The sequence below is a fragment of the Pan troglodytes genome, chromosome 5, assembly GCF_028858775.2.
Source record: "Pan troglodytes isolate AG18354 chromosome 5, NHGRI_mPanTro3-v2.0_pri, whole genome shotgun sequence".
NCBI lineage: Eukaryota > Metazoa > Chordata > Mammalia > Primates > Hominidae > Pan > Pan troglodytes.
The window spans coordinates 16,311,411-16,376,768 of NC_072403.2; the positions used below are offsets into that span (position 1 = coordinate 16,311,411).

Here is a 65,358-nt window from a genome sequence, read left to right on the forward strand (position 1 = left end):
GTCTCCCAGGCTGGAGTACAATGGTGCAATCACAGCTCACAGCAGCCTTGAATTCCTGGGCTCAAGCAATCTTCCTGCCTCGGCCTCTGGAGTAGCTGGGATTACAAGTGCATGCCACCATACCAGGGTGATTTTTTCGTTTTTAATTTTCGTAGAGACAGGGTCTTGCTATGTTGCCCAGGCTCAGAAGTTCTTCTTTCCGAGGTTTCTGCTCTTAAGGCCTTCAAATGAGTGGGTGAGGCCAACCCAGAGTATGGAGGATAATCTGCTTTACTTAAAGTCAACTGATGCAGATGTTAAATACACCTATAAAATACCTTCACAACAACATCTAAACTAGTGTTTAATGACATAGCTAGGTACTATGGTCTCATCAAGTTGACACATAAAACTAACCATTACACCTGGTCACTGGATTAAGAAGCTGCATTTTTGGCTGGGCACGGTGGCTCACGCCTGGAATCCCAGCACTTTGGGAGGCAGAGGTGGGTGGATCATGAGGTCAAGAGATCGAGACCATCCTGGCCAACATGGTGAAACCACATCTCTACTAAAAATAAAAAAATTAGCTGGGCATGGTGGCACGCACCTGTAGTCCCAGCTACTCGGGAAGGTGAGGCAGGAGAATCGCTTGAACCCGAGAGGCAGAGGTTGCAGTGAACCAAGATCGCACCACTGTACTCCAGCCTGGCGACAGAGCAAGACTCCGTCTCAAAGAAGAAGAAGAAGAAGAAGAAGAAGAAGAAGAAGAAGAAGAAGAAGAAGAAGAAGAAGAAGAAGAAGAAGAGGAAGAAGCAGCAGCAGCAGCAGCAGCTGCATTCCTAACCCCTGTCCTATGCTGCCTAGCAATGGTACTGGTCTTCAAGCTTGTGAGATTTAGTCTCGTTTCTGCATCTGGAACAAATGCAAAGGACTGGTTGCTTCACACCCGTTGGATATTTTTATCAGTCTTCTGTCACTAGCAATGTATCTCTAAACTTTCTTTCTTTTTTTCTTTTTTTTGAGATGGAGTTTCACTCTTGTTGCCCAGGCTGGAGTGCAATGAATGGCGCAATCTCGGCTCACCGCAACCTCTGTCTCCCAGGTTCGAGTAATTCTCCTGCCTCAGCCTCCTGAGTAGGTGGGATTACAGGCATGTACCACCATGCCTGGCTAATTTTGTATTTTTAGTACAGAGGGGGTTTCTCCATGTTGGCCAGGGGGGTCTTGAACTCCCAACTTCAGGTGATCCACCCGCCTCAGCCTCCCAAAGTGCTGGGATTAGAGGTGTGAGCCACCGCGCCCGGCCCATATCTCTAAACTTTCAAAACTCAATTCAGGTGTCATCTCCTTTGCCAGCCCCAGAAATAAGATGGGCTCAAAAAGAGAATCCAGAAATTCAATTAAGGAAGGATGTTCTTCCTTAAGCCATGGCAGTACTTTACTAATACTCCTAGTGAAGCATTGCAATTATCCGCCTTTCAAACAAGGATTGTGCCGCAAGGGAAAGGACTCTAATGATTTTTGTCTTTCCATGATCCGGAAAAATGCTTAAGTAGCAGGCGATCAGTAAATGTATGTTGGCCAGGTGCGGTGGCTCATGCCTGTAATCCAAACACTTTGGGAGGTGGAGGTGGGAAGATCGCTTGAGCCCAGGAGTTCAAGACCAGTCTAGATAGCATAGGGAAATCCTGTCTCTACAAAATAAAAATAAATAAAAACATTAGCTTGAGAGTGTGAGGCAGGAAGATCGCTTGAACCCAGCAACTCCACGCTGCAGTGAGCTATGACCACATCACTGCACTCCAGCCTGGGCGACAGAGTGAGACTGTGTCTCAGTAAATAAATAAATAAATAAATAAATAAATAAATAAATAAATATATGCTGAGTCGTGGAAAGGATGAGCAAAAGTTTTTGTTGTTGTTGTTTTGAGACACAGTCTTGCACTGTTGCTCAGGCTGGAGCGAGAGGCACTATCATGGCTCACTGCAGCCTCAACCTCCAGGCTCAAGCAATCCTTCTTCCTTAGCCTCCTCAGTAGCTGGGACTATAGGTGCACACCACCACACGCGGCCAATGTTTTTATTTTTTTGTAGAGACAGAGTCTTGCTTATGTTGCCTAGGCTAAAATGTTTACAGATAGCAAGATTTCTGGCACAAAGTAAATTACAGAATTTTCAATTCGGGGATTTTCTGTCTTTGGTTCCTCTCTCCAGTCCAGCTGGATTCCTCCATTGGTTTCAGGAGGTCTCTATGAAACCTCAAGACTTCTGTGCACAATTCTGTGAGCAAATGCATCTGTGAGTTGTTATTTAGAGAAGGTTCCGAGCTTTCAAATGTTATATTTCCTGGGATAGTCTCAGCTTGCTCCTATTGTAGGTCAATTAATTTTTTAAAAAATTGTTTTTAGTATCTCTTTTCACTCTCAAAAGGATTCTGGTTTGTACAAGATTAAAGCCCATTGTATAAAACTTTATCCACATGTCTACCTTCACAGCCAGGTGGATTCAAGACGTTTGAACCAAGAAGAAATGCTTTCTTGGCCTATTCCTGCATTCTCTTGTGCAGCCAGCAGCAGCCTCTGCTTTATACAAAGGTCAGTGTAAATTAGGTCAAAGTTTCAGTTGAGTAGTAGGGGCCTCACCCTAAGGTGGGGTCACCCAAAGCTCCAGACCCCAGACTCTGGCTGTATCCTTGAGACATAAGAGTCATTGATGATAAGTTAAACCACATCAGCAAAAAAAACAACAACATTCCTGGGAACAACTGAAAATGCATGTCCTGCTGATCGACAGAAACCAACAAAGTAGCACAGTGTTTTAAGAGAGGCGACCTCAGGCTTTTCTTGTTAGAAAGTAATTATCATGGTACTCACCTTTCTAGATGATGATAATACAATTTGCTGACTAGGAGAGCAAGGGTCAGTGTGGACCATAGTGTTTGCCTCTCCTGTAAGAGGAGAGCTATTGGCCGTTAAAACACACTTGGAAATTGTTCAGCAATCAATCCTTTGATAAAAATTGATATATTGGAGAATTGCTATGAAAAGACACCATGATCACGCTTTCTGAATCAAAAACTGGGATTTGGCTAATCACAATGACTCATGTCTGTAATCCCAGCACTTTGGGAGGCTAAGGAGGGAGGATCAGTTGAAGCCAGGAGTTTGAGACCAGCCTGGCCAATAAAAATACAAAAAAAATTAGCCAAGCGTGGTGGCATATGCCTGTAATCTCAGCTACTCAGGAGGCTGAGGCACAAGAATTGCTTAAACCCAGGAGGTGGAGGTTGCAGTGAGCTGAGTTGGCACCATTGCACTCCAGCCTGGGTGACAGGGCAAGACTGTCTCAAAACAAAACAAAATAAAACAAAAACTGGGACATGAGTTTTGTTCTGTTTTGTTTTAAAAGAGTCTCAAAAAAACATTCAAGGGAGGAAGTGGGGACTGTCTCACATCATCAAAAAAATAGAATTTCCAAGGGTGATATATAGAAACAAATCAAACATGTATTAGTTCTTTAACTTACTCATCCTATGGGAAAGGCCCTAAAAGGAAAACCTAACAAGCAAAAATTAAATTAAATATAGTTTCTACCAGTAGAAACTGCAAACCGGCTAGAAAAGATGGGACACACACATGATAAAACAGACAGCCATGGTGAGGGGTACCATGATCATTAGTTCTAGAATCAAACTAGGGAAAGATCAATAGCTGCTGGAATATTCATGTACGAGATTATGGATTGGGAGGAATCTTTTAAAACGAGCACAGTTTGCGGCCGGGTGCGGTGGCTCATGCCTGTAATCCCAGCACTTTGGGAGGCCGTGGCCGGCGGATTGCCTGAGCCCAGGAGTTTGTGACCAGCCTGGGCAACACGGTGAAACCCTGTCTCTACTAAAATACAAAAAATTAGCTGGGCGGGGCGGCGTGCGCCTGAAATCTCAGCTACTAGGGAGGCTGAGGCAGGAGAATCACTTGAACCTGGGAGGCGGAGGTTGCAGCGAGCTGAGATTGAGCCACTGCACTCCAGCCTGGGTGACAGATCAAGACTCCATCTAAAAAAACAAAAACAAAAACAAAAACCAGCACAAGCAAAGAGAAAAGGAAAAGGCACAGCAAACAGACATGCTGTGGCGGTTTCCAATGCTTCCACCACACAGAAGCCCCCAGTTAAAACAGCAACTAAATGTGCTATAATTTCACTGAGGGGCGGATGAGGAGGGGAGACTTTTCCTCATTGTCAGCACAAGTTGTAACAACCCCATCGCCCTCTGCCAGAGATGGAGAAATTGGGCTCATCATCGTCTATGTATGTTTCCCAAGGTTCTGAGTAGTTCATCTGTCATGATCCCAAACTCCTCCAACAGGTCTTGGCGATGTGATTCATGTCATTTCTGATTCATCCAGGGATGATGTCTGTCTTTTCCATTTCTCCCGTGGTACTCAGTCCTGTAACAATACACTTGGGAAGTTTTCTTCTTTGTGTTTCCAAAACCCCTGTTGCTTGCCGCAGAGAAAGCCAATGGTGGAGACAATAGTATTGCCCAGGAAAAAAGCTTTAATTGGGTGTTGCAGCCAAGGAAATGGGTAATCTGTCTCAAATCCATTTCCTTGACCAACTAAACTACTAAAACTAGAGATTTGTGTAGGAGGGAAGAAATGTTACAATGTGTAAGAAAACAAGAACTAGGGAGGGGCAAGGTAGCAATCATGATAAATGAGGGGTCTGGCATCTCATTGTGGTGATCTGGTGAGTTTCATTTCTTTGATACTTTTTTTGAGGAGCCTGAGGATCCTTTCCTGAGAAAGGAACTCAGATAAAACAAATTAAGTTTCAAGCTTTATCACCAGAAGGGTCAATTTCTATGTTTTTATATATATATTTTTAAAAAATCTATGGGACTATTGGGTGCCTACAAGAGTATAACACATTCTACCAGTGAAGGCTCAGGTACAGAATAAAGCCTTCATTGATAGCTGTGATCTGTGATTTAAGGCAGGAGGCTACTTCCAGGACTATTCTTCAATGGTTCAGGCTTTTAGGTTACCTTCTGTGTGCTAAAGACTTCGTATCTTTTAGAACATGAAGGGACAGAGCCAGAAAATATCTCATGTTTCAGTGAGACATTGAAAGTTCATATTCACAGTGAAAGAATCTGGCCCATTTTACTGGTTCATTGATCTCATTTTTCTAGTGATTTTTAGATCAAGGCTCTTGACCTTTAAGATAATGATTTGTTGGTAGATCCTAAAACCCCCAAACCTGGTGTGCGTTTTTTCTTTCCCACAGCAGAGACACCTGAACATTTATTTTTGTGCCTTTCTTCCTACATGCATTTCAAGTCTTTTCAAAACAAGGCTCCAGAAATCTCCAGATTCAATTATGTCCCTGGGCTTTGTCCATTGCTACAGGAGTCTTAGGGAGCCTGTACAAATGCTTGAGTTACTCATTCAGCAACAATTAAACCCTAGGATAGAAGATACGACAAAGCAGGACTCCTTCCTCCATGGCATGTGCTGATTTCAGATGAGGCAGCAGCCAGTGTAGAAAACACTGGAATTTTTCCTTGGAACTGGACTGCAATGAGAGGTGCTTGCCATGAACATAACCTACTGTCTTTTCTTTGAACTTTCCTTTCCATTTTTGAAGATAAAACAGGAAATAATCTTCTCCGAAGATACTTGATAATAATTCCCAAAAAAACAAAAACACGTGCTTCCCCTGCACTGTGCTTTCAGATATTCTGGCTCTAGTTCAACTGGTGGATGAGCTGATTGATGCATTCACCCTGATAGCCAGGTAAGCCCATCTCCCTGAGGAAGCCCATTCTATTCTTGGCAGTGGACAGGCCACCGAGAGGTGGAAAGGGTGCAAGAACCATAAGATCTCCTGGAAATACTTCCTGGGCAAGGCAATTTCATGAATGAGCTCTTCCAAGCAAATGACACCAAACTTCCCCAGGTACTCCTCAATCACTGTGTTGTCTGTCAGAGGGATGGCCTTATTCTTGACTGTGGCTTGTCGACATTTCAAAATGAGATCCCAGACAAACTTCACATTTGGAAATCCCTGGGTCACATAAGGTTCCACTATATGCAGCATTTTTAGGTTCTAGCGGGTAACTTTTACAAAGACACCACTAAAAATTTTCTTCAGGTAAAGTCTTGCAATGATTCTCTGCACAGGTAACTCACACCATTAATCCTTTCAAGGAGTATAACAAAGGCCAAGGAGCCCGTAATTTCAGCACTTTGAGAGGCCGAGGTGGGAGGATCACCTGAGGTCAGGAGTTTGAGACTAGCCTGGCCAACATGGTGAAACCCCATCTCTACTAAAAATACATAAATTAGCTAGGCATGGTGGTGCGTGCCTGTAATCCCAGCTACTGGGGAGGCTGAGGCAGGAGAATCGCTTGAACCCAGGAGGAGGTTGCAGTGAGCCGAGATCGTGCCACTGCACTCCAGCCTGGGCAACAGAGTGAGACTCTGTCTCAAAAAAAAAAAAAAAAGAAGGAAGGGAGGGAGGGAGGAAGGAAGGAAGGAAGGAGAGAGAAAGGCCAAGGAATGTTTATCTGGCAATTCCAAGGCATGAGGTTTCACTTCTAGTTGTCTGAGATGCACCCTGTCACGTTTCTGCCACCAGGAATCATGTAGAAAAAATTCCAGTCACTTAAACCTGAGCCCTTTTTCTTTCCTCTGCTCCTCCTTTGCCAAAAGTGCCTGAGTTGCCTGAATGGCTTTGAGGGCTTAATAAGCCTTCCTCTTTTTCAGGAGATTTTCTGGAACCAAAGGAATTTTTCTTTGCTCTTGCTCTGCCATCTTTCTAGTGTATTTGGTGGTTTTTCAAAGTAGTTACTGCTGTCATACCCCAAAGAGTGACATTTGTGGTCAAAAGTATTCTTTATAAGGATAACATTGAGATCTGTTTTGTGGCTTAAAAAAAAGAAAGTCATGGCTGGGCACGGTGGCTCATGCCTCTAATCCCAGCACTTTGGAAGACCAAGGTGGGTGGATCACCTGAGGTCAGGAGTTCGACACCAGCCTGACCAACATGGAGAAACCCTATCTCTACTAAAAATTCAAAATTAGCCAGGCGTGGTGGTGCATGCCTGTAATCCCAGCTACTCGGGAGACTGAGGCAAGAGAATCGCTTGTACCTGGGAGGCGGAGGTTGCGGTGAGCCGAGATCATGCCATTGTACTCCAGCCTGGGCAACAAGAGCGAAACTCCGTCTCAAAAAAGAAAAAAAAGAAAAGAAAAGAAAAGAAAGTCAGTTGCAAGGATGAAACAATAAGGCAACAAATTTCCATCAGAAGGTCAGGTGGTAACCTTTGAAGAGTACTGCAAATTACATGAGATTCTGGAAGCTCAGATCAAAACGTAGTTCAGGTTGTTACCAAAGCTGACATTCTGAACATTTTAGATCAGCCGATTTGACATCATTCATTGGCAAAATTTTAGAAGAGTCAACACAGGGAGAAAAAAAATCTTGTGGACAGAAGAAAAAGAAGATGAGATTGCAAGTCAGTAAGGGCCCACTAACAACATCAAAGAGAGGACTACATTCATTTCCTTTTTACAAAATATTACCAGCCTAAAAAATCTTTTCAACATCAATATCTTTACTTTTTAAAAGCTTTTTAAGAAAATCCATTTTATTCTTGTGGCATTGAAGAATTACAAGCTGGATGGTAATATAGTTCTAGGTGAGTCAAACTTCATTGAGCAACTTACCCAGGAATACTTACTTCCCGTAGGTAGACTGTCCCTGGAGGTACACAAGACCCCCTCAGCCTTCACCAGTTGGCTAAGGGTTGCTGCCAGCCTCAGTTTCTTCTTGATTCAACATTATTGACCAAGAGGAGGCTCAACATTCTTATTCAGAAAGAGGCTTCTTGGCTCAACTTTTATTTACGTTGTCTCTGCTACCCCATTCAGAGATGCTCTCATCTTATTTGCATATAATTTCTTATATGTTTTATAAGTTAATTGAGATCAATAAGATGAATTTGACATAAAAATGCCTCCATTTCTCCACACCTTAGGACCTATGGTGTTGATAACTACGACCTTGAATGGGATAGAAGCACGCTACACTGACAACGTAAAACACTCATCCATATGAGTGTATGCTCATTTTAACAATATATTATTTTAATATATTCTATTTATCAGAGATGCCAGTAGCTTTTTCTCCATATAGCTGTCATTGAGATGCCTGGCACACAGTAGAGAGTCTGTGAACAGTTGTTGGAAGAGCAGACAAATAAAACATTGCTTGTGCTTCTAGAGTTCTTTGCTCAAGTTGATGTTTCCAAATATCTGAATTTCGAGGAGGGCTCTTGTCCTAATAGAGATCCAAGGAGAACTGTTAGGTAAGGATTTTTGAGGCGATGTTCTCCAATCGTATTTAGCTTTAATAGGGATTGTGCACTGAAACCCTAGGAGATGCTTTGAAAATCTCTAAGAATACATATTATGAATTCAACAGCTCTCCAGTCATTTTGCTGATATATTAAAAGGCAACATTGTTATTAATTTATGCAGTGCTGTCTTACCAGTTCTAGGCAATAAAGAAGTTTACAAGGTCAGTCAGGATCTGAACAAAGAATAAATAAAAAGATAGTCTGAAACTGGCAATGCTGTCAGGAAATTGGTGGGTACAAAATGAATTGGGGGTTATGGCCCGGCGTGGAAAATTGAGGATCAAGTGACCCGGCATAATGTAGATGCCAAGACTGCAAAAAATGACACAAGATCCTGACAGAAAATAATTGGTACTTATTTGCATATAATTTCTTATATGTTTTATAAGTTAATTGAGGTCAAAATGAACATAAATTCCCCTCGGCCCGTGTATTTTCATCTTATGCATCCCCAGTTCCCATCAGCCTCTGCTGAAGGAGGTCAGGCTAACCCATTCAGAAAAAGAAAAAAGAAAAAATCCCTGCTTAGCCCAGTCTAAGGCAGTAGTTCTCTAAGTTCATTCTGCAGCACTGCCAAGGGTCTCAATCCATCATCTCTGGCCTCGCCTTCCTCTTCTCATCACCATCTTAACATTAAAGTGCCAGACAGGCTGTTCACACTCAAGCAAATGATTTCCTTCACTCCTCATCACAATCCTCATTTTGCAGATGATGAATCTGAAATACAGAGAGGTTTAGTACCAAGGGCAAGTCACCCAGCTGCTAACAGGAATTCCAATCCAAACAACCAGCTTCAAAGCCAGTGCTTTTAATTAAACCTCATGCTCTCTTGAACCATTCCTCCATAAATCAGAAAACCTCTAGCCCACCAGAATTGCATGGCTATCAGATATCAAGATGCCCATCTCCCTCTGAGCACCCCACCGGACCATAAAGACTCCTCGGTATCATGGAGACACAAAAGGCCAACCCATTTACACTCACCCTTTTCCATGCCACCAACCCCAGGAGGCTACCTGGGCTTGGAAGCTTCAGTCTCAGGCCACCCTGGTTTCCATGAATCTGTTTCCATGAATCTTCCCACACAAGAAGCAGTGCTCTAGGCATTCCCAGCCTTGGCTGACATATTTCTTTCACAACTTATGACCCCATAAGTACAGACACCTAGAAAGTAAGCCTAATTCTGAGACTGAGATGGAGGGTGATCTTGACAAAGGCCTCACTTTCCTTTCTCGTTAACCATGAAGCAGAAACTATATTCATCAGTTTCCATGCTAGAGAAATTTTGAACAGAAAATGACGGAAAAATACTTTTACCGTCAGGAAAAAAAATAAAATAAAAGACAAGGTGGCTGGGCGCAGTGGCTCATGCCTGTAATCCCAGCACTTTGGGAGGCTGAGGCAGGCAGATCACGAGGTCAAGAGATTGAGACCATCCTGGCCAACATGGTGAGACCCCATCTCTACCAAAAAATACAAAAATTAGCTGAGCGTGGTGGTGGGTGCCTGTAATCCCAGCTACTCAGGAAGCCGAGGCAGGAGAATTGCTTGAACCTAGGAGGCGGAAGTTGCAGGGAGCCAAGATCACGCCACTGCACTCCAGCCTGAGTGATAGAGCAAGACTCAAAAACAAAACAAAACAAAAAGACAAGGTGAAGAACAATGTGTATAATAGATTTCTATTATGAAAAGGAAGATAAAAATCTGTAGCATGTACAGTCATGTGACACAAAATGACGCTCAGTCAATGACAGACTGCGTATACCATGGTGGTCCCATAAGATTCTAATGGAGCTGAAAAATTCCTATTGCCTAGTGACGTTGTCACCATTGCAATGTCTTAGTGCAATTCATTACTCATGTGTTTGTGGTGATGCTGGTGTAAACAAACCTACTCAACTCCCAGTCATATGAAAGCAGAGCACATCCAATTATGACTCACAACACTCCATAGTGATAATAAATGACCATATTACTGGTTTATGTAGTTACTGTACCATACTTTTTATCGTCATTTTAGAGTGCACCTTTCTACTTGTATTTTTAAAAGGCAACTGTGGAACAGCCCAGGCAGGTCTTTCAGGAGGGATTCCAGAAGAAGAGATTGTTACCACAAGAGATGACAGCTCCCCTGAAAACCTTCCAGTGGGGCAAGATGTGGGGGCAGAAGATACTGATATTGATGATCCTGACACTGTGTAGAACTAGGATGTGTGTGTTTGTGTCTTAAGGTTTTTAACGATGTTTTAAAAGGTAAAAAAAAAGTAAATAATTATAAAAATATTAAAAAGCTTACAGAATAAGGATACTGTACAGCTGTACAATATGTTTTTTAAGCTAAGTATTACTACAAAGGGACCAAAAGGTTAAAAAAGCTTTTTTGGTTTGTATAATAAAAAATTTATAGTAAGGCCGGGCATGGTGGCTGATGCCTATAATCCCAGCACATTGGGAAGCTGAGGCGGGAGGATTGCTTTTTAGGTCAGGAGTTCAAGACCAGCCTGGGCAACATTGGGAAACCTTGTATCTACAAAAAATACAAACATTAGCTATGCGTGGTGGCACACGCCTGTGGTCCCAGCTACTCCAGAGGCTGAAGTGGGAGGATCACTTGAACCTGAGAGTTAGAGGCTGTAATGAGCTATAATTGCACCACTGCACTTCAGCCTGGGTGACAAAGCGAGACCATGTCTCAATAAATAAATAAATAAATATGCAGATAAATGATGAACTAAGAGAGACTTTTGACGGTGTAATGTTTTGTATATTTTCATTTTTGACCCATGAGAATATATTATCTATTCAAAAATCTAGGCCGGGCGTGGTGGCTCACACCTGTAATCCCAGCACTTTGGGAGGCCAAGGCAGGTGGATCACTAGGTCAGGAGTTCAAGGCCAGCCTGGCCAAGATGGTGAAACCCTGTCTCTACTAAAAATACAAAAAAATTAGCCAGGCATGGTGGCGGGTGCCTATAATCCCAGGTACTCGGGAGGCTGAGGCAGAGAATTGCTTGAACCCAGGAGGCGGAGGTTGCAGTGAGCCAAGACTGAGCCACTGCACTCCAGCCTGGGCGACAGAGCGAGACTCAAAAAAAAACAATCTAACAGGTTGATTTTTAAATTAAAAAAAATATATGTGTATATTATATATATGTGTATATTATATATATGTATAACCGTGAGAAGTATTAACATTGATTGCCTCTGAGCAGAGAAACCAAAAGGTAGAAAAATGATGTATTTGTTTCTTAACAGCTGCCATAAGCAAGTGCCACAAATCACGTGACTAAAAACAACAGAAATTTAGGCTGGAGGCAGCAGTGGCTCATGCCTGTAATCCCAGTGCTTTGGAAGGCCAAGGCAAGAGGCTAACTTGAGGCCAAGAGTTTAAGACCAGCCTGGGCAACATGACAAGGCCCCATCTCTACAATTTAAAAAATAGAAAAATTAGTCAGGCATGGTGGCATGCACTTGTAGTCCCAGCTACTTGGGAGGCCAAAGCGGGAGGATTGCTTCAGCCCAGGAGTTCAAAAGTGGGCACGGGGGGTCATGACTATAATCCCAGCAATTTGAGAGGCCAAGGTGGGTGGTTCACCTGAGGTTAGGAGTTCAAGACCAGCCTGGCCAACATGGTGAAACCTGGTCTTTACTAAAAATACAAAAATTAGCTGGGCGTGGTGGTGGGCACCTGTAATCCCAGCTACTCGGGAGGCTGAGGCAGGAGAATCGCTTGAACCTGGGAGGCAGAGGTTGCAGTGAGACATAATCGTGCCATTGCATTCCAGCCTGGGCAACAAGAGCGAAACTCTGACTCAAAAAAAAAAAAGTGCAGTGAGCTATGATCCCACCCCTGCACTCCAGCCTGGGCAACAGAGGAAACCCTGTCTCTAAACAAAACAAAACAACAAAAAAAGAATTATTATTTTACAGTTCTAGAGCCTAGACGACCAAAAACAAGGTGTCATGCTCCCTCTAAAACTCTGGGTGGATTCCCTCCTTGCCTCTTCCTAACTTCTGGTGGTGGCAGGGGAGCTGGCAGTCATTGGGGCTCCTTGGCTTGCAGATGCATCACTCTACTCGCTGCCTCTGTCTTTAACAGGTCTGTGTCTGTGTCCAAATTCCACCCTTCGTGTAAGGACAGCAGTCGTATTGCATCAAGGACCCCCGACTCAAGTATGACCCTGGCTTAACTAATTAGATCTGCAACAACCCAATTTCCAAATCAGGTTGCATTCTGAGGCATTGGGGGTTAGGACTTCAACCTATCTTTTGGGGAGACACCATCCAACTTGTAATAAACAGGGTGCGGAAATTTTTTGCAGGGTTTCCTTTTACACTGTTTTATTTTTTCATGCCATGTGCAGAAAAGAAATGCATAACATTTAAAATTTTAAAAGACTGCCATCACAAATGAGTGCATGGTTGGAAAAGGGACATTCTGTGTTCAGGCTGTATTCTGAAACCCTATTGTGGAAAATTCTGCCTGCACTTGGGTGTGCTTGCTTTGGGGTTGACTTTACTTTTAGCACGTTCCCAGCATACAAAAGGAAAGTAAAAAATATGAAAGATAAATATACGCGTGTTTACACAAGCCCTGATCTTTTTATTTTTATTTTTTTTGAGACGGAGTCTCACTCTGTCGCCAGGTTGGAGTGCAGTGGCGCAACCTCCACCTCCTGGGTTCAAGCAATTCTCCTGCCTCAGCCTCCCAAGTAGCTGGGACTACAGGCGTGCACCATCACGCCCAGCTAATTTTTTTATTTTTTTTATTTTTAATAGAGATGATGTTTCACCATGTTGGCCAGTATGGTCTCGATCACCTGACCTCGTGATCCTCCTGCCTCAGCCTCCCAAAGTTCTGGGATTATAGGCATGAGCCACCGCACCTGGCCTAAGCCCTGATATTTTTATTACCTTGGGACAGTCATAGTGGGATCCCACCGACACAGTCACTTTAACACAACTGGCACAAAGCATCCTTCATTTTGGGTTTAGTTTCTCTCCAGCAAATATAGGAAGGAGCAAATACCTATCACCCAGGATTCCCCTCCCCAGCATTTATTAACTAATCAATAAAACCTAACAGCGCCATCATTAATTCAGATGACACCCATTCACTTAGAAAGCCATAGGAGATTTCAGGGCGAAAAAGCCATCATCCACGAAGTGGCTGATATTTCTACTGCAAAATTCTGGAGGATTTGCTTTGTCAGAATGAAAAAACAGTTAATGTGTTTGCTGGCAAAAATTCAGAGTTTTGGGGGGTTTCAGGGAAGTGGGAAGGCTGATGAGGACTGTCTGCTCACAGAAAACCCATCAAGAAAACTCAGCACAAAGTCTTCACTGACAGAGAAATTCAACACTTGGTTTTCTTTAAAAAGATCTATTGAAATGAAAAAATCAGGAGACCGAATTTAGTCACTGCTTTTTAAGAACACATTTTTCTCTCTAAATGCACCCATTTCCAAATCTCCTTTGATTACTGGCTCTTGTTTAACATTTTTCCAGCCAAGAGAAACTTCACAAAATGTATCTGATTAACTTAATTTTATTTTAGTTACTTTAGATGCAACATCCCCTGCCAGTCACTATGGAGAACACAGATATAAATAAAGCATAGGCCCTACCCTCAATAAACTTGTCATCCCACCCAGTAAAGGAAACAGACATAAACAACTAACCCAACACAAAACAGAACGAGAATTTTTCCCCACGCTTTATTAAACAGGGCCTCATTGTAGCTGAAGCATGAACAACATTACATTTATTAACTTTATTATAAAGGATGTTCGATAAACAATGATGATGATGCCAGGATCACAGCAGCAGAGGTTAAACAGAGTTATAGCAGGGTTAAATAAAGTTACAAGAAATATGCGATAAAAAGTCAGGAGAAGAGACAATTGCTTCTGACTGGGGAGATTAGAGATGCTTTATGAGATGAATTTGTAAGCTGGGATTTAGAGGGTAAGAAAGTTTTTTTTGTTTTCTGAGTGAGAGGAATGGCATTCTAGGCTGAGCAAAGGTCAGGAGTCCTGTAAGTTCCTGACATATTCAAGGCAAAGCAGGAAGCCTGGAGCAGCCAAAGCACAGGGTGTTTGCAGGAATTTAATGGAACAAAAGTCTAGAAGGGCAGTTTGGGGTAGGATTGGGGAAGAGCTTACCTGCCAGGCTAAGAGGAGGTTAATTTTTACAAAAGAAGGACTGCTGCAGTTTTTCGGGGAGGCAACTTATATAAGTGGACTCATGTTTAGGAATATAATTCTAGGCCACAATGAAATACTCAGCATTAACCCAGTGTGGCAAACGGACTGGAGGGAAGAATACCTGGATATGAGGCTCTCAGAGGGAAAGTCTTGGTGTTAGCTCATTTCCAGCCTGATTATAAAACCACTTTACATTGTCAAAGCACTCTGCAGTTTTTTGTTTGTTTGTTTGTTTTGTTTTGTTTTGTTCTGAGACGGAGTCTCGCTCTGTCGCCCAGGCTGGAGTGCCGTGGCACAATCTCGGCTCACTGCACGCTCCGCCTTCTGGGTTCACGCCATTCTCCTGCCTCAGTCTCCCGAGTAGCTGGGACTACAGGTGTCCGCCACCACGCCCGGCTAAATTTTTGTATTTTTAGTAGAGACGGGGTTTCACCCTGGTTCTCGATCTCCTGACCTCATGATCTGCCTGCCTAGGCCTCCCAAAGTGCTGGGATTACAGGTATGAGCCACCGTGCCCGGCCAGCACTCTGTAGTTTTATGGTAGCCTTTATTTCACCTAATCCACCCAAAATTCCCATGGTTTGTGTGTGTGTGTGTGTGTGTGTGTGTGTGTGTGCATATTACAATGGTCATTTTACAGATGAGGAAATGGAAGTACACCCATTGTAAGTGGCTCACCCACAGCACAACACTGCCAGTTCCTCAGCCTCCAAACCCACTCCTCTTTCCACTAAACCACAGCCAACTCCAAGCATGTCCATCTTTACTTTAGAGTGGGGGTTATTTCCTTGAAGATATCTAATGTTTTAGATGAAAAGATAGAAATATTTGGAAGTTTAAAAACTAGTTTCCTTTTCACAAAATTGCCTCTTTACATGCACACATACACACACACACACACACACACACACACACCCCAAAACTTGTTCACCAAGATTTAGAGCGAAGCAAATGTTAGCAGTCAACTTTTAAACTTTTGGAAATGGTGTCATTAAAGGAATAACAGCCACAATAACAAGACTACAATAAAACAGTCAATACTTATATGGTGTGAATGAGAAGAATTGTTTGTTACATTCGCTCAGGAATGTGGGTCAACCTTCTCATGCTTCCCCTACAGCCTTGTCTGAAGCATTAACAAATGGCTTTTGTGTCCCTGTCTATGTGACTATGGTATGTAACTGGACAAGCGGCTACTTCACACAAGAAGGGTTTATATATAAAGGTTTATATCTACCCATGGCCCCAGACAGAGACTTCTGCCCCAGATGGAATGAAATGCTATTTGAGAATTACTGTGGTTTGGCTCCCACCCCCGCCCCCTTAGCCCTGTTTTGGGAAGTCACTAACTCCAGCTGACTGGGCTTTGCCCTTTGTTGGCAATGAGTCCCAAGCCAGATTTTCTGCTAGCATACCCTAATGTGCTCACTGGCTCCTTAGGACTACCCAGGGTGTCTTTGTGGGTGGCAGTGCTTTTTATTTTTCAAATTTTGGTAGAAGGGGGAAGAGGGGGCTCTACTATTCTTTGTAAATGAGGCCATTTCAGGTAAAGCTATTTTTGTGACCATTTTCACCCCCTTTTCTCCCTCAAGCCACCTTTCCTTCCCCTCTTCACTCACTCGTTTAGTAATTATGATCATTTCTGCTTTCTCGATTGTTAGAGCCTATTAGTATATTTTCCAACTTGTCTTATGTTCTACTGTTTAAATGTCTATATAGTGAAAAATTCCTTCCAAAGCTGTCTCTAAATTTTCAGATCTTGGGCTCAGCAATTTCTCAGGTTAAGCTTTGGGCAAGATGTAGAAGTGGTAATTATAGTTAGTCCAAAGGATAAAAACTGCAAACCAAAAGAATAAATTACGGACAACCTTGTGAAGGGATTTTATTGCTTTCTCTGTGTTTTAAAAGTAGATATCTTAACCTCTGCATAAATAAAAGGAAACATGATTGCAAATTCAACAATAAATCAACATATTCTTAACTTGTAATTAATAATATGGAAATTCATCTGTCCAAAAGCTCACCCTTCTAGAGGTGTCGTTTTATCTAGCAGCTTTGATTTGAAGCAGGGAAACTGAGGCCAAATGTTGGTTTTCCGTGCTTCTCCAGGTTTAACTAATTTCTGAGGGAACTAAAGGAATATTTGAGAATTCACTTCCCTGTTTTATGAGGCACCGGGTGTGGGGTTTCCCTACATCAAGCCATGAATCACGGGGATTTTTTTAATCGGTAAAATAATAACAGATTTTTGGACAAAGCAGCCAAAGTAGTTGCTGCTTTTTTTTTTTTTTTTTTGACACAGAGTCTAGCTGTGTCGCCCAGGCTGGAGTGCAGTGGCATGATCTTGGCTCACTGCAAGCTCCGCCTCCTGGGTTCACGCCATTCTCCTGCCTCGGCCTCCCAAGGAGCTGGGGCTACAGGTGCCCACCACCACGCCCGGCTAATTTTCTGTATTTTTAGTAGAGACAGGGTTTCACTGTATTAACCAGGATGGTCTCGATCTCATGACCTCGTGATCCACCCACCTCGGCCTCCCAAAGTGCTGGGACTACAGGCGTGAGCCACCGCGCCAGGCCAGTTGCTGCTTTTTAACCAACTGAGCAAGTCAGCCATGATAGCTAAACTAGTAGTGGGTTTTTTTGTTTGTTTGTTTGTTTGTTTTTGAGACAGAGTCTTGCTGTCACCCAGGCTGGAGTGCAGTGGCGAGATCTCAGCTCACTGCAGCCTCCACCTCCCTGGTTCCAGCAATTCTGCCTCAGCCTCCTGAGTAGCTGGGATTACAGGCATACATGACCACTTCCGTCTAATTTTTGTATTTTTAGTAGAGACCAGGTTTCACCATGTTAACCAGACTGGTCTCGAACCCCTCACCTCAGGTGATCCACCCGCCTCAGCCTCCCAAAGTGCTAGAATTACAGGTGTGAGCCACCGCGCCCAGCCTAAACTAGTAGTCTTAAGCACACTCAGCCTGAGTTAGTGAGTCAAGTTCTCCTACCTAGCCCAGTGGTTCTCAATTTCTCACTATTATCACTCCCTCAATATAAAGTCTAACAAGAGAAATTGAATATGAAGGAGTTACATTTTGTCAGGTAGGGTTAGTTTGAAGGACCACAGACCATTGTAACATCTGAGATTTGTTTCATCTCCCAGGAAGCAATTTTTGCCGTCTTGAAGACAATATCACCCCAGTTGAGAATGCATGCTGTGGCCTAATTCCGTATATCAAAATGAGTAACCAGTCCAGCCCCATTCTGTGTATAAATCTTTTATTGGAACTTACTTCACTGTTCTGTAATTATATTTGTATTCGTCTGCCTCCCACCAGGCAATAAAATTCTCAATGGGATTTGTTTTTACTTCCTAGAAAAGAGCTCAAAAGGATTGAATAAATGAATGAACAGATGAATAAATGAAATGTAAAGATTGATTGGCACAATCCAGAAGCCAGTATGTTCTTAATAGCTCTGCCTCTTCATTCCTTGACTAACTGATCTGAGGTTCAAACAATAAAGGCATCTGCAGGTGTTGCCTCAGACAAGTGACTACTGTGAAATGGCACTAGGTTTCCAAACATCCACAAAGTCTTGCCCACTTTTTGGAGGATAACAGGTGCAGGAGGCAGTGACAGAGACTTGATGTTTGTTTGATGTCTTTGTGACCATTTCTCTACCAGATACAATAGGGTATAGGAAGTAGTAATTATGTTGTCTCAAAGCAGCATTGCAAGTTTACGTACAAAAATGAACACTTAACCTTTCTCACTGTTGTGCCTGGACTGGCTGCCTAGAGTGATGGCCGAGAGCAGGGCTAATGGTCCAGGCAAGGCAGAACAGGGCACCCTGCAATTAGGAGGAAGGATATCCCTAAAGAAGATGGTGGTGGGGGATGCCAGAAACCCACTCCTGCCAGACCCTGAGATCCCACAGGATGCAGGGAGACTCAGTGGGAACAGCCAAATCTTCTCCAACAGTATTTCCTCCATTAAACCAGGAGTCTCTCTGTCTCATTCTCAACAGATCCATCACCGCTCATGTTCCAAAACAATCACTCAGCCAAAGTTCAATCAATTTCAGCGGTTGCTGCTGCAGAGTAGGTTATTGTAGCTACTAACAATTACAGATAAGAAACAGCATATAATAATAATAACAACAAAAACAATAGTATATTCATGGAGCATTCTAACATTTGCAAAGTGTTTTCATAAATAGATGGAATTTTAATTTCACCACACCGTGAACAATATAGACTAGATGGGTATTAACTGCATTTTATAGACAAGAAAGCTGAAGGCAAATGACTGGAACTCCTAGGGTCGTAGGCTCTTCATTCTAGTGTAACAGATACCTGAGTTCCAGATGAGGCACTGCCGATTACTCACTGGTGGCCTAAGCCCCATCACTTACCTGCTCTCAACCTTGTTTCCCTCATTTAAAAAATAAAGATAGGAAAAACAGCACGTATCTCAAAGGGTTGCCAAGAGTTTAAATGAGGTAAAGCCTATGTGGCACTGAGTGCAGTAACTGGCAAAAGATAATAGCTAAAAAAAAAAAATATAGTTATTAGTATTAGTACTTGTATTTATTTTTTTATTCCCTATTTTGTTAAGAAAGTACTTGTGACCGGGCGCGGTGGCTCACGCCTGTAATCCCAGCACTTTGGGAGGCCAAGGCAGGTGGATCACGATGTCAGGAGTTCGAGACCTGCCTTACCAACATGGTGAAACCCCGTCTCTATTAAAAATACAAAAAGTAGCCAGGAGTGGTGGTGCGCACCTGTAATCCCAGCTACTCAGGAGGCTGAAGCAGGAGAATCTCTTGAACCCGGGAGGCGGAGGTTGCAGTGAGCCGAGATCGTTCCGTTGCACTCCAGCCTGGGCGACAGAGGGAGACTCCGTCTCAAAAAAAAAAGAAAGCACTTGTATTTAGATTACATAAAATATTAAGCAATATGTGCAAAGCTAAAATGATTCAATTCCAGCAGCTCACAAGGGGAAAAGAAAAATATTCAAGTTGTCCTAGCTATTTACAAAAATATATATATATTTTTTGACTCCTAACAAATAAAGACATAGAGAAATGATCCCATTAAGGAAATATAAAACATCTTCCTTAAAACCATATTCTTTATATGACTTTCATCAATAGACTTCGCATCTCCTTTCCTCAACTCCATTTCATAAAGAGGAATCTGGAGGGTAACAGTTATTTTCCCAAAGTTAGGTAAGAGGCCATTTGCCCAGCCATGTAAAATAATACATCAGCCAAAACAGGCCAATTCAAAATATTAGCTTCATAAGAAGATGGGTTTCTGTCTGTTTTGTTTGCTTACTGTATCCTCAGGGCCTGGAACAGTTTCTGACACATAGTATGTTATCAGAAAATGTTTGGTGAACACTGAAAATATTGAGTGCTTAAGCATCTTTTTTTTTTTTTTCCGAGACGGAGTCTCGCTCTGTCTCCCAGGCTGGAGTGCAGTGGCGCAATCTTGGCTCAGTGCAAGCTCCGCCTCCCGGGTTCATGCCATTCTCCTGCCTCAGCCTCCCGAGTAGCTGGGACTACAGGCGCCCACCACCACACCCGGCTAATTTTTTGTATTTTTAGTAGAGACGGGGTTTCACCATGTTAGCCAGGATGGTCTCGATCTCCTAACCTCGTGATCTGCCCGCCTCAGCCTCCCAAAGTGCTGGGTTTACAGGCTTGTGCTTGAGCATCTTAATTCATCTTCAGATATTATCAAGGAGATTGTTCATTGAGTTATTTAATTTTCTGCTGTTGGTCCAGTCAATCATTCACTTATTCAATACACACCTATTAAGCACCTACTATGTGCCAACTCTGGGCTGGGTGCTGGGCATAGAAATGTCAGAAGAAGGCCCGGTGTGGTGGCTCATGCATGTAATCCCAGTACTTTGGGAGGCCAAGGTGGGTGGATCACCAGAGGTCAGGAGTTTGAGAACAGCCTGGCCGACATGGTGAAACCCCATCTCTAGTAAAAATACAAAAATTAGCTGGGCGTGGTGGCAGTAACCTGTAATCCCAGCTACTCAGGAGGCTGAGGCGGGAGAATCTCTTGAACCTCGGAGGTGGAGGTTGCGGTGAGCCAAGATCGTGCCCCTGCACTCCAGCCTGGGCAACAGAGTGAAACTCTCGTCTCAAAAAAAAAAAAAAAAAAAAAAAAAAAAAAAAAAAAAAAAAAAAAAACCTGTCAGAATAAGATCACCTGCTATAGGAGTGCACCTCTGATATGCAGAGAGGAAGGAAAAAGCAAACATGTAGGGCAGGTGTGGAGGACAATGAGCTTGCCCCTCCCCTCCGCTTCTCCCAGGCATTGCCTTGGGCTCTTCTTTCTGCATAGATTTTGAAGAAGTTTGAGTCTGTAACAAGCTTTCTATTTCAAAAGAAAAGAAACAGGAGCGTTTTGTGATTTTATTTCCACTCTGACCCAGCGGCTCCTGCACTTCTACATTTGTCGTTGTGCCATTGCTGCCACTGTTGTTCCTGTCCAGGGAAACACCGGTGGCCAACCCAGATCGGATACAATGGTGCGGCTCTGGACTGAGCCTCCAACCACATTAGCCATGGGCAGCATTGTTGCTGCCGCTGCTGTTATTTTAATTATGATTGTACGTTAACCACCACCTTCCTTCCTCTGCCTCCCTTCAGCTGCAATGATGTATGTTACTTTTTGGTAACTGGATTTCATTAACATTTATGAACTCTCATAAAGTAGTAGAAAAAGCAATTTGTGTGGAAGAATTTTCCACCTCATTAAACAGTGTTCTTTTGGGGGTCAAGCTGATTTTTTTTTGTTCTTAGATTTTTTTTATAGGTCCTTTGTCCTTCCCTAAGCCCTGGGGGATGAAAGGAGAGCCGTCCACCCAGCGAGGGGCTTGTGTGCCCTAGAGGGCGCTGGGCCCCGCGCGCTTTCCTGGCTGTCCCCGCCGGCTTTCCACCCTCCCCAAAGCCCAGGTGCCCACCGTGGGTCGCTGCGGCCTTTCCCCTTCTTGGCCAAATCCGACTACTTCGCCGCCTGCAGATGGCATCGCCGGCTAAGGGCAGCCTGCGGCAGGTCCCCGGGCCTGAGCACTCCTCCTATCTGGGGCCTGAGAGGACGCTCTGGGCTTTTTCCCAGGCCCAGAGTGCGCGGCATGCTAGCGCCTTTCGAGGCACAGTCCCAAGATAGGCTCTTGTCCTTCGACGCCCCCTTGGCACAAGCGCACTGGCGCCCTCCGCTCAACCCCCCTTGCCTTTGGGGCGGGCTTCAACCCTGGGAAGACAGGCCTGGGGGAAGCGAGAGGAGAGGCCCGAATAGAGGTTCCGGCTCAATCTTTCCCAGACGGAGGCCTGGTGTTTCCAGCTCAGTTGCATCTTCCAGCCGCGGGCTCCTGGCCCAAACAGAATGTGTTTGCTTTCACACCGGGACGGCAAGCGGAGTCCGCCTCAGTGAGCAGCGAGCTGCGCAGTCCGGACGGGTGTCGCCCCCAGACACTCGCCAGCCGCCCCCATCTCTAATCCATCGTCCAGGCCCGGGCTCTGGGAAGACCCCGAGGACGCGCTGGAGCCCCTGAAGGGGGTCAGGGGGAACAATGCCCGAAAAGGGAGCCTCCCCGACCGCCAGTCCAAAGGAACCGGGGATGTGGCAGCGATTGCGAGGGGCCTAGGTTAGGGACACGCTCTTCTCGCTGGGTCCCAAGCCCAATCACCCAGGCCAATCACCAGCCTCTAACCTCCTTCCCCTCTGACCCCATCCCCACCCAGGAAGTTAAAAAACGCCCCTGCCGCCTTGACTCTTAGGGGGAGAAAGAGGAAACCCGAGGACTCCTGCCTGAGGGCTCCATAAAGTAACCAGGAACCGAGTGACAGGTGCCGGGAGAAATTAACATGCAAAAAGACCAGCTTTTTCTATTCTAAATGTGAATATGTAAAACAAGAGTTCAAACTCAAGAATCTGGGTGTCCATTTTGATTAAAAAACAAAACATCTCTCCAAGAAACAGGTTCTATGGTACTTGTGAGATGCTTTTCTGCCAGACAGCTCCCAAATCACATCTTATTAAGGGAGACTTCGAAGGCCTGTTAGCAGGTGACTGCGGCAGGGGCAGGGGCGCATCGGCTGTCCAGCTTGGACCGGCGTGGGCGTGGGCTGGGGGCTTTTCCGATTTGCTGAGTCAGCCGCGGGCGCCGCGGGCTTTGGTGTTTCCAGCCCAAGCGACTGTGCTTCGCTGACTGGTGTGTCAACTTGGTGGTGTAATTATTGTTTTGTTTTCTAATATGTAATTACTCTTTGTCGTTTCTATTATGAATCCACCGAGCTTGACTCTTGAGCAGCAAGATGGATTCAAGTTTGAAGTTAGGATTTGATGCGTGGGAAAAACTGGCATCTCCCCATGCGTAGGACAATATAGGGGCCCACGCGTCTCTTCCCCGCAGCCCAGCAAGAAAGGGGGCGCCGGGGGTGCCCTGGCGGATAACAGGCGGCCACGCCTGATCCCCGCAGAACAGATCCACTCTCCGTGTGGCTGCGAGCATGAATTGCCGAGGTTGTTTTCCTCTCTAGCATATTTATAAAGGCAGAGAGAGGGGCGGAGAAAGGGAGGGAGAAAAAAAAGATACACAGAGAGAGATGGGCTGTAGAGTTGAGAATAGACAGAAATAGAGGAGAAACGGAATTAGAGGGACAAGGAAGAGCTCAGAGAAAAACACAAAGATGAAGAGAGAATGAGAGAACAGATTATTGTTTATTTTCAAATGTTTCCTTTTAGATTTAAAGTGAGATACTGCAAAGTTCCCTCAGTTTCCACTTACTTTACCACACTCTGCTTCAGTAAATCCTCAAGAGCTGCCAGGTTCCTGTACGTTCTCCCCTAGCCGTGCCTCGAGTTCAGAGCACTGTACAGGCCTCCCCCGCCCGACGGGGCGTCCCCTCGCACCTCCCCAGAGTTGCCTAACTCCTAGGCCCTGAAAGTGCCAGAACAAAGGCCGACTCCCCCAGCGCCTCCCTCGGGGACTGAGCACCCTGGGCCCTGCTGACGAAGCAAACCCCAGACTCAGCTCAGCTCCCCAGGCTCCCAGCCACGTCGCGGGTGGATATTCCCGCCTGGGCTGGGCACCGCGGAATCAGCACCGCCTGCTGCGCAGGCCCCGCCCAGAGGCTGCACCACCCAGGCCCTGCCCGCCGCCCTCTGCAGCCTAGGCGGGGTGTGTGGCGTCGCGGTCAGCCTTACCGAGGGACACGCCGCCCCGGGCCGGGACGGGGTGGGGCTGTGGGGGATCCTGGGCCGAGGAAAGCGATCCATTTTCTCTAACCGTTTGCCCCAGAGCTGTCAGGTTAGCGTGGCCTCCTCGGCCGCCCAGAGAAGAATGTGTTAAAATTCTTTGCACGGGAGCCTTTCCCAGCCCAAATATACCACACTGTGGCGTTCCTCGCGCCGACCATGGGTCCCTAACCTAGCCACCTTCTCCCGTTGAAATATGCACATCGCTATTCAATAATTTAGACAACTGGGAGACTGGACAAGTATAATTTTTTTTCCAAACACACGAGCATCCGGGTTGCCATCAATCATGCTTTTGTTTTATGTGAGATGGGCTTTGTGTGTTTAGCTGCCCGGCTCCATCCTATTTGCATGAGGCTATTTAATGGGCATTTATTTTAGCTTTGAAGATCTGCTTAAAAATCTGAACCCAGAGAAGGGGGGAGGGGCGCCCCTCTTGTGATTCGGGTGGGTTTGCCTTTGGGACCCTTTCCTTTGAGGAGACTGGCCCTGCGGGTCTCGATTACAGATGAATTTTTATTCCGAGGTGGGGCACGTAATGGAACGGAAAAGATATGATCTGTTTCCCAAATCTCAGGGTGTCTTTCTAGCAAACAATGCTCCAGTCACTATTTGTGTATGAGACAAGTAATTGTGTTGCAAATGCTTAAATAAATCATTGATGGGTGAAATTACACATTCTCACTTAAAGTGTAATGTGATTAAGAGATTATGAGATTGAAGCTAATATCTTGTCTCCCAGCTCCTGGCCCCAAGTCTTGACACCAGAAATTTATCAACTACAACTGTCCTGAAATTTACAAATACAATAGGTTTCTATTGACAGCGAATCAAAGACAACCTCTAAAAAATAAAAATAGGTATATGTGCTTCTGCATATTGCGTTGGTCGTGGTTTTGTTTAAAAAGACGTAAGAAGGGAAGAGAAAGACTGAGATGATGGGGAGATGGTATTTGCTTGTTTCATCTTTTATTTTTAAAAGTAAATAGGGAAGGGGGAAGGAGGGGGAGCCGTGGCGGGCGCTACGTCTGCGAGCTGATTACTCCCCGTCTGAAAGCGGCTCCATTTCCCGCACGGTGGGTAAGTCCTTTATCGGGGGAAGCCCCGGCCTCGCCCGCAGCCATTCCTCGCCTCGAGGCACGCGCCGGGCCGGGGCGCGGGAGCCGCTCCGCGACTCCGTAATGACCCGGGTTCGCCGCAGCTGCGCCCTGACCCTTTGTGATGGCGCCGATAGCGCTCGGATGAAATTATGTCCTTCTCCGGGTGTGAAATTACCATGTTTATTAATTGAGCCAGACATTAGCTTTACCTTTTCTTTTTAAGCCGTGAAAATTTGCGATTCAGGGCAAATGATTCTCCGACAGACGCTGGGCTCCACATCCCACCCCTCCCAGCCCGCGCCCCCTCCGGTCCTCGCGCTCCCCGGCCCCCACGTCCCGGGCAGTTCAGGAAAGCTTGCTAGGTTTCCACGCCGGAAAGCCCAAGGAGAAGGAGCCAGCAGGCCTCTGAGCGTGTGAGCGCGTGTGCGTGTCAGCGCGTACATGGGGGTGTTTTCCTCTTCGGGAAGTGTTATCAAACAGTAATAGCTACCCTCGACTCCGAATTACAGCATTCCCCCCAGAATTCCTGATCAGTAAAACCCAAATCGTTTTCAAGACAAAGGAGCATCAATCAGCGACAAAGACAGATTTAACGTATTAAATCTTTATTAAAGTGAAGTCATTCTTATTGAAATGATGTATTGGGTGTGCAGAAAGATTGGATTTTTTTTTTTTTTTGACAATGTGTAAAATGGAGATGGTGGCGGAGAGCTTGCGCCGCGTCTTGCCCTGATTGTTCTGGGCTGGGATTGGATTACTGGGACTGCCCAGGGTCCCGCGCCAGGAAACACCACCTTGGACTACAGGGAAGAGACTGATCTCCCTCCTCCTGCCGGCCCCCACGTTGATTTCCCGAGAAACAAGCGTGTCCCAGGTCTTCTCAAAAACTTCCCTCCTTGGTCTCCGCATTAGGGAAACTGAGGTACTGCTGGCATGGCTGTCCATACGTTTGCTAAATCAGCTACTCCAGAGGCCTAGAGAAGGGAGGGAACGCCCTGGGTTTTCCAGAACAAGACCCAGATCTCTCCGTAGCCTAAAGAAAGTCCTTGCGCCCCAGGTATGAAAGCCAAGGGGAGCCTGTGTTTGTTCCCAGCGGGGTCGCCGGCCGTCTCCACAACCCTTGCTTCCTACAGGCAGAATTGAATGCAGGAGCTGGCTGTCTTCGCGCCTGGGGTGGGCTCTCAATTCAACTGGACCTCGGGTCCTGTCAAGGAAAGGAAACCAGGAGGAGGAGGAGGAGGGAGTTCAGGGAGGAGTCCTCTCCCCCAGGGATGGGCTGCCCAGAGTTTGCTGCATTGCATCTCAAATGGCTCAAATTCTTACCTCCCCAGGAGAGAAAGCAGAGGGGAAATGTAAAATTGTAGGCTGCTTTTCAGAATGGCAGCCTCAACTTTAACAAAAAAAAATGTGTTTGTGTCTCCACCTTCAGACACACAGACATCCACACTAACTGAAAATGAACTGTTGGAATCAATTTCCTCGGAATACTCAACTTTTTTTCTATCATATTTCAGCAATGGACTGAACAGTTATAGCTGGTTGATTCAATTTAGTATTTGCATAACCACGAGAAGAAGGTGGCTTTGCAGACTCAATGAATAGGTCTCTTGTTTGTTGTGTGTGTGTTGTGGAGTTGGATTTTTAAATACATGTGGGGAGGAGGAGGGCATCTCTAGGGCTATGCTGCTGCCCCAGGAGTCAGAAACTGAGAAGCTGCTTCTGGGCTGATGACAGTATTGTTTCCTTACTCTTCCAAGTTCTCTCTCCCTTCCCTCATATCTACCCCTGGAATCCTCTACATTGGAAAATTCACTCATTGGATCTTTCTTTTGTTTGTTCTAGGCAGCTCTGCATGTAAAGACAAACTGCTGTAGTAAACCGTTTGAAATAATTCCGTGGCAAGGAGAGATGGCAATGCTGTTTTACACTTTGCACATAGAAAAAGGGACAAGCAGATTTTCAGGGCAGCCTTCAGAAATAGAGCCAGTTTTAATAGGATCCCAACCCGTGCACTAATTAAATATTTCACAGCTCCCAAAGTTAATGTGTTAACATTGGAACTTTTTTTCCACCAAATCATACAAATTGGCCCTCTGTAACATCATCCTCCCACCCCAACTACTCCCTCCTGTACTCACCCACACACATACGCACTCCCTGCCACAAACTCCTACCAACTGACCTGTTTTCTGAATGGCATTACAAAGAATTTTGTTAAAGAAAAGTCAGACTAATTGCTGCCAGAAGACCCGTCTCTTAGAGAAGTCTGGTTTTCATAAGCCAGATTCAGTAAAGGTTGTGGTTAAATCTAAGCCGAGTAGAAGGTTCTTAAAGTTTTCTCAGCAAAGAGGGAAAAACAAAGAAACAGTAAGTTCAGCCAAAATGCTCAGTAAGGCGAGGAGGGGAGATGATGGGTAGGAGGGAAATTCAAGAGGGCTCTCTCAACTCTTGTTTCTAGATTCCTCTCCTTAGAAGAGCTTTCTTCAAACTTAGTAACACCAATTGAGATGGTTTTCCTAAGTAGCCCAGCATCGCAGTCACAGGCCAGTGACTTGATTCTCTTGAAATGGCACTAATTTCCAAGGGCTGGGAGTTATACTAGAGGGTATAGCAAGGGATTTTCCAGTCCCAGGATTCCCCAAGGCACCTCCCTGTTCAGTTAGCACCAGCCTTCCTTTCAAATCTCCTGATCAAGTTAGTTGCAAAAGGTCCCTGCAGGAACAGGCAGGTGGATTCTCCCCACTTCTAAGCTATGTCACTGAGGAACACAGGCTTTCCCAGAGCGTGTCAGGGACTGCCACTCCAGCCTTCCCTCCCAGCTCTCCCCCTGGCTTTACCTGAGCTAAACTAGCAAGATGCTGCAGAACCTTATAGAGTGCAGAGACGGAAAGCAGTGGTGGAGGTGAGGTTTGGAGAGACCTTCATCTCTTTGAGTGTTTGAAAAGAAAAGGCCCTCCAAGAATGGTCTCATTTAATAATGAGGCTGGTTTAATTTTCGAAGTTTCTCATCAGAACTTTAACCTATGGTTTAATAGGTGCAGTCCCATGACTGGTTAGAGGTTCCCTATAACTCATTATCTCCTAATAATGGGTCTCCCCCAAGCCCACCTTGTTCTCATGGATCCAAGAAGCTGGAACCACCTGATCATGTCTCGTGTTGCAAGAAGAGAAACCCACTCAGTGTCCCAGTCTCTGAACTTCATGGGAATCTCCAAGATCATTCTGACTTGAAGCAACATCCTCAAGGTTAAGACTCAACACGCCCATGCTCCCTGATATTCCATGGAAATAGTTACCCTTTTTGGAACCATTATCTTGGGTGCTTCCATTCAACTGGCTATGGAGTATGGGGGTAGGAAACAGAATATGCAACAACTACATTATATTGAGTATAGTCTCCCCCAGCGGAGGGTTCTCATAGCCCTTGCCATTCTGGTGGTTAGTATTTAACTTCTTTTTTCCTTTGAAGATTACTGCTTCCTTCTGAATCCATTGCCCACTCCCACCCTCACCCCCAGGTAACTATAGGGATGTGGAAATGAGGGCTGGAGGAGGTCTTGGTGTTACTGAGTCTTTCTTTTGTTCTGTAATTACAAAAAGATCATAATATAAGCCAATGAATAAAAATTTAAAAATCACTCTTTCTCTTGGCAATTCTTGTGGTTGGGGTTTTGAAGGATGTTATCCATCCTTTACTGTTTTATAACCATAACAAAGTGATTTCTCGTTCTTAAGACATGAAGCTACTGAGCTGTGAAATGTACCCCATTTTCCAGTTTTCAGGATGAGTCAGGACAGCCTTTGCTCCAAAGTCCTATCACTTCTCATCCCACAGCCTGAACACTTTAGAGAACTTAAGGCAGCATGTTGCCAACCACATCTTAAAACTGTGATCATGGAGGTTTGACTTGAACACCTGGGCATCAATGTCAACAGTGAATTTGGCTCATCCATTTAGTTAATCCGGGAGACTGCAATGATTTCATCTGAATCTGAAAGTGGACCAAGGCCGGTAGGGTTGGCACTGAAGGGTCCATTTGAGCAGGAAACAACTGATCACTTTCAAGCCCTTCACAGTCTTCCTTAGCCTGGACATCTGAGGAGGGAGGGGAATCATTAAGAAGCTACTTGGAGCTTTATGCCATAAAGGCCCACTATGCTCTAGGACTGTAGAACAAGGAACCATGTCCATTTACATTGCCTTCCTCCCCTTGATCATCATGGGAAAAAAAATGCTGCAGAAGAAAGTACCTAAGTCACTTAAATCGGTCTCAATATGGAGTGTTTGTGGATTTGAAGAAAACTGTATATTACCCTGACGTTCTCATTTTATAAACAAGCAGCAAGGCTGTGTTCTCATAATGGAACTACAATCTCTTCTGTTTGTGTGTTATTTGCATAATAATTGCTACACAAAATCAAACCTCACGCCCAGTCTTTTGCATTTGACTTTTTTTCTCCAGCGTCAAAAATATTTCCTATGTGCTTCTAAGATCTTTTTGAGAATCCATCTTTTCACTATCATTCCTCCTTTCTTTTTCTCCTAATCAATTAAAAGCTTTTTCTCCTGAAGCTAGGAATTCAGCCAAAATATCAAATCAGGAGTGCGTGAGACTTCCACATTAACCGAGGCAGAAATCTTCCGATCCAACTTTTATTTACGCCTGTCGCCAGCAAGAAAAGAGAGATCGGATATGTACGTGGAAATCAGCGCTGGGAATTTTTTGTCATAGCATTTTGAGTCAGAAACCACCAATAATATCCTCTAGACAGGACCCTTCTGGGTGCTAGGCCCATTTCACAGAGCTTGTTTCTGCCTGTCTTTTTATCCCACTGGACTGCCCAAACACTCCACATAAGCAGTCGATTTCTGTGGTTTCAAAGAAAAAAAAAAAAAAAAAAAACAGATGAAACATGTTTTCTCTTTGAGGGTGACCTTTGACCTTTCTTTCCAATACACCTGACACAAAGGGCTTAGAAAAGACCCGTTTCGGGTGCGGGGTGCTGATGTTGCTTTTTTGTTGTTCGTTTGCGCTCGCGCTCGCTCTCGCTCTCTCTCTGCATCCCCCTCACCCCCTTTCTCGGAGACTGAACTAAGTGAAAAGTTGTTCCAATAATCGCAGCTCTCTGCTCCGCCAGGGCCGAGGGAGGCGGGCGGAACACGGAGGGTGTTTTGTTAAATGCTCCCGTCGTTCGCAGGGGCTGGGACTTGATAAAAGGAGACAGTTTTCTGAAAAGATTTGATTGAAATGGCGTGTGCCAGGGCTGATGGGAGCCAGCGAGGGACAAAGCGCCGAGAATCCATGGACACTCGAGCAATTATGCCTCCACGCTGAAGGTGGATTAGCGCGCTGGAAAGAAGCATATGTTTGGCCCGGGGCGACACTTCCCCCCGGCTGAGCTTAGAGAATGGGAGCGCGGAGAGCGGCTGGACCCGGAATATCAACTATCTGCGAAGCCCCCCCTTCTAGCCCAACCCCGCCAGCCTCCCCGCCCCCGCCCGGGAAAAGTTGGAGTGCATTTTTACAAAGAGGAGAGGAGAAGAGAGGGCTAGGGGAGGAGCGGCCAGGGAGGGGAGTAGGTGCCCAGAGGTGCAAATGGCCCTGGGATCCCCCAGGAGCGGTCCTCCAGGCTCTCCTCTCTGGCGATCCCGAGGGCGCGTCCGTCCTTGGGTGTGGAAACCCAGAGGGGGTCAAATAAATGCTCCCCTATGGAATGTCCCACTGCTAAGGTAGTTCGGTCCAGGATGTCCGCTCAACGCGTATTGGAAGGTCAGCCGAATTGTTGCAATGAAACAAGGTTTTAATGACTGTAAAGATGCAAGTGCCTAAAAGGCTGCGTTGGGCAGGAGGCGCTTGGAGAGCAGCGCGGGTTTCCAGCCATTCCTTGGGTCCAGGTCGGGGAAGGCCTCGGGAGACGAGTCCCACAGTGAGATATTTGATGAAATGGGTCGGGGCTGGAAAGCTCGGACAGGCCGCATGGGAGAGAAAGGGTGCGGGTGCGGCAGTCGGATCCCCACGCAGCTCTATCTGCTTAGACACCCGGGTGAGGGATGCTGAAACTTCGCGCTGCTTTGGGAGTTTGGAGCCAGAAAGTTTCCCAGACCCTGCCTCCAGTCATTAATTAAAGCGCCCTTCCCGTGGAAAAAAAAAAAAGGCCCTTAAAACTCTGACCTGGAGCCTCCCGGCTCTTCCTCACTGCACCCGCAAGCGCGCTAAGGGAGACGGGAGGCACAAGCAAGTCCCAAACCTCTTTCTCTGGGTTTTACTGCAGTTTAATTGGGTCTATCCTGGACGCGAGTGCCGGTGGCCGCTGCCCAGGCCGTCCGCATTTCCCTCCCTGGCTGTCCTTCGAGCCCCTACCAGTCCTTCCTCTCCCCGCCGCCCAAGCCCAGGCAAGACTCGAACCTCCCGTCCCACGCAATCTCTACCATCCCCCCACCCCCACGCCCAACGCCAGACAGTCCAAATCAAGTAGCGAATAGCTCCTAATGCAAAGGGGTGCATGGCAGGATATTTTCGGGGAATTCAAATAGGGCAGCGCCCTGCCAGTGGGTGGGGTCCTGGGTGGGGCAGGTGGGACCCAGTGAGGGGGTGCGCACCGCGCTGCCTCCTCCCAGGCAGGGGTCCAGGAGACCAGAGCTGAGCTCTGGCGCTGGGGACTGACTCCATGCTGTGGACAAAGGCGCAACCCAGACTTGGGGACTCCAAAAAGACAGGGGGGAATCCTGAAATAGGATATGGTAGCTGACCAAGCAAAAGGAAATTTGATCCTAGCGTTAACTCGGTGCCCCAGGGGGGAAAATTATCTTAAGGTATATTAGCTAAATTTAGTTTGATCAAACACACACATACACACACACACCCCACAAGTGTGTGTATATCCATATCCTGAGGATAAGCTGGATTTTAAAACGGTGATGAGACCAACTCTAGAGAGAGTTTGGAGAGATTTGTTCCCAGTCCAAAAACAAAAAAGAAAAAAACAAAACAAAAACCCAGAGGGCCTGGGCTTTTTGACTTGTAAAACTTGAGAGTCATGATAGACACGCCAAGATCGATTGCTCATACAGGGGCTGTGGACCACCTTCAGTTGAGGGCGTGTGTTTAGGTTTGTTACTGGAATTTAAAGGACGTGATCTTTATTGCCATAGAAAAATCACGTGCAGCAAAAGCATAGCATGGGTTGGGTCACTTTTTAAAGCTCCCGCCCTGCTGATGAAAATATTCCCACCCCTTTAAATGGGCGTTAAAGGAAAGTCAAAGTAAGACTAGGAAGTTTCCTCAAAGTCCTAGAGACCCCCTTTTTTTTTTTTTGGTGAGAGAGAGAAAAAGGGCGATCTGTTGCAAGTGTCCAATGTGGGGAGGTCATCTCCCTGGGCCACTGCTTCTCTACAGACTTCTCCAGCAATATATTAAGTGTTGCTCTTTTGTTAAGAAATAAACATCTCTGTGAAAACTAAGTTGGTTCTGCGCTATCCTTTTCGGGCATCAAAGATGAAAAAGAAATAAAATTTTACACATGAATCACACTTAAAGTTTCGTTTTAGGCCTCCCAAATTCAGCCTGAAATCACTTTTCTTTCCTCCTTTCCTTATTTTTTTAAACACAGGAACTTTCCATATACATGAATTATCTAGTTTTCCATCCCAGCATTCTCTCTTTCCACTCTCATGCCTTCCATGGGAAACATCAGTTACTTCTTTGAGGGTAAGACTCGGTGCATAATGTGATTGTGAATATTTCTCATCTGTGTCCACACAGGCAAAGATGAGTTTGGGCTACTGGTTTTGCAGAAAGAAGTCAATGTCTTGTTCAATCAAACAAGGGCTCACTATGAATAAATACTTCACCTCAGACAAGTTCATCCTTGCCTTCAGAAAAACCGTTGACCAAATTCTGATCATTAATGGGATCATCAGTTTGAACTCATGGCTAACCTGGCAAATAATGTTTTTAAAGACATTGAAAGAAGGAATCCATAACAGGGTCAAACTTTTTCAGTTTCCCACCTAAGGTGGGTCACAGGGAGGACCGTATCATTAAGAGTAGTAATAGGCCAGGCACAGTGGCTCACGCCTGTAATCCCAGCACTTTGGGAGGCCGAGGTGGGTGGATAACCAGGTCAGTAGTTCCAGACCAGCCTGGCCAACATGGTGAAACCCATCTCTACTAAGAATACAAAAAGTAGCCAGGCATAGTGGTGTGTGCCTGTAATCCCAGCTACTCAGGAGGCCGAGGCAGGAGAATTGCTTGAACCCTGGAGGCAGAGGTTGCAGTGAGCCGAGATCGCACCACCGCACTCCAGCCTAGGTGACAGAGCCAGGCTCCGTCAGTTGGGGTGGGGTGGGGGAGTAGTAATAATAATAGGAAGCTGAGATGGCATACCTGTGCAACTCAGGTAGTAAACCAAGTTTAATATAGAAAAGAATCGTTCACTGAAATTCACAAGGAAAAATATCCCAGAGCATCCTAAAAGGGGATGCAGAGGTGTGAAAACTGATATTACCTGTTGTGCTCCATGGTTTCATTCTTCTGGGATGGGGTGGTTGGGTGATGTTAGGAGTTGAATTGGGCTTTTCTGAGGTATGCGTGGGTTTTATTTTTTTCTTCTCTGCTTGACTTTAAGATTTCTTTCACCCATAGCACTAAGCACTACGGAAACATGGATGTGTTTCTTCAAATGCACAACTTGGATAATCAAGTAAATTATAGAGCAAATTTCAGTACTCTTGCCTCAGAACCGCTGCCATCTCTGCACCTGTAATGTAGACAGTGAAAACGCTGGTTATTTATTTTGTACTTTCTGCCTCTCAGATCTCTTGTGAGTTGACCCGATTTTTACAGCCCTTTTACCCAAGCAATGAGGATTCTTCCCCACTCTACTTCCCCCCACCCCTCAACCCTATAACTGAGTGGCTTAGGAGATCTGTAACTGGGATGAAGCAGCTGTTGGCTTCATGCCGTCCTCTAACTTGATTATTCTTTGGACACGTTAGGCAAGCGTTAGTGATTGATAATGACGCTAATTAACCCCTTTCCTTTCCAAACAGTAAACTGCTGCCAGCAGGATGCTACAAACAATAAATATAAAACACTGCATACATCAATATCTGTTTAAAGCACAACTTCATTTGGGCACATTTAACTGTACTGCTTTCAGTTAACAATTGGGTATTTATTCAAGTACTTCTCCAAAAGCCAAAGGGGGAAGCAGAGGAAGAGAGAGGGTTAAGAAAAGGAGCCTGTGGCTTTAAGACCACGAAATGCTATCATACCTGTCAGCTGCAGCAAAGTTAAGCTCTCATGGAAACCATGCATAATTTTTTTTATTTCAAGTCTATACTTTTAAAAAACTTAATTAATCCAGCTTTGTTCTTAACCTATTTACACTTAAGGCAAGGCTGATGACCACAGATGATTTTTTTCTTTGTGGGAGAAAGTAGCTCTCCTGCCTGACATGGAATTATTGTGAATTTACTTTTGGCTGACAAAAGGAATGGGGAGACATCGTCTCTTTCAGAGGGTGGTAAAATGTATATGTTAAGCAGGATTTGGGGAAACCAGGGCAAATTTGATCTGACTGTGCAGTCTAACATAACCTGAGTTGTAAAGAAATGTACATTAAATTTGGAATTTTGATAAATGAATATTCCTAGCAAGTGAATAAAATGTATTCAATTAACTAAAACCCTGTGCACTTCTGAACTGAAGTGGAATCGACTGTAATTGATTTATTTGAAACCAGAGGTTAAGGACTGAATTAGCTAAGTACAACTGGGTATTTCAAGCCACTGACTTCTCAAATGTCAAATCCCTTCTATTTTAAATATTATTTCAGCTGCGGGGCATTGCAGTCCTGATGGTAGTTCCATCAAGAACGCAAATTGTATTAATATTCGATTTTGGGGAGGAATGGATGGGATTGTAATTTTTAAAGGGTGTTAGAGAATAGAGGGGGTAATGATGACTACCAAACTCGAAGGAGCATTGTGTTTCCATAAAAACTGGGTGTGGTAATTAGCATAGCCTGGCAAGCATCCTTATAATTCAACTATGTATCCTAATTTAGTTTAGTCAAAAAAAAATCACTGTTGTTAGTTTACAAACACCTGTCCTGTCAACTAATCACCATGTGTTTTAGAAAGTATACATTGGTCACCACAGAGAAAACCAAAATCCACCTAGCCTTTGGTTAGCCCAATAAAAGTTATTTTTAACATAATCTCTCTAATCCTCCCATTTCTTAAAAATATATGTAACTTTTTTAAAATTTTGTTTAAAAAAAAGAAAAAGGGTGACAATATCATGATCTTCAAAATGTCCACCTACCGAATAAAAATAACTAATTCTCTGCATTTGGAAACCATTGTTTATTATGACCTTGTAATGTTCTAACCCACTATTTCCTTTCTGTCTTTCTCAGGATGCAAGGATTATATTGGGTTCAGGTTTTCCAACATAACAAGCATCTGTAAATCCAGATATGAATGAATGGTATTTAATAAGATTGTTTTCGTTTTAAAATGAGTATTTATGTGTCGTTGGAGGCAGAGCAGCAATGTATGGCTGTTTATGAATGCTATTGTGCCTGAGGTTAGGATCCCCCACACAATCTGAGATGCAGCCAAGAAAAACAGCCCTGATAGACAATGCTTCACTTCACCTGCTACAATGCTGTGTGCATTTCATTTCTGTCAAGAGTATGTACAGTTAGGGTTCATTCGCCTCATTATTTTGTTACATCTACGTTACAGTTAACCAGTCTCTCTAGGAAATAATAAATAACCGCTTTAAAAAACAATTGCCGCGTTGCGTTCTGAGAATACACTTTCCATTTGAATTCTTTTTTAAACCCACCATTGTTATGAATTCTCTGGCTTCGGAAAATAGAATTTAGACTCCACCAACTCGCGTTCGTTTGTCGAGATTGATTTTACACTGCCTTCCATAAGGAGATTAGAAAGCAAAAGGCTGCAAAATGGACACTCTCTAATGCTTTGCTTCCTTGGTCCTTCGGAATGTCAGAGCGCAGGAACAAATGTGAAATCCTACCAGTCTGTCTACCTAGACACTTGTTCAGTGGCCTTTCCTCTCAACCTTCCAGTTAACCACTTCCTTTTGCTTGTTAAAAATCCTCTTCACTTCCAAAGCAAAGAATTTCCAAATCAGTTTACAAAAGCTCTGGATTCGCCATCTTTATGCACAGGAAGTCTTTCCTTCTCTCAGAGCTCAGCACACAGTCCTCTTATTGTAGAAGACAGATAGGAGAGGTCTGGAGAGGCAGGCTTCACAGCCCTCCCCCATCCTCCCCACCCCACCTCAGAGAACGTTTTGTATTTCTAAAAGGTTCTAAGAGGAGCCCTGTGGTGATAGGAAGGGGTGGGCTGGCATTTAGGGGCAAGCAGGAAAATTCCAGGGATCAACATCATTTCCCACTCCCCTCTCTACCTCCAGAGCTACTGAAGAACAGCACAGTAGTAAATTCATCTCTAAATAAAATATGAAAATAAATGGGAGACAATTTGCCCTCTCTTTCCCTGCTACATGTATATTTCTGCCACTATTCCTTTTCTCCCGCCAGAAATCTAGAGCTGGTCTGAGCTCATTTGCCCGTCTTAGCCGCTGACTACCCTGAGCAAGCAAGTGAAGGTTGAAGTCGGTATTTCCTTTGTGCTAATGAACTAACAATTTAAATCTCAGTTATCCTCTGAGACAAATTCCAAAGCAGTTATGGGGGGGCGGGCTGTTAGGCGGGGGGCCTGCTGGTGGGAAGGTTCTTCTGTTCTTCTCCATCTTCCTTGTCATCCTTAACATTTGGTCCTGGAGATTTTATATTTTGGTTTCCAAAACACAAATGAAAACCTAAAGGATCAACATAAATAAAATAAAACTTTATTTTTAATAATAAAATTAATGTTTCTAGTAAGGAAAAGACAGTATGTCATTCCTTTAGCAGTACAAACAATCTTTTATCCAAAAGAATACATTGGGTTTTATTGTGTCATTTGTCTGAATACAGACACAGTGGAATATCTAAATGATACCCTGCTCTGAACTCCAAGTTGAAAGTAAGTTTTTATTATACTTGAGGGAAACAATGGGTTCAGCTGCTTATTGCAAGGAGCAATTGCCAAGGGAGAGTTAAACTCAATTACTGTAACCATACTGAATAAAAAATACTGCCAAGAACAAAAATACGCCTGGGTAAAGACAGCCACTGAATAAAAAAAAATCGACATAAAGCGTATCAAATATTTATTTATCTGGGCAACAAAGGACTATGATACATTGACAGGCATGGAAACTACTGCCAGCACAACTCAATACAATGCAACTAGAACTGCTTCCAATATGGCCAGTGAAAATACAGAATACCAGGTGGTCCCAAATGTTTGAAGTTCTTTGAACAAAAAGAGAGAAGAGAGAGAGAGAGAGGAAAATTCCCTAACCCTTGGTTTAAAGACAATATTCATTTATTGCTCAAATGATGCTTTTAAGGGAGGACAGTGGAATAAAATAAACTTTTTTTTTTCTCCCTACAATACATAGAAGGGTTATCAAACCACTCAAGTTTCAAAATCTTTCCAGGGTCCAATATCACTTTTTTTCTTTCAGTTCAATGAAAAGCTAAATGTAATAATACTAATTATAGATAAAATTTTATTTTACTTTTTAAAAATTTGTCCAGCTGTTTCATTGTCACCTTTAACATGCTACAACAGGGCTAAATTCATGAATCCCAGAGAAAAAAATCCCCCAAACACTGGATTTCTAAATCAGTACCATGAACCACATGAAGAATAGGGAAGATTCAAAACCCACTAAACAAGAGGTAAACAAGATCAGATAAATAAAAAAAAAAAGGCTTAAAACAGACTCACCATATTTACAATTCCCATTAAATTACACATAAATAAATATATACAGAGACGTGAACACTGATTCCCTTATATAACTGCGAATCGTGTTGCCAGAGAAAGTTCAAGTTGGTCGCTTTACCTTAAAGAGGAAAAACTTCTACAACTGAAGACATGACATGGAACTTCGTGTATTTGTGTTCAAGTTTATTCACAATACTGATAAAAATGTTGTCATCATCCTTTTGGCTTTTTTTTTTTTTTAAGTATGGCTACAATCTGAACTGAAGTATGTAAGGGAAGGTGGTGACTCAGTCCCATGAAGCGCATATAATTTTTTTTATTTTTACTTTTTTTTAGAAAAAAGTTTTTAATTTTTGTTGTTGTTGCTGTTGTTGATTTGTTGTTTTGTTTAAAAAAAAAAGGGTTCACAAACTTGGCAGAACTTTTCTCTGCTGGCTTCACGGCCTGTTCTGTTCTCTTAGGCTCCACATGAGGGCACAGGGGTGTGGGAGCGGGTGGGGAGGTCGAGGCGGGTGCAGAGTCGGAGAGGCTGCCCCACTGACAGTCGAGAGGGCAGTCCCGGAGACTCGGGGGGACCCAAGGGCAGCGGCGGCGGCGGCGGCGGCGGCAGCAGCAGCAGCAGTAGCAGCAGCAGGAAGGGTTGCTGATCCCGGAGCTGTCACCCGCCGGAGGGTGGGCGCGCGGGGGCTGGTGAGGCGTGGGAGGGGGCAGGGCGGGAGGAGAGCCTCACTTTCTGTGCTTCTCCTCTTTGTCACTGCTTTTGGCGTTGTTGTCCGTGTGGCTGTTGGGGTTGTTGCTGAGGTACATTTTGTCCATGGCCTTGAGGGCCTCGGTGAGATAGTTCTGCAGGGCCGTGACCGCGGCACACACCGCGGGGCTGCCGAAGCCGTGGGAGATGAGGTTGAAGTGGGTCAAGCAGCTCTGGATGCCGGGCTCCAGGATGGGGTTGGGTCGTGAGTTCCCCAGGGGAGATCGGTCCTGAGCCAGCAGGTCGGTGAACTCTTTGCATATCTGTCTGCAGCACAAGTGGAGCAGAGAGAGAGACATAAGGCTCCACTTTGGGCAGCACTAGCAGCAAAGAGAAAACCTCCCTCCCTGCAGCTACCTCTGCCGGGATCCAGCCGGTACCTGACATGACCCAAGACCCCAGAGACAGACAGTGTGGCCACATGTTGGGAGATCCAGCCACCTTTCAGTGACCACTAAACCATCTCTCTTTACTTAAATGCAAGCCCTTCCTACCTTCACAAATGACTCTCTCTCTCTTTCCTCTCAGATATGGTAAACTTTTATTCCCACCTTTCTCCCTCACACAAAACATCCTAGACATAGGAAACCATTTCACACATTGGAAGAGAAAGAAAGGAGTCACGCAGACCGGAAGTCAGAAACAGTAGCATCTTGCCAACATTATGCTGCAGCCATCAGCCTTCCTATTCAAAATGTCATAAAGACCCTCTTCCCTGCTCCTCTAGAGAGACCTCAGCAGCAGTTTTAGAATGAAGTCCACACTCGTTCACCCTCAAATCAAATTCAGGTGAATGTGGACAGAGAGACAAAACTTTACTTGGGATTATTTTGCCTTTAAAAAACAACAATAACAAAAATACAAAACGGGCCCACACAAGCCCTGTTACTTGGAGATAATTCAAAGTAGTGTTTGGGAAGAAGAAACAGACATTTCAATTTCCCATTCCTCCTCTTTCCCCACATAGCTCAAAATAAAAATACTGCAGGGAAATTGTGAAGATGGGTGTGCTTACGAAGCCTGGGGAAAGAGAAAGTTGAAATTTCGCAGAGGTAGATGAGGCCTGCGCTCAGGAAGCTCTGTCTCTGAATCGGGGAAGCAAGGGCTAGCTGGGGCCTTCCAGGGGCAGCAGCAGCCTGGCCTGGGGGGCTGGGGAGGGGGATGAATGAGGAGCCTGGGCTGGCTCCCTTCTCCAAGGCCAGCTGATGTCCCCAGGCCAGAAACAGCGTCCCACCCAAGGCCTCAGCTTCTGCCCTCTGCTTCCATGCCCTCCTGTGACATCAACTTTGATAATTAAGGGCTTCCAAACAAGCCTTTTAATTTCCAGAAAACATATCAAAACAGTCATTTTCTTTTCACACATCACCTGGAGAAGCCTATTCAGCCCAGGCACCGATGGGAATATAACTTGGGCCATTTTGAAATCTATTTGACTTCTCGCCTGTGGGCTAAAACTTATGTGGGGTGTGGGTCTCTCTCTCTCTCTCTCTGTCTGTGTGTGTGTGTGTGTCACTTTCGAGAAGGGGTTGTGAAAGGAAGGTAAGAAATGGAATAACGGATTAGGGTTGAAACTAGGACAGCTTCTGGCTTGCACATTTTGCAGGCCACTGTTTAATCTTTGCCCTTGGAGAACATATTGATAGGATACAAAAACTGATATAGGTAAGCCTGTTACCCCTTTGAGGATTTGATTCTGGTCTTTCTGAAACAACATAGTCACAAATCCACCCTTAACTTCAGTCAAACCCCTCCTACAACCCACTCCCATACACACTCATTAAAAAAAAAAAAATGAGAAAATGGGACAGATGAGAGGAAAAAGATGGGAGCGCCCAAGAATCCCACCTGTATTTCTTCCTTAACATAGACTATATATAAGATGGTGTTATAACTGCAACAAAGCTGATTAACACAAAAGGAAAACAAGGGAGAAGGAAGAGCAAAAACGATTTTTGTTTCTCTTGACAACGAGACACAGAGACCCCATAGAGGTAAATGCCTTACTTTGTAGCCAGGAGCATGTTTTTTCTTGTCACTTGCTCATTGGGATCGGAATGTTGTCGGTTGAGAAATTCAGCTACTGCTTTGGCAGGAAATTCGGTTTCGCACACGTACCCAAAGTCCCTGGCTAGGTGGACAGCTTCTCCTGGCAAGAGGGGAGAGGAGGGAGCCAGTGCGAGAGAATGAAGAGTGGGGATCCTAACTTCCTCCCCACTCCCAACTCCCTAATTCCCTTCACCCCAGATGTTGCAGGAAACACAAACTACTTGTTTTCTCATTTCAGGCATTTTATTTCCTTCTCTGTAGGATCTGGTGGATGCATTTATCAGGAAAAATGACCACTTCTCCTAGAGGGCCAAGAAGACTTGAGAATGAAAATCTCATCCACCAACCTCCAGTCCCATCCCCCACCCTACATGACACTTCTCCAAATTCTCTTTTAAAATGCTTCTTGTATTCCAACTTCACACCTATCAACACATTCATAAATAATATTCATAATTACTCTTTGAGCTTTTCTGCAAGGGAACAACTGAGGGGTTACATTTTAACTTGATCACATAAATTATCTGTTCATCCAAACCGATTAACCAAGAGGATTTGAGGGTCACTCCACTGAGTCTGTCTGTGTTGTTGATTTTCGAATCTTTGGTTTTAATTTCCTGAACCAGTTGGTTTTTACTGCAGGGCTTCCTGCCATTAGCTCCAGCTCCGGAAGAACGCATGCGCCAATTAGAGCATCAAAGCCCTCTCCGCAGAGCTTGTTTCCATAAAATGGAGCGGATCACAAACAATAACAGTTCTCCAGAAACTGCCTCCCTGCTACAGAACTCAACCCCCAAACCCAGACGAACTCCACGCTATACCTTAAGCCACCACTACCATTTTCTTGGCTTATAATTCTTTTGGAGTATGAATAGTGGGTTCTCTATGGACTGTTATGATTTTTAATGTAATGGTACTGTAGTTGAGTTTCTGGCACTGAACAATTGCTGATTTTCTAAACAGTTATATTACTATCAATCTCTGACATCATCAACAAAGAGAATTCATAGGATTCCTCCTCAAATATATGGTTTTAAACATTTTTAAAAATAATTTACAAAGCCAGAACTTAAATTCAATTGTAATATATCTCCTCAAATACAAGATGTGAATGAAATAAAATGACTTCTTTAAATATATATACATGCTAGTTTTAAAATCTGTCTGGTAATTAAAGTAACTTTTTTTTCCCTGTTAGCATGAGATATTTACAATAGGACACAAAGAAAAACACAGGAGAGCTATAGATTCATTCCAGTACACCAAAACCTAGGCCAATCTTGTATCAGAAAAACTTAATCTAGAGGCAGCAGGAATATGAGTGGCTTCCGGTGGCAGTTATCTAGAGCAGGGAGTGAGGATAAGGGTTGGCTTTTTGTTTTGAGGCATTTGGAAGGGTGTATGTATGTTTAAAGCTACCAGGAGAAACTTTTTGCAATGCTTATATTTATCTTTCCATATCCACACCATCCAGAATCAAAAATTGCTCACTTTTCTTCTTCTCCAAGAGAAAAGCACAATTAAAGAGATAAGGGAGCATATGTTTGGAAAACAAAGACCTGAAAGGGCACATAACCCTGAGCTTTCAGGATGGTCTTAAATCAGGACGCAGGTCAAAGATTCCCAAATTAATTCAGGAAGTAATGGTCACGCATTTCTCAAACGCAGATGTCAGAATAACTTAAGTTATTTACTGCTGAGCCCTTTAAAGGAGACAGAAACTTGGAGAATGTGCAGTTCTTAAACTTGTGCGTTGTTTAGCTCAGAATTAGGCTGGGGAGGTGTAACTTTATGGTAGAGGAAAAGAAGGAAGAAGGATGGAGGTATAGGAGTACATGCAAATGTTTCTTTTTGCCATGAAATAATTCCATTCACATCTGGCTATATTCTCTGCAAAGATGAAACTGCCCAACTGACATAAAATACAACCAAACATCTGGCCACTAAATATTATCCATTTTCCAAGCAGGAAGTTCCTTCTAGTTAGCAAGTGGATTCGCTTACCCTCTACTAGTGATGTGAGCAGGGTAACGTTGGCAGCTTTACGTCTCCCTGCAGGCAGATTTAATCCTATTTTGTCCAGTTTTTCTCTTAAAGATCTTCCTCCATTTTTAGACTTCGCCCTGTTTCACAAATACATGCGAGAAAGGGATTTAGAAAACATTGGGTTGCTCTGCGCCACATTAAAATCATTTTGAAAGCTTCCTAAAATGTGCTTTCAAAAACTGTGAAGCTTGGCCCCAAGACATTTAAAGGAGGGAAACCTAGGAATAGTACAGAAGTTCATAGGAGATAAACGCCTGTTAAACTGTAAAGCACCCCCTATGTTCAGTTATTATTGCAACTCTTGTGGCAGGTTGGAAGGTTTTGATTTCCCAACTCTCTAAAGAAGAACCACAAACAAACACAGCCCCATCTCTAGGGTTTGAGGTATTGAGTTCAACTGATTCCTGTATATTTTCCCTGCTGTTACAATCACACCAATCCCAATGGGGTCTTTAAAACTGTCTTTGCAAGATATGCTGTTAGGTTGTTCCGAGTAACCAAAGTTATCATCACTCTCACGTTTCTTGCTCTGGCTCTAGCCCCAAAGGGAAATTCGTTTCGCCAACTGTTTACGTGCCATGTCACCAGCCTAACTGGAAATGTCAAAAGCTGATATCAGCCCTTAAAAGTTTCACTGATTTCAGAGACAATGGAGGCAGTTCTAAACAGATGTCTAAATAGAATCCCATAATCAGAAAGTGGTTAAGATAAATTGTTTAAATAAAACAGCAAATTAATTAATTTCAGATTTTATTCCCTACTCAAGTGCTCTTTAATTGTGTGGATTAGATTATACTCCCCTAGGTAAACAGTCTCCAATATTGGGGATGGGGGAAGGGAAGGAAAAAGCAGAGGGCAAGGAAAAGATCTGTGTCAGTGAAAGATTACAAAGGGAAAGCAAAATGACTGTGCAGGAGGAAGAAAAGACTAGAATGGCTGATGTTAAACCCTTCCAAAAAATGATCTTTATAGGCTTTGTGTGGGATATAGCCACTAGAAAGGAACTGTGGGTCTATCAACACATAGGTAAATGAATAACAGTCAAAACAATGAAGTTCTCAGTATTATTAAAGAAGAGAAGAAACATATTATCCGGGTAAGTTCCACACAAGCCCCACAACTCACAACGTGCAGTGGAATCCTAGGGGTAGGAAGCCCACAGCAGGGAGAAAACTGCCCTAAGGGAAGGTGCTTTACCTTGCTGACCCTTATAAAATCTTATCTACTAAACGAATCACTCAGACCTCGCAGGGGTGAGGTAAGAATCCCTGGCTATGTATGTAACAGATGCATTCCTTGGTAGTGACTACACACAATGCACGTAAACATGCTCGCACGCAGCCTGGCACACATCAGGGCCTCAGTAAATTGGGAATCATCATCATATGCAAACGCCTATAGTATGGGGGTCTGGAGGTGACAGCGACCGGAAGGCATGGCGTGCGGACTCAAGAGGACAACCATTCTCTTCCTTTAGTTAAAAGCCATTCTATTAAAACCCTATACAAGGCACGACCGGTTACCCTCGGAGACCCTACTCAGAGAGGTAAGGCAAAGCGAGGAGCCTGAGAGGAACTTTTCCTGGGCTTGCAAGGTGTGCGCGAAGAGGGAAAAGGTGGCTGTACGGCGCCCCGCGGCTGCAGTGGCCGGGATTGAGCCCGCGGCGGAGCGAGCTGCGCTTGCGCAAGGAGGAGGGCGGAGCGGAGGACTCCGCGAGCGCGCGGCAGCCAACGAGGCGCGCACCAGAACTCGCTCGCGGGAAGGCAGCGGAGAGCGCAGGCGCGCGCCGCATCGCCCGCTCCCCCGCCCCCAGATCCCGCCCACTTGGCTCTACGCTCTTCTCCCCGCCCCCTTTCCTTTCCCGCGTAGGGAGGGCCGCGGCGCGAGGCCGGTTTGCGTCGCCGCCACCGCCCCGGCGCAAGCGCAGTGGTTCCCCCGGCCGCGGGGCGGGGCGGGCGGGGCCGTGCCGGGCCTCACCTCCGGAGCACTCCGCCCAGCAGCGACGCGTTGAGACACTCGGGTGGTGAGAGCCGCCGCTGCACTTCCGCCACCGTGACCTTGTACTTCGAGGTGGAGCTGAGGAGCGAGAGGCGACCCGGAACTGAACAGAAGACTTCGTTGGGGTTCACCACGCCGCCGAAGAGGTTGTCCTTGTTAATAGGGATGGCGGAGACGGCATTGCTGTTGGACTTGGACAGGGACACGGGGCCTGCGGAGACAGAGGGGAGGCCGCGTGTTGGGCGTCGTGGATCACCCCCAAATCCTGCCCGACCCCGGCCCTCATCCCGGCCAGGGCCGGATCCCAGGCTTTGGGCCACAGTCCCCGCTTTTCCGTCCGGCTCTGAAATTCTGTGGCTCCGCTACTTCCCTTCCTCGGGCTCGAGCCCTTCCCTACCTCACCCGGCGGCCGGGAGGCGGCCCTGCCCTCCCCCAGCCAGCCTGGCCTGCGTTTCTGCCTTGACCCTTTCCCCTTCGCCGTCAAGGGTGCTCTCTAGAGATGGGTGGTGAAATTGGTGACCCCTGAGGCGTTGAGCATCCGAGCGGAGTGGGCCCCAGATGAGGTCCAGGACCACGGGTTCAGGGTGCAGGGGAGGGAATTACATTTGCAAACCGAGAGCAAGTTACTTGTACTTCAGGGGTTTTGCTGGGTGGGGTTTTAGTGTCGGGGAAAAACTGCTTCAAAGACCCATTATTAAAATCAGCCGACAATTTAGATGGCTAAAGCACCCTGTAAACGAGCGTTTTAATTGAGGCACCACGCTGGGAAGTGGTGGATTTTGTTGTCCACACCACACGTCCCGTCTTTTTGATAAATAGGCCCTTTCCTATGTTCAATTTTGAAAACATCTCAGTTTTGGAGATCCATTCCAAGGCCAGTTTTGAACTGCGGAGTGGGGAGGGAAGAACAGGCCTACAGTGGAATACTAGCAATGTGCCCTTTTGTTAAGTAAATACTTAACAGTCCTTCTCTGCTAAAGCGCCTTTATTGGGAAAGTGGGTATATATACTTCCTAGTTAAAACCATAAGCTCTTTATTGCTGGACTCACCATTGTTAGAAAAAAAAATAGAAGACCTGCAGAAAGTATACTAATGCATTACGTTTCTCAGCACCAGTGTAATTCAGATGCATTCACAACCATTTTAAGTACAGTATGCATTGTATTTTAAAATTCCATTTGGAGACATCATATGCACACAATCTCATCACAGTGTTCCTTATGCGTTCTTTAATGGGGATATGCTAGAGGTATAGGGAGGTGGGGGGCTCTAGGTTTTGGATAGATCACTTGTGACATTAATAGCTCTGGGGAGGCTAATAGAGACAATAGGAGTTAAACGAACTCTTGAGAGATTACTAATAAAAGAGCCAATTATCATGTCGACTTGGAAAGAGCATCTCTTAAGATTTATCCCTTGCACATCTAATTTGACGTGACAAAGACTTCACAGATGCAAAAATGAAACTTTAAACTAGCTAACAATATACTGATTGGGGTTAGAAATGAGAACAGTTTTATATAGCATCGTCCTCTGGTGGTGCCTAGAATCCTGAAATGTAACATTGCCACCATAACCAAAAAAAAAGCTGCTACCAAGAGTGAATAGCATTTAATTCAGTAAACTTTATTTCTACTCACTAAACACAATACAGATTACAAATCCATGCAAATCACTTGACACTTTTCTAACAATCTCTGAACAAGTATGCTAATATTCCTCCCATCTTCAAGATACTAATTTTAACCAAAAGCTAAAATTTTGTTAACCTAATTCACAAAGTTCTAAGACCCTTAAACAGCTAACAAGAAACTAAATTGAAGAACGTGAATGTTTTTTTCCTCTACTAAAGAGTGCTTTTTATCATCTGTTCTTACATTAATGTTAAATTATTTGTACTATTTTAGCATTATACACTTCTTAACCCTCATCCAGGCAATGGATTAAACTATCAAACTGTTTCAAAATTGAAATGCCACTTCCAAATCAGTTCAACTACTGTACATTTTGTGTGTTTGTCCAAATATCATTAAACTAAATTAAATGGTCAAATCATGAGTCAGAACAAAGCTAGCCTGTTGGCATTACCAACATACTGAAGGCTGATTATTTAAGCATTGCTGTTCTGTGCCTATCTATTTGCTAATTCTGAGCCTTTAGGAAATCCTATTTGGAAAAAATAAACACATCTCTGCAAGTTCTTTTAAATAGCACTCTGCCTGTAAGGACATGCTTGGAATGCAGAAGGAAATGGCTTACCTTTCTTAATTACAGTTTGATCTGGGATGTTAATACCCGGGTCTTCTACATGCTGCAACAAAAGGATACACATGGATGTAAGTGTATCATCAAAACAAAAGGAAATGAATATTCCCTGCAAGATGGGAGGAGGGGAAGGTGTAGAATCAAAATTCCCCCTCCCATATAATGACATTTATATATAAACATCTCATCTTGGCTTATTGGAATTTGGGGCTTTGCAACTCAAGAGGTTTCACTGCACACCCATGGCCAATTTCTCCTCCTCCAGCAAATAATCCATGTTTAAAAGGGGTGGAGATGGGGAATAAAACTTTCTTTGGAAATTAAATCAAGTGTTGGAGCACCTAATCATTCTCAGTTCAACGTTTAGAAATGTACCTAGCTTTAGATTGGCGCCTCAGCGGCTTCTGACTTTAGCAATTCCAGTGTTCAGGCAGCGAAAGCCAGGGAAACACAATAGAAATGACAGGGGTGGGAGTAACAGGAGAGTGTTGGAAAAGAAAAGGTTTAGGTAGTATAATAAAGAGCAAACACACACACCTTTATGGAAAACTCCACATAAATTTTTAGAAAGACTACTGCCTAAGCCTGGGTATGATAGGAATATGAAAATGACCAAAACCAAAAAACCTTTGAGCTTGCTTTCCTGTTGTCCAACAGCAGGTTTGTTGTTAGTGTGGGGTGTTTTTCTTTTTCTTTTCTTTTTTTTTTTTTTACAGATGGATGGGTATACGTGTGCGCACTAGAGTCAAAACGTGATTAGAAAGTAAAATGAAATCATGTTATCTAATGCAGAAACTGACAGGCAATATAATGTCTGGCTGTGTTTACAAATTAGCACCAGGGCTGCTGAGATAGAAGATTTTGCAATCATTACCAAACACAGGCATTACCATTTAAAAAACTATTACTTCCTTCTCTAGTCTTTGTCCAACAATAATACTGATTCGAACATTTTCCATTCTGTCTTGGATTTATGCTCCTGTTAATTGTGCCTGATCGCAATGATTCCGGGTGGATGGTACTAAGTTGCTTTATTACAGGTTTTATTATACTCAATGCTCTCATTTGTAACTTGCCTAAAGTGCTTCTGGATTTAAGTATAATTAAATTGAGAAATGTTCAGAAATGACTACTGCTGCAGTTCTTGTGTTTTAACTATATGGGGAAATATGATCCCTTTATGCATGCACCCTAAACCCATAAAGTAAATGTAGTGTGGCATAATACTTTTATTTGTGTTATTTCTAGACCTTGTCCATACAGGGAAGACTGTTAAGTTTAAAACCCCACTGAGATATTAATGATTAAATAATTTTCACCATCGATTTGATTTTCTTAAATATTTAGCAGTTATACTTACTAAAGGTTAACTGTTGCAGCAATGGGAAAAAAAATTGAAAACAACCTTTTTCTTGACCCAAATTCCTTTGAAAGAATTTTTTTCTTAAAAGATGGGGGAGGCAGAGGGAAAAACAGCAACTGGGTTTCCTTGTTTTTGTTTAATCTTTTAGTTAATTTCTCCTACTGACCAATTTTGCCACAAAGAGTGAGTATACAGGTGTTAAGAATTCACCTTGAAATTTTTGCAAAGTAGAGCAATTCTCATTCACAGTAGTTCCAAAAGCTTGCAACATTATTTTGCAATTCAAATATTTTCAAAGAACAAGCAAGGAAAAGATTCAGAGTGCTTTCGGAAAGGGAACTAAAATAATCATAACTCCCAGTTCATGTTTAAATTGCTCTTATATAAATTAGTGCTCCTCTCACTTCCCAAAAAATGCACTGTTAAGTATCAGTTTCTAAAAACATGTAAGTATGAACACACACATACAGACATACAGTGCTCACTAAACCTTATACTGGATCAAGTGCCCACTTTCCTGCCTTCCATGCAAGGGCTGCTAAACATAACCAACAAATTTCAGTGACTAACTGGGCCAAATGAGAGATGTAATAAATTTTCTATTTTCCTACGGAACTTAAATAATGTTTTAAATTCACCAAGCAAGCAGGTAAGTTCATCTGACCATTTTCCTTACAATCTAATGTAGTAATCATTAAACTGTCAACGGACATACTGCTGCAATATTTGATGCAGTAATTTGAAATAGCATTTTAGTAAAAATCACATCCAGATACATTTCCTCTCCAAAGAAAAGCAGCTTTAACAGAAGCCTTTACAGCTTTAATAAAATTATTGGCTTGCTCTAATTCCATTTCAGGAGGGTTGTGAGGAAACCATAAATATATAGAATTGAAGCAGAGGTACTGGTTTAAGTTTAATTCCAGAAAGTATTTTCAAATTATCAATAGCCTGGTTTGCATTGTAAATAGTAAATGTGCTAATGCCATGCTTATTTAGAAATCATTTTAAACTGCATTTATTGATAACTAAATTAGAACTCAAATAATGTATTACCCAATAGTCTCGAAACATTTAATTTAATATGGAGTGTAGCAGGTTCTGATAGGCGTTGGGAACCTAGCTAATGATTTATGAGGTCACCACTTAGCACCCCTAGGAAGAAGAAGGCTGCATTTTAATGTCCCTCTGCTTGGATTTGCTACTTAGTTTTTCTTTAATCAGGATAGGGTGTACACATAACTTTTAGGTTTCACTTGTGCTTATAAAATCCGGTTAAAATGATCTTAGTGTGTCTTTTACACTTCCTTTTACATTTTGAGGACATTTAATGAGCTCTTTTGGTTGCATTTAACATCATTCCCAGGACAGGGAGAAATCTCCACGCCAGACTCTGCGATGGAAGTAGATCTTTTAGCAATTGAGACAGTTTACTGTCGTCGAGAGGAAGGTATTGTTAATGGTGACATTCGTCTGATTTATCTGTGTTGGTGGTAATGGTAATGCAGGCATTGTTTGAGGGAGCTCCAGAAACCATTGTTCTGGGGTAGAACTCGCAACTACTTTGTGTGGTTCCTCAAAACGTCCCTCACTCCCCGCCCCCGAATAAAATGTTTTTATAAGGAAATACTAGGGAGAACCCGGGCCCACCGACTGTATGTTCCAGGTATCCTTTCTGGGGTAGGTAAGTAGGGGGCTGTGTTCCCTCCCGCGCTGGTTGCGCGGCCTCTTACCGGGACCTCCTCGATGGCGTGAGGTAAGGAGTGGATCGAGAGGTCTCCGAGTCCTGAGCTGAGCGCGTGTGGGCCGTGCAGGAGGTCCTCGTGCCGCCTGTAGTCCCTGCGAGGATCCAGGCCCGACAGCTGGTGAGGCAGCCCCCGGTGCGTGTGCAGGAGCCCAGACTCCTGGCTCTGCCTCTGGCCGGGCCAGCCTGGGTGCTGCGGCTGCGGCTGGGCGTGCAGGGGGTTCAGGCTGTAGGGGTCGTTGACGTGGGAGTAAGGATCTTGCGACTGGGGGTAGATAGGCTGGTAGGGTGGGGGGAAGTATGGGGGCTGGAAGTCGGCATTGGGGGTGTGGGACAGCGGCGGGGCGCTCGTGTAGGGAGATTGACCTACAGTGCCCAGCTGGGGCAACCGTGCCGTCCCGTTGCTGGTGCCGTCGTGACGGTCCTAGAAGAGAGCGAGAGGAAAGGTAAAGAACAAGGAATCAGGCGTCGAGCTACAACTATCCACACAAAATCCACTTGACAAGTCTGCGTGGGAAATCGCCCGTTCCCGTTGGCTGGCCGCCGGGAAAAAATCAGCTCTAAGTTCTTTTCAGGAAATACCCTCAAGTGAAACAGACCGAACAACGCAGAGAAACTGTATATGGAGGGGGCACAAGAGACTAGGGGTTTCTTTCAAAGAGAGGAAAAGATAGAAAAGGGTCTCCTGGAACACAGCCCATTAAACTGCAGCGTGAAATCTCTCTTAAGCAAAATTAAAATTCCTCCTAAATACTAAACAGCAGAAGCGGCCTTTTCTTTTCCCCCGATTTGAACCTGTCTGCCACTGCGTTATTGTTTATTCTCTTCCATTTATTTGGAGAGAAAAAAATCATAAACGTTCAAAGACTGTTACCGTTTCATGACTACTTAAATAGAAACATATTTCGCAGAGGGGCTGTAACAAAAACACACGTTTAAATTACCAGCTTAAAGAAGGTTTTAACTGCAGGATCGGGGTCTGTCTTTTTCGCTTCCTCTGTTAGGAGCCTTTTTCTCGACAGAGTCGATTTATGGTTTGGATAGGGAAAGGGGGACGTCAAGTCAAGGTTTAAAATAGAAAGATTCAGCCTTATTGGGTTTAAAAGAGAGAGGTGCACCCCGGGGCTGTGGGCCCCCCCCCCCGCCCCTTCCACCCCAGCCCCAAAGGGCAGAAGAAACGCCTGACTTTAAGTTTCTCTATTGCAATTCCCTTGCAAAATAAGCGAAGAGAGTTGATTCCAGAGACCGCGAACCCTCGGCGGTTCGGCCGCAGGCCCCGAGGGTAGGGGGCACACCGCGCTGCACTTTTCCTGCAGACAGTTTAAGCATCAAATGTTGAGAACATCTCGGGGACAAGTGAAGACTCAAGGAAATCAAGATGAACGTGGGGAGAAACACGCCTTGGGAAGCCGCGGCGAGGTAGGTCTGCGTGCTCGGAGAGGTCGAGCGGGGGCTGGGGTAGGGGGTATGCACTCGATTTAGGGATGAAAAAGAGCGAGAGAAAGGCGGAAGGTGGGGTGGGGGATGCAAATGGAGAGGGTGTCCTGAAGGAAAGCTGGGCGTGAAACCCGAGGTTTCGGGCAGCTCCACGGCACCAGGTTTCCAGAATCCAATTCCTAAAGAAACAGCAACGGGGGTGGGGATGGGACTCACCATGGCTGAAAAACTGTGAACTAACATCTGCGAAGAGTCTGGGGTAACGAGTCAGGGTGGAAAAAAACAAGCAAGCCTGGAGCGCCCGGTTGCCCCGCCGCCCGAGCGCGCCCCACACAAAAGGCGCCGAGAGCCCCGCGCCACCCAGGACTCCAGTCACGGCGCCGACGCTCCCCGGAGCGCGGGAGCCCGGCTCGGATCCATCCGAACTTGAACCACCGATTCGCGCGGCGCCTTCAGCTGGTCGAACCCACGGTCTCTATCCTGCCGCGACTGGTTATGATTCAAAGTTCTTTAAAAATGAAAAACCCCAAAAAAGGAAAAAGGAAAAAGTATGTGTGAGTGTGTGGGTGCGTGCGTGTTCCTTAATCCGTGTCTCCCCCTCTTTTCTTAGCGGCGGCTTCGCTTGAGCTTCTAATAACCGCGCTGGGCAGCGTTCCTGGAGCCTCCTAATAGCAGATATTCATGACTATTAATATTACACGAATACTTAATAAGGGAAGAATGCCTGGAAATCGAGCGTGAAGCGGAGAGGCAACTCGCGCCGGAGCCGGCTCTCAATGCAGTCCATTGACGGGAGTCTCAGTGTAGCAAATCGGAGTGGGGAGAGGGAGCGCGAGAGACAAAAAGCGAGCGAGAGAGGGAGCGGGCGAGCGCGCGGGGGGCCGCGGCGCGGCGTCTGGCGAATCACAGGGAAGGGGCAACATTTTAAAAGGTTGCAGGGCATGCAAAAGTGAAAGAGAAAGAGGCAGAGAGGGAGACCGAAGGAGAGAGCGCAGAGAGGGAGAATGTGTCTGCGTGCGTGTGTGAGAAAGAAAGTGTGGGCGAGGGAGAGGAGCCCCGGGTGGGGAGAGGGGAGGGAGGGAAGGAGGGAGAGCCCGAGAGGAGGAAGGGAGGGAAAGAGGGAGGGAGGGAGGGAGGGGGAGGGGGCCCAGCCGGAGCGCACGGAGGGGGAGGCCGCGGGGGAGGGGGAAGGGGAGAGGAAGCGAGCGAGGACAATCAGACCTAAAAGGCTGGGGCAGACCTCGGGATGCAGCGGGGGTCGTGCGTAGCGGGCAGGAGCTGCTGGGGACCGCGTCCGGGCGCTCGTGGGGCTCTCGGCGCGGCAGGCGCTTCCCGGCCCTGTCTGGCCGCGGGCTCCGCCGCTTCGCAGCCGAGTCTGGGACTCGGGACTCGGCTGCCCGCTGCTGCGCGGCTCCTCCATGACCCGGCGCCCTGCCCGGGACCGGCCCGCTCGCTGCACTGGCCCTCTCCTCGGCCTCCTCTTGAGCTTTCCTCGGCCAGGGGCACCGTGCGCTCCCCGGCCACCGTCGCTCTGCCCTCGGCTCTCTGGGGCCGGGGATTCCGGATCGGGAGCCGGGATGCGGGCCGGGGCGCGCACAGACGCTAGGCGGCCCAGCCCGGGCGCCGCTGGCACGGGCTCGCGGCTCCCGGCAAAAACCCGTCCGACTGGCTGGGCCACTCCCGCCTGACGCCCCCCCAGATGACACGACTAGCTCTCCCGGCGTGCTGCCTTTGCCAGTCTACCCGCCAGGTTGTCAGAACAAGCGGCACCTCGCCTCCTGCGTGTCCCTACAGAGCCCCGGCACAATCAGACTGCCCCAAGCCAGCTCCGAAACCCGAAATCCCCGCTCCGGCGCTTGCCCACCACGGCCAAAGTTGTGGAAACAGCTTTGACTTTATTCTCCTCTCTCTCTCCTTATCTTTTTTTGCCTCGCTTACACACGCATTCACACTTGCCCCCACAGGATCCCTCTAGGGGTGCAAGTTCATCCCCCACCTAGCCACCCACCCCGTCCAGTCGGCACCTAGACCCGCACGGAGGTTCGGACCCCGCCCGCCGAGGGCGCCCACACCTGGAGCTGGGTTTCGGCCTCTGCGAAAGTGAAATGCCCAAGCCTCCGGCCAAAGCCCAGACCAGTACAGTATGAATTGTCCTATGAGACTGAGGGGTTCGGTTTCATTCCTACCTGCCCGCAAAGCTCGCCCCCAGCCTCGAAAACAAAGCGACTGGTCTGACGTGGGGTCCCTGCGCCCCTCCTCCAGCGCGACAGGACCCCCCCAGGGAAGAGCCAGTACCCGTGGGATGTCACCCCGTCCCCATCTACCGGGGTGGGGGCCCTGAAAGGAGAACGATTTAAAATAATCTTCAGAAAGAAAAGGGAGGAGGGAGCGGGTGACACATCGTTCACATAAACCCAATTTCTGGTTTCGAGTGAAGTCAAGATCTCCGCCCCTGCGCCTGCACACACACCTCCTGCCTAACATTCTCAGCTGCAAATGCCAAAAAAGAAAAAAAAACAGCAAAAGTTGGGACTGCCACCTATTTATTTAGGTAATCTCCAGCCCTACACACCCCAACCCCTCTCTCGGACTCATTGCTCATTACAGTGTTGGTTGTAACCGTTCCCAGCGCCTCCTGCGGGTGGACAGGTCGCGCTAGGGTCTCCCTTGCTGCCTCAAGAAGGCGAGCTCAGGGGACTCTGGGTTTTAAAATGGGTTCCAAAGCGGCGCGCTCTGTCGGCCCAGCGGGCTCGCGGCACCAGAGGTGGTCTGCAGCCGCGCAAGGATTCCCACGGTCGTTCTGGGCTGGTGCAGAAGCTGGTGCTCCCGCACCCAGCGGCCAGCAGGCTCGGCGCAGCACATCTCCCCACCCCACCTCCACACACCCCCGTGGGGTGCGTCGATCCTGTAGCTCAGAGGGAGAAGCTACTTAGAACTTCGTGAAGCACAGAGGATCTGGAGCGAGCCCCGCAGCTGGGATCAGTGGTCTTAAGTTGAACCCGCTTACAGGAAGATGCAGCCCAGCTCACAGCGAAGTGTGGGGGGGCCGTCTCTAAAGCCGAGAAGGGAACCGCTTTAGAAGTGGGGGTGGGGGGAAGAAAGAAAGAATGAATGAATGAATAGAAAGAAGAAGGAATATTAAAGATCGGAGAGGAAGTTCAAGAGAGAAAAGAGTTTTCTCTTTCCTTTCTTTTCCTGGTGACTTGGGCCCTCAATCTCGATGAAGATAACACGAGGAGTGCACAGGCAAGTGCCCAGTTGCCAGCAATTGCTTCAAAAGCCCATGTTCTTCTCTTCGCCCCATTCTTAGGCACAGCCAAAATTGGTCAGAAAGGGGAGTAAAGTGGGACACGAGCTTCAAAGTAGGGAAACCAAAGAAGGGAGCATCCACGTCCTCCCTCTCCAGCTTCTCCCCCGCGTTCTTCGGAGGAATCCGAGGGACGGGCGCTGCGCTGGGGAAAGTTTGTCCCACCCGCGTTTCGCAGCTGGTTGCAAGGAGAGGAGGAGGAGAGGGAGGGTCAAGCTCGGAGCCTGTGGCCGCACGGATGATCGAGCCGGCGTCGCGCTTACCTCGCAGTCCTCGTACTTGATATTATCCGTCAATTTCCAAAGCATTTTCATGGATCGGCGTGAACGGATATGCCCCTCTCGGTCTCGCACCCAAGTGGAGCTACTCTCTGGGTGAGCGCAAAGTGCTGGCTGCCGGCGGTGAGCGCAGGAGGAGGAGGAGGGAGAGGAGGTGGAGGAGGAGAAGGAGGAGGGAGAGGAGGAGGGCAAGGAGGAGGAGGAGGACGAGGAGGAAGAGGAGGGCGAGGAGGAGGAGGAGGGCGAGGAGAAGGGCGAGGAGGAGGAGAGAAGGGAAAGAGCTCCCGTGTGCGCTCGGAGATCTCCCTCTAATGGTAGAAACTTTTCCCTTTTCCAGCTCTTTACCAACAGCCTAATCGCCTCATTAGCATATCAACAATAGTCCAATTGCTCGCCAGTACCACAATCTGCCGCCGGCCGCTCCGACACAGGTATAAAGGCCTCTCTACGCCGCGAACTTGCTTCTAGAGCGCACTCCAGCCTGCGAACTGATAAAACCTTCCTCGAGCTCCGCCGCGAGGCCCTGCCCCAACACCCCCTCTCTTACCCCAATTCCGCCACATTCCCCTTCCTTTCTTTCTCCGCTTCCTTTTCTCCAGAGATGCCTTCTGCAAAGCCCGGCACTGCTCAAGGTCCAAGCGCCACGCCTGGGGCCCGGCTTCTAGCACTTCTCCCTTAACCCTGCTACCACGATCCGAGCTGCCCTTTTGGCCCCGTGCAATTTTATTAGAAATCATTATCCCTTTCGCAATTAAACATAACCACCAAACCAAGACCGGCGAAGTCACTCCAGGATTTTTTCCCAACAAGGGATCGCCTCCGCTCGAGGCAGCCACCCCCTCGGGCCGCAGCGCCTTGGGAGTTTTATTGGCTTTGAGCTTTCCCCCAGGTTGGAGATTCTGCCAAGCGGCTCCGGTGGCTCTGCTGGGGTTTGCAATCCCTTAATTGCGGCGTGTAAAATAAAAGTTGTACCCTGAAGAGGTTACTTGACAGCTCCAGGGGTTAAACAATTTTCCTCCTGTTTGTGTGAAGCTAGGGCCAACTGACAGTTCAAATTGGTGTTCAGGCTAAGGTTTCCTGGGTGCAACGTGGACACGAATGCAGAACTCCTATGGAACTGCACACCCGCTTCTGAAGTTGAGCCTAAATACAGACGTATGTGTGCCTGCAAGTCTAGATACCGTCTCGTGCATGCATCAAAATAAATCACCGGGAACCGACTTTTAGCTGTGTTAATCTGCTCTAGTTTTCCCAAGATTCCCCTTTTTAATTAAAGCAGGGAGAGTTCCTTCATGATTTGGTGATGCTACTAACGCGGGCGTGCTCGCGAGGCAGAGCCCGGCTGCCGCGGAACCTGGAGGCCTGGGAGCCACCTCCTCATCCAGACTGGTCAGTCCGGGCTTTTGGACTCCTCACCGGGGCCTGCTGGGTCCTCTGGGGCTTTTATCCCTTTCGTTTTTGGGATTTTTTTTTTAAGTAAGAAAGAAAAAAAAAAAAAAGAAAAGGACCTAATGTGACACTAGGAAATACAGAGTAATTAATTTTCCTGGCTGAGCTTCCTCGTTTGTCCTCCAAAAGAAAGTTACCTCTGTCTTTTCTCTCTGCTATATGTACAAACTCCTTAACTACACTAGGTCCCGCCTCAGAGTTGCTCTAGTAAGGACCTTTGATTCATCTGGGCTTGTTTCTCGAAAATCTACAGGCCTCCCATATTTCCACCGGGCGTTCCTAAAAGGGGATGGGAACTGTGGCAGATTGGAGCATTCCCTCACAGGTGGAAGGAAGGCAGGAGCTGGGAGAACTCCCCATTCCACCCAAGGCTGCAGAAGGGGAATTCTCCCTCCAAACACCTCAGCAAACTCCCCAAACCTAGCAGAGTAGGCAGAAGGCTCAAAAAAGCTAGGGAGAAGCCAGAGCTGGCAAGGGGCCTTACAGACCCAGGAAGCCCTCCCCATGCTCTGGGCCTCCCTTGCCCTACCTGAACTGAGCACAATTCCTCGGCTGAACCGGGCTGGAGGCTTGGCACCGCCCTCCGTCCAGAAAATGGTCGACTTTCCAGGGCTAGACCCTGCAGGGCTGTCCCAGCCTGTCGCCAGTGCAGTGGTTTGAAGTCAGGATCTGGGCTGCCAGGAGCACCGACACCCTCCCAGCAGCGGCCATAGCCTGAGCAGGCCAAACCCTAGGCCTGAGAGCATGGGTTTTTACACTCCGTAGACGTCGCCGCGGTGTGCTTAAGGGAACTTAAGTTTCGCTTTCTTGCCCTCTGCGGGCTTGGAAAGGCTGCCCTCCATCCTCTGCAACCCCATTTCAACCCCCCTTTCCACCTCCCCGCTGCCCCGCGCCCAACAGATCTCCGGCTCCGCACCCGCTGGGGCTGCTAAACTGTTGTTGTATTCCCGCCGAGGGCGCCATTGAGGTGCAGATTGGGACCTGCCGGCTCTGGACTGCAGCCCCCGGTGTAGGCGCTGATGAAAGGCCCGGGCGAGCGCCAGGGTCGCCTCTGGAGCCAGCCGAGCTGCATTTATGCCAGCGTCATTACCACGCTAAGTCGCTTCATTGCATGTCAATGCTCCGGCGGGGCCAGAACCCCGGGACAGCAGCGCCAGGCCTGGGGTTGGAGGTCGGAGATCCAGGCCTGACGTGGGGGGCATAAAAAGGGCGTCGCGGGGAAGAGGGAGTATTTGTGTGAGAGACAGAGTCACAAAGAGAAAGAGACAGTGAGGGGCCAGAACGACTCTCTTTTCTCCGATTGTCAATGCCCAGTGGGAGCCGGGAGCCCAACAGGCCCAGCCCAGCAGATTCGGCCCCTCCGGGCCCCAAATCCGCTGGCCCCACCCGAGATCCAGGCCTCCAGCCACTTGCCTAACTGTGAGCCCGCAAGAGCCAGGCCCGCGGCTCCCTCCTTCCTCCTCCTGCGGCAGTCTCGCGGCTTTCAAACCTTAGTCGAACCCACAGAAGGCCCAGTCCCAAGGCCAAACCTACTCAACAGGCACCTTCTCACGGCCTAGGAATTCTGCAGCGAAATTCACTGGAATTTGAGGAGAAAACCCAAAGACTGCTCCGAAAGGACTCCCCCAGTCTTCAGCCTCCAAATAAGAGAGTTAGGAAGGGCCTTTAGCCCACAGGGTCAGGAAGGGAAAGGTGTGGATTCCCGGGATTTGTCTCTGGTATGGGATTTGCATCCTTAAACCACGAGGTTTGTCTAAACTTGCGGATGAAATACCATTTAGTGAGGCTTAACTAGGGAGAAGAATATAAAAGAGCTCACTCTTGATAAAAGTAATAAATCCAAGGGAAAAAAGTACAGAACGCAAAAGGCCTTTCTTTCTCCAACTCCAGGTAGCTTAGTGAAGACTGCACTTCTCAGAACTTTACTTTTAATGGCCTAAATCTGAAACAAGAGAAAGAACTCGACCAGGAGTAGCAAGGCCTCAGATTTTTGGGGGGAAGTTCAGGGCATTAGATTCGAATTGTCCCCCGGGCCTTTGGGCACACAGAATCTCACCCTAACCAGGCCTCTTGGTTGGGGCGAAAACAGGGCCTCGCAGTTCTGATGATGAAATCGGCGACAGGCAGAGCCTTTTACCGCCACCAACCTGGCCAGAGCCGCTCTGTTTCCCGAAGGGAAAGTGTCTGGAAGTTGGAAGGAGAGAGCTGGACAAATGCTTCCTTGGCCAGGGTCGGAATCCGGGGCTCAGGAAGGACAGGAGCCAAGCCTTGGATGCCTTGTGGTGTCCGCGGCCTAGCAGGGCCAAGTTCCACAGGCGTTGGTTTTGGCAAATTCACCACCCCCCTGCCTCCTCACCCACCATTCTCACACTCCCTCATCCGTAGCCCAGGCGGCAAAAACCCATTTCAGGAAGTGGAGTGAGTTGGTAGCTAAACTTCGGGCAAACTTTGTATCTCCTAAAGAAACACGCTGCCTCCGCGACCCAGCCATCCGGACCCCTTTCCATTCTTCACACATCCTAGATCTCCCGAAATCTGGGGGTACCAAGAGAGACAGGTGCACCAGAACCTGTCCAACACTCAACCCTGGGGTCTAGGGCGAGGCCGCAGGCGCAGCAGGCTGAAAACCTTCACCGCCGCGCACCACAACCCCAGGCCTTCTCCCTCCCCCCTTCCGAATTAGTCATCCTCCCAAGTTTCTACTTGAGGTGGGAGGGGGGTGGGGGAAACGGCCACAGCACAAACCACAAGTGACCCACCAGGCCACCTGTGGAGCGTGCGCCGGACTTCCCCGGCGCCGGGCCCCGCGGGCTGCGCGCTTTGCGCCCAGCACCGCAGTCGCTGCCTGCGCTCGTTTTTCCTGTCTTCGCTGTCTCCTGGGAGCTCTCCTGGGCGCTGCCAGGCGCGCCTCACCTACGACTCCCCTGCCCTGGGCCACGGCGCTTCCTCTCCTCCTCCCCGCTCCGGCCCCCTCCCCTACTCCACCCCTGCCCACCTCAACCCCAGCCAAGGCAAACCCCCCGTACCTGCCAGTCCCCCATTTTGGCAAGTATGGACATCGCGGCTCTGCGCTCCTGGCGACTGGTCCCCGCCGGGCATGGGCTGGAGGGCTCGGTCGGGCCAGCTCCCTGGAATCGCTTAGGCAAATCCTCCTTTTTTACCTGCTCACCAACATCTCACCTGGTCATAAAGAGCTGGGTTGCTACCTGCCGACGCATGCGCGCTGGCCCAGGAATTCACTCCGCCAGCTGCAGTCCCAGCGCCGCACAGAGCTGACCTGGGAAGTGATGGATTTATAGCCGCGGCAATCTTGCCATCAGCTCCAGCTTTTCCCAACAGCCCCAACCCGCTTTCCCGGTCAGTCCCTGGCCCGGGAACCGAAGCTGACTGACTGCTGGATGTGCTGGGTGCGATGCGAGTGTGAGTGTGTTTTCGCACTCCAGTGGTGGGGCATCGACAAGCTCGACCCATGGCTAGCCTCCCCTCGGAACTTTCGAATTGGGGGAGTCTCCACTCCCGGGTGGGGGTCGGGGGTTGGGGAAGGGCTAGACTGCTAGAAGCGTCCAGACCCCATGATCCCCGCGCACCTGGACACAGTGGGGACAGGTCGCCGTCCCCGCCTCCCCACCCGCCCACGAGGTGCAGGGCACGGTTGGCCTTAGCGGATCTGACTCTGCCAACCCCGGGGCCACTTCAGCGTTAGATTCCACATGAAACTGTTGCTCAATAGGTGAAGACGTTCATGATTCTGTGTCACTTCTGGCTTCTAGGTTTAGTCTCCTCCCATCGTAGAGAGAAAGAGAGAAACTCTACACATTACACATACATACACACACTCACACACACTCTCTCTTACACACTTACACACTCTCACTTGGCACTTCTGTACAAAGGTCCACCCCCTTCTTCCTACTTTCACAGTTCCCTTCCCCTCTCCCACTCCTCTATGGCTTCCAGCGCTTTATCTTTTCCATTTAGAACTTTTTAAAGGAAGAATGGGGGCGTTGGTGGCTCTGGGATGGGCAACTGAGGTTTGGTTTAGGGTTTGCTTTCCCATGACAGATAAAATCACTGAAGTGATTTCACCGCTGCTTCTAATTAGAGGGGAGCTTTAAAAGAAGCCACAGGATTTGGGGCTCCCAGAGCCGCACCTGGCCAGGAGGGAGGTGAGGGTGAGGAGATTGGCCTCGGGCCACACTCTCCCAGAGACGGTGCCAGTCCCATTCCGTGGCCATGAGATCGAATTGTCCTGGGTCTAGGCCTGGGGCGCCTGGGCCAGGCCCAGTTACCCTCCCGGGCTGCTGTCGCCGGGACTTGGAGACGAACAAAGAACCAGTTTTAAATCGTCTTCTCTGACATGTCAGGCAAATATGTGTAAAAGGTCAGCTCCACGCTGTGGAGCAGAGACCTGTCCCCCAGGCACAAAAACCTCCCCTTTCTAACCGTGCCCGAGAGCCTCCGACCCCTGGGCCCTGTCCAGGCGGCTTTGCACCTCTCGGCCTTCCCAGGGGTGGGGTGGAGGTGCCTCTCCCTGGAGTCCCCTTATCGGTTCCGCATTTTATTCATCCCTGGGCTACAGGCCTTTCATCCCAGTGCCCATCCTTTAGTTGATTTAAAACTTTCTGGGATCTGCCTTAGAATCTTGCTGAAGGCTGGGGGTTTCTGTGGGTAGTTTTTTTGGTTTGTTTTGTTTTGCTGAGAATTTAAATAAATTAGATGAAGTTTTTAACTCATAAGTGCATCTTCCCTGGCTTTTTCCAGACGGTGGAAATAGGGCGGTGACTAACTTTTCAGAGTGGAAGACACGCACGAAGGGAGCACCTGCAGCTCTCCGGGATTCAGGCGGGGGGCGCTGTGCTCTCTTAAAAGTGAGCGGCGGTTTCAGCCTGCCACCGCTTCGCCTCGCCAGCTCGGAGGAAACTCTGGCTGGAGGCGACCTCGGGCCCAGCCGGACGGGCCGGGCCGGGCCGAGCCTAGGAGGGGCTGGCAGGCGTGTCCCAGGGCCAGGGTGGGGCGTAGGGAGCGCCGTCTCCACCCTCAGTACTTTTGGGGTGGGGGACCTGAGCGTGCGGAGAGCGGGAGGCAGAGCTGAGAGCGGGGTTAAGCGCGAAGCTAAGGCGCCGCATAGGGTTGGGTGGGAATGGACAGGGTGAGCTGGAAGCGAAGCACCCCAGCCAGGCCTTAGGAGAGAGGACCGTCGGCATCTGTGCACATCCTAGTGGGCGGATGATGTGGGAGAGAGGCGGAGGGAGGTGAAATGCGGGAGCTAGAATTTAGCTTTGCAGTGAGGTCACTTGGGGTCTGCATTCAGCTCCGATATATACATGTAGGGGCTGTGTGATCCTGGGGAAGTTATCGACCTTGTCTGAACTCCTGTTTCCTGGTTTGTAAAGTGGCTAATTGGTGGGAATTCAATAGGAGAATGTGCGCAAAACGCTTAGCACAGCGCCTGGCCAACAATGCGCTCTCAAGAAAGGCTGCTGAGCCTTGTCCAGGACGGTCTACACCGCCCCACGTCCAAGATGAGTTCACAGCGCCCAAGACCTGTTCAATTTAAGATGATGTAAACTGCATTGCCCTTCTTAGACACGCAGCAGCCGGGAGTTGGTCATCTGCACCTCCCGAGATTTCCTCCTCAGAACTCCAGTCCTGCCAGATTTGCGTCCTTCCCTGGCTCCTCAAACACCTGCCGCACCGCTCAGAGCCTTTCCCCACCCCGACCTCCTCCGCAGCTCCGCACCAGCGAGACTGCGCCACCTCCGGGGGTGCCACGATTGGCGGGGGATGGGGGATGCCTCCCAGCTTCATCCGCTCTCCGGGTTCCAGACAACCATTCCGGAGAGCCAGCTGCTCTCAGTGCGGGCAGGCCCAAGGCCACTAACTGCACTTGGCGACCCACCTCCGCTCCCAAGAGGCCTCGGAAAGTGCGGCCTCGGGGCTCTTTTGAAACAGAGACCCGCGGCACCCCGCTTCTCCCCCTGGGATAGGAGAGGGAGAGCCGCGGGAGTTCCGCAGCCACTCCTGGCGCTGCCACCACGAAGCAGGTTCACTAGCTAACAGGGCCTGGGACACTGAGCCGTATCGCAAACTTTTCTGTGCGCCACTCAATGAGGGAAGCCTGAGCTGCGGTGAGGGGCGGGATGATCTGGTGTTGGGTTGAGCGGAGCTCCCAGCTTCAGGTAATGCTGAGCTCAGGCTCTCTGAGGCCTGTGGTGTCAGAAACTGCGGTGGAACCCATTCTCCGCCAACAACCCTCATCCCAGCGCCATCAGCCCCAAAGTTTCTGAGGGAGTAATCTCTGAGTTAGGGTTAAGCCCTGCTTGAGCCTCATTTTCACTCCACTTCTTCACTTACCATCAGGCACCATACCCCTAGCGATTTCACCCAACGTTCTCTAAATGAACTTGGATATCTGGACCCAAGTCTGAGCAATGGGTTCATTCGGGTGATGACCTCGGCTTTGCTTTTCCGCTGGGGAGTTGAAGATCCCTGGGCAGGTGGAGTGAGTCTATCCTCTTCCCCTGTCTCCCACAGTGGCTGCTATTCCCTGCCCTTGGCAGAGCAAACCTGATTTAAACTTTGTTTCCTTCTTGGTCCCCCTTGGCGTGGTAAACTTGCCCTCAGGGTCGGGGCCAGGAAGAAGGAAAATTGGGCTACTCAAAGGAAAAGGTGAGGGAAACTGAGTGGCATGACTCTCCAATTGGATTAGGGCAAAGGAATTACCAGGAGAATTACCAGCAACCACAGGAGAAGAAATTAGCCAAATCTCTTAGCAAAGGTGTCCAGGGAGAAGGTGAAGAAGGAAGGGTGTGCATTAGGGATGTCCCACTGTGGCTTTCCAGAATGCACGCTTTCAACTGACAGCAGTGGGTACAGGCCCGAGGTGTGCAGCAAGCTGGGAAACCTAGAGGCCGAGAAGCTAAAGATGCCCTGGAGACTGGAGGAGCACATCACCGGTCAGTGCGCCCCCTCCAGGAGCGGCCTCCCGGCCCTCTCGGCCTTAGGCGACAGGTGCAGCAGCTGTCTCTACTGCCCGCTGTGCCAGGGCGGCTGCCGAGCACTGGTGCGGAACCACTATCGGAACGAGTTTGCGCTTCTGTTTACAAAGCAATCCTGCCATCAAAAGAGGAACAAAATCACCACTTATCACACCCTGTCATAAAGTAATCTGCCCTGGAGGGAAACCCTTGTGGAGAACTGCTGTGTGTGTGTGTGTGTGTGTGTGTGTGTTGGGGGAGGGGGGATGGAGGAAAGGGGGATTCTCCCAACTCTTCTGCAGAGTAAATCGCTGGAACGCGTGGTGTCCCAACCGGCCTGGAAAGACCGAGAGTACCATGAGCTGTGAAGCTGGGGTGTGACAGGGACGCCCGTCCAGGGCTGGGAAGAGTGCAGAATGGCTCTCTTGGATCTTTGGAATAGGCACATCTGCAGACCCCGCTCCAATGTTTACTTTCCTAGCGCCTTCGAAGATACTCCCAAGGGCCCCCAAAATAGATCAGCAAAAAGTGTTGGGGGTGGGGGGAGTGAAAAAGCCAGTTCTTGAAGACTGTAAGGTCCCCTTTCGCATCTCAGCAACTGGAGTATGCAGGGAATTCCTGACCAGTGGTTTTGCTCCCTCCAATCCCTTGTCTCTCCCCTCCCATGTTATGCACTTGTTCTTGGAGAGATGGAGGTTAAAGAAGCGTCAAGCAGTTCTCACTGCAAATAAATGGTGCAGAAATAAGAGAGAGAGGATGAAAGCCTAGGAAGTTATAAGTGATCCTGACCCGACCCAGCCACCAGGGGGTTATCTCTTCCCAGGTCCTGCCTTGTGTAGAGTGAGGTGATAAATGCTTTAGGCAGCCAAATCCAAGCACAGCTGGGTGCCTGGCGGGGGTGGGGTGGGGGTGGTCCTATGTGGTGCCTCTGCCTCTGGAGTTACCTTTAGGAAAGGTCAAGAGAACTATCCTCCCCTCCATGTCTGCTGAAAAGGGGCTATTTTGCTAGTCTTGGTATCAGTAATTCACCACTTAATATAACCAGGTTTTAGGTTTGTATATGAGCGATCCTGGACATCCAATACCATCCCCCCAGTTCCCCAGCGCCACTCCTGGACATTCTAGACACCAGCGAGGCTTCTTCTGCAGCCATTCTTAATGTAGCAGATCCATTTTGGGGGGAGTCTGGATGCAGGTGTGTGTGATCCAGCCTGAATTTGAGACTCTCAGTTTCTTTAGCACCAGCTTGAAAAGTCTGCAATCACTAGCCCTGAGAGAGTACTTTGGTTCCTAATGGGATATCCTGAGTCAGGGTGGCTGAAAGAGCTACCAGTTTACCTTGTACATGGCAGGCAGAATTCTCAATGCTAACTTACCACTTGCACTTATTGAAGGCCTGGGGGAGATGGTTTCATCCTTCATAATTCCTGTATGGCTGATGCCAGTGGAGAGTCAATGTTTTGCTGTGTCACTGTGCAAAAAACAAACAAACAAAAAACCTGTAAGGTGAGGGATTGTACTTTTCAATGACTAGGGAGCTAGTTCCAAAGCTGGCACAATCGCCAAGAGCTAAATGGAAGAAGGTCCTTGCTCCTTCTCCAAAAAACCTTTCCTGGGGGTAATGGGTGACTTAGGGCAGTGACCTTCAAACTTTGCTGTGTATTAGAGTCAGCTGGAGGGTTGTAAAGTCGCGATGCCTGAGCGGCTCAACACAACAAAGAAATCAGAATATCTGGGAGTAAAACCCAGATTTGGGAACCATTTAGGGAAAGTCTGCCTCGATCTGTAGCAGAGTTTTGGGATTGACTTTCTAAACTGCAGCCACTCCTC

At 47.1% G+C, this 65,358-nt stretch overlaps 1 protein-coding gene, 1 long non-coding RNA gene and 1 pseudogene across 3 annotated transcripts; 1 reads left to right on the forward strand and 2 right to left on the reverse strand.

Moving 5' to 3' along the window:
- Positions 1-5,731: 5,731 nt before the first annotated feature.
- On the reverse strand, positions 5,732-6,803 carry LOC471853 (large ribosomal subunit protein uL30-like 1; annotated as a pseudogene).
- Positions 6,804-37,220: 30,417 nt separating this feature from the next.
- On the reverse strand, positions 37,221-55,390 carry TFAP2A (transcription factor AP-2 alpha). 2 transcript variants are annotated; one of them, XM_001166719.7, is made up of 7 exons: positions 55,088-55,390; positions 50,070-50,504; positions 46,968-47,019; positions 44,687-44,918; positions 42,668-42,786; positions 40,622-40,763; positions 37,221-38,884 (listed from the first exon to the last, which is right to left on the reverse strand). In XM_001166719.7, exons 1-7 carry the CDS (start codon positions 55,136-55,138, stop codon positions 38,596-38,598), a joined length of 1,320 nt encoding a protein of 439 aa, XP_001166719.1. In that variant the 5' UTR covers positions 55,139-55,390; the 3' UTR covers positions 37,221-38,595. The 2 variants fall into 2 exon arrangements, with proteins under 2 accessions (XP_001166719.1, XP_001166685.1); XM_001166685.7 differs by lacking the exon at positions 55,088-55,390 and adding an exon at positions 51,734-52,555.
- LOC104006713 (uncharacterized) lies at positions 55,058-55,836 on the forward strand. Its single transcript, XR_008548406.2, has 3 exons — positions 55,058-55,198; positions 55,440-55,533; positions 55,702-55,836. It is a non-coding gene; the product is annotated as an uncharacterized LOC104006713 (long non-coding RNA).
- Positions 55,837-65,358: the final 9,522 nt, after the last annotated feature.

Coding starts and splice junctions, on each gene's coding strand:
- TFAP2A (XM_001166719.7), bottom strand. CDS start 55,138: ATGAAAATGCTTTGGAAATTGACGGATAATATCAAGTACGAGGACTGC. Junction 42,787..44,686: donor CTGGGCGGAGTGCTCCGGAG/GTGAGGCCCGGC, acceptor TTTGTGAAACAG/GGCGAAGTCTAAAAATGGAG. Junction 40,764..42,667: donor GCTCACATCACTAGTAGAGG/GTAAGCGAATCC, acceptor CCCTCTTGCCAG/GAGAAGCTGTCCACCTAGCC.